Below are 72,089 nucleotides of genomic sequence, written 5' to 3' on the forward strand. Positions count from 1 at the left end.
ACGGAGGTTGCGTAATCACAAGATGCAAAAGCGGGTACGATTTTTCAAATTCAAGTTGCTTCTTTCTCTCGGTACGCACGGCCGTACACATGTTCATTGTTACAGTACCAAGCAGTGAGACCCCAATAACACGTTACTGCTCTCGCAGACGTGATTCGAAAGGAAATAAGGAAAGTGGTCGCCCCACTCGCACCACTAAGGCCTGAGACCCCTGAACTGACTTAAGCGGTGCCCTGCGATCTCCCGCACCACACGCTCCTGATTCCAGTGTGCGGACAATGGACCAGGCTAGCCAGCGTTTACAGGGCACCTCTTCGACTTCGCCACCTGCCTCAAGGTTCCTGAGTGCACCATCATATACGTCCGGATCCCGAAAGAACGCCACAAAGGCTAGCGTGTGGCGCAGTTGGATAATGATTCACTCTGCTACCACTTCGGCGAAATAAGTCACATCTACCGCATTGTCAATACCGCCAACTTCGTCTCCGGCAGCTTGAAGAGTCGAGAGGCACATCTGAAGGAGCATATCCAAACATTTTTTTTTCTGGAGAGCGTTCATGATGACCGGACGGTGCGTGGGTGGGGGAAAGAGGTATCAGCTTTTGTCTGTGACGTGACCATTGACGGTAACTGCGTCGGCATGTTACCATTTAAACGATCTTTTTTCTAGTGGAAATTAAGGTAGTGATCGACTCCATTGAAATCTGTGTCAGCTTGTACATGTATAACTACCACGTAGCATTAATCCCGTCACCGAGCCAACTTCAAACGTTTGCGGTCCACATTCCTGCCAAAAATATCACAGAGTGCCAAACCCTTGACAAACAGCATGACACGTTTTTCCGTATGCAGACATTTATCACTGTAACTTCACACAGGAATAATAATGCGATAGTAGCGTCGCTTAGTTTGAAATCCGTGTCGGCGAGAAGAGACGAAAAAAAAAAGATGCCAATTGGTGAAGGAGTTGGGCTGTCTGTTGTATAAGTTCCCGCTTTGGTTACGCCACAGTACAACAGCGATCAGAAGAACGAACCGAGTGAACCGAGCAATGGGAATGCTGCAGGAAAGAGGTGCATCTTTTTCCTCACTATCGCGCCCGCTGTATTTGTACTGGATGATCCTAGTGACCTCTATTTCAGTCTTCTGAAAGAGTCTTCGTCTATAAGTGACATTCTTGTGTCTGAAGAAGGTGTGTTGTCTCTTTCGTTCAATCAGACACGAAGAAAATTCCTGGAATTGACTGCATACCCAACAATTTTCTAATCAGGCATGCTGAATGGTGCTCCAAATATGTATGCCTAAAATATTGAAAAAAATTGCTATCAGGAGCCTAATTACCAAAACAATTGAAGTACAGTAAAATTATTCCGATACCGAAAGGGTGGTGCTCGTGCCAAGCAACTTGTGACAGGCCGATCTCCCCACTGTGATCCTGTTCAAAGACACTAGAGCACATATTCTTCTCTCTTATATCGTCATTTCTGTAAAAGAACAACGTTATTGATAGTAGGCAAGATGGTTTTGGCAAAGGTCGATCTGCTTTGGCGGCACTCCTTGAAACCTTGCTTGAGTTAGGGCTGCTATTGATACTCACTCTCAAAAAGACGTGAATTTTCTGGACTTCCAAAAGACTTTGGGTTGTGTTTCGTATTCAAAACTGATAATAAATGTTAGGAAATTACCAAAGAATACTACTTTGCGTCATAGATAGAGGCGTAATTGCACCACAGACAGCAATGTGTTTCAATTGATAATGTTTGCTCAACTCCTGCTGCTGCTGGGCTGGGCGTTCCGAAAGGCTCGGTGTTGGGCCATTATTCTTCGTTATAGCTCTAAATGACATATATATCAATTAGCGGTCAAAATGAAACTGTTAGAAGATGACTACGTAATTTATCACAGAGTTGACAACCTTCATGACCACTTCCAACTAAAACAAGCTCTGCAGCAAGTTGAATATTAGTGTGGAACCTAGCAAATGAAAATTAACCCCCGAAAAACAATTCTCATTAGGACAACTAAAATAATTTGCCTAATGAGCCTAAATGACAGCATCTTACCCCGAGTAAAATCTCTCAAATACCTAGGTGTGATACTGACATCGTGGAACGAGCACGTTTCTTACATTAAAAAAAAGGCAGTAAGTGAACTAGATTGCCTTTGGCTATCTTTGCGGCAAGCTCCTCAAGATATGAAGCTATTAGCCTATAGAACGTTTATCGAATAAAACGTTTATCATCGAATACGCATCGATATAGTATGGGACCCTGACACGAGAAGGAACGTCGTCGAATTGAGGAAAGGCTACGGCACTGATACAAGAATTACCATAATAATTGAATGAAATATGGTAGCTGTTGGTGACATTTCTCCAGTACAACCGAGACAATCACGTCACACACAGAGTGTGTTCAGATATGGAAACAAGGACAAGAATAAACAATACAATCTTGATTTATTTATAGATGCAGTTGTAACAGCTCAAGAGGAGCTGTTACAAAGGCGAACCATGGTAAGTAAAAAAATATAACATCTATAAAGGTTAATGAAAAAATGAACGTTTAAACGCAGTGGCCACCATATTGAGAAGTTATAGTTCATCGGCCTTGCTGTGTAGGGAGCCAGTGGTCTTCACCATAGCCAACTCCATAACAAACACTGGACCTTCGGCTAAGCCAGCTTAGGAATTTTGTCTTCCAGGCTGGCCGATCCACTCTTCGCCGTCGTCTGCATTTTCTCACTCCGATAGTATGTTAACACACGGCTATCGGACACGTGCTACATTTGATGCATGCTACATTTATGACATCATGTGGACACAGCTAGGCGGCTGCTGATGCTGATGACGCAGGCGGCGCTGGTCACGAAGCTGCTGCGTGCAATGCCCTGCGGTCGTACAGCATTGCCCACGCAGCAGAAAGAGTGCAGGGGGTCCACTGCAACAGGAAAGTAAACCCATGATTATGCTGATCCTTGAAATGACTGAAAAAAAAACTAAAGGACAATCCGTAGTGAACTGAAATACCATTAAACCATGCATTTGAGTTTCAAAAAGATATACAATTAGAAGCACAATTTCAAGGACAAACTCGATTGTGTTAGGCAAACCTTTCAATCATTGCGGAGAACGAAGGTACAACAGGCAATTTAGCTATGAAATATGAACCATTTCCAAAATTACATCTCATGCTGTGTGAATAACTTACTGCCATTCGCGTTCTTTTTGTCCGAAATTACCACCTCACCAACCACAGTAGGAAAACTCACTGACACTGCTACAAAGATAGTGAGCAAAATTGAAATTTATTTATTTATTTATTTATTTATTTTCAATACTGCTACTCTCATTCGAGAGCGTGGCAGTTGGGCAATACAATGATTTTCAGTACAGGCAATAAAAATAGAGGGAGAAAAAAAAATCAAAGCAAAACAAGTGAGTTAAAACATACACTAACATTTGTAGCGTAATTACAGCATATGTGGGTTAAAAAAAAAAAAAAAAAAAAAAAAAAAAACAAGAAGCACGATATATACAGCATACAGTAAGGCAAACAAAATGCTGGTTAAGGAACAGCATACTCAGTGGAATTTACACAAAAACGCCTAACACATGCTAGGTTCAAGGGAAATGACAAAAAGCAAAAAGAAGGAACATGAGGCTTCGCAAAAAGTGACCAAAGAAAATAATAATAGTACAGGTGTCGGTGGGGGCTGGAATAAGACTAGGGTAAATAAGATTACATTTCTGGCATTGAGCAATAAGTTGACGTAAATGGGAAAGTTTCTAGAAGATGAAATGAAGAAATCTATGTTGGTGACTTTGCATACATAGGTCCTCTTACGCAAACACATTTTTTTCTATTTGTGCCATAAATTCCGATAGTGATTCGATGTTGGTGATAGTAGCGTCAAGTTGATTCCATTCTGATATTGCGAGCGGAAAAAAAGAATACTTAAACGTGTCATTTTTACATGCATATTCTGTCAATGTGTGCGCATGCTTATTACGTGTAGGTCGAGCCTGGGAAAACGAAATATACTTAGAAATATCTATTCGATAGTTATTTTTCAGTAACTGAAATAAGAATTTTAGGCGAGCGTGTTTCGCTCTTGTGGATAGCTTTTGCAAACCGGATTTCATTAAAAGATGCGTGGGCGAGTCTGTGCGTTTATATTTATTATGAATGAGCCTCACCGCTTTTCTTTGTATTGATTCAAGTTTTTTTACGTTAGTCACTGTATGCGGAAACCAGACTGTGTTAGCGTATTCTAGAACAGGCCTTACAAATGATGTGTAGGCTAGCAGCTTCGTTGCCGTTGTTGCGTGTGCTAGGCTTCTTTTTAAGAAAAATAGCTTCCGTAGCGCCTTTGAGATTATTTTACTTATATGCTTGTCCCACTTGAGATCCGATGTTATTGTGACGCCTAGATATTTATGTTCATCAACCCTATTAAGGGGGGTGCTATTAATTACGTATGTGAAGGTGGATGGTAGTGCTTTCCTGGTCACAGTCATGATCGCAGACTTTTGTACGTTGAGTGTCATCTGCCAACTAGAGCACCAATTAGCTATATCAGCTAGAGAATCATTCAGCTCATTATGATCACTGTAATGACTAATTTCTTTGTAAATGACACAGTCATCTGCGAATAGCTTTATATTGCATTTGATGTTAGCTGCGATATCGTTAATATAGAGCAAGAAGAGCAATGGTCCGAGGACAGACCCTTGTGGGACTCCGGATGTAACTGCGACTGTGTTAGATAACGTATGTTCGTAAATTACAAATTGCGAGCGGTTATTTAAGAAGCATTTTACCCAGCCAGAAAGTTCTCCTATACCAAAAACATCTTCAACTTTGGCGATTAATTTGCTATGACACACACAGTCGAAAGCCTTAGATAAGTCAAGTAAAATCATGTCAGTTTGACCACGGTTATTAATTGTAGCAGCGAGGTTGTGTACTAGTTCTGTGAGCTGAGTAACTGTGGATAAGCCACTGCGAAAACCATGTTGGTTGGGGGAAAAAAAATTAATGCGCTCTAGGAATACTGTCATGTGCTTTAAGATTATGTGTTCGAGAAGTTTACATGATGTACTAGTTAGAGAAATGGGCCTGAAATTTGAAGGTGAATCTGCGTCTCCTCCTTTGTGGATTGGTTTTATCTTGGCTATTTTCCATTCTTGAGGTAGCTGTGAAGTACTGAGTGATTTCCGGAAAATTAGGCCTAGGTATCTACTGCACCACTCTGCATATCTTTTGAGGAATGTATTTGGTATATCGTCGGGACCGCTACCTTTCTTGGGGTCAAGTTTAAGCAAAAGGTTGAAAATCCCTGCGTCCGTAATGTCCAGTTTATCGATTTCCGTGTATTGTTTTGTTTTAATCGCGGGAATGATATTATCATCCACGGTGAACACTGACTGAAAAAAATTATTATATGCGTTGGCCTTAGTTTTTTTTTCTTCGGGAAGAAGATGTGGTGTAACGGTTTTATTGGTACGAAAGTGATTCCAGAACCTTTGGGGATTATCAACAAGGAAGTTAGGCAATACTACGTCAAAATAGTGCTGCTTAGCACGTTTAGCTTTAAGTTTGAATTCCGCGATAGCTTCCGATAGTTTCTGAATTTCGGATTCTCCCCCTCCTTTCGTTTTTATTGCCCTGCGTAACCTTTTCAAGCGTCGCTTTGCTTGAATTACCTCCCGCGTGATCCATGGATTATTTTTTGGAGGACGCTTTGTTTTTGTGGGTATGTAGTGCGCGATACAGTAAAGTACAACTGATTTGAAGTGGAGCCAAAGAGAATCTACATCTATTGAAGCATGGGAACCGGTTTCTGAAAAATGCTGGAATTCATGAGCGAGATGCGTCAGCACGCTATCATCATCGGCGTTTTCGAAGTCTGTTACTACAGATACAGAAGAATGAGTGGTTATGGTGCCGTCGAGGGGTACGAAGCACACTGGTACGTCGTGGTCAGATATACCATGGACTACGTCAGTTTTAATGCGGTTTATGTCGAAATGATTACTGAAAAATATTAGATCAAGTATGTTCTGTGAAATTCCCTGTGAGCGGGTTGGACGTGAAACGACCTGATGGAGATTAAAGGTAAGCATAAGGTCAAACAATGTATCCGAAGCCGATGATGAGTAGCACATACTATTCCAGTTAATATCTGGCAGATTAAAATCACCCATGAGAACAACGCGCGAACCAAAGGTGTGACGTTGCATATAATCGTGAATGGCACTGATAGAAGCATCACCAGAATTTGGGCTCCGATAAACACAACCTATGAATATACTCGCGCCGTCACAGAGCAGTTTGCAAAAAATGGCTTCTGCGCTTTGTACATCCGGAAGAGCAACAAATGAAAGTCCCTTTTTTATTAATAACGCCACTCCACCACCACGTGTGGGGCGGTCTTTTCGGATCACAGAATAGTTAGGTGGTGCAAACTCGTGATCAAAGACGTCAGGCGTCAGCCAGGTTTCTGTAATTGCTGCCAAGTGGGGCTCGTGATCAATGATCAGATTTTCAAGCAATTCAGGCTTATTGATGACGCTTCGTGCATTCACCGTGAGGAGTGCTAGTTCACCGATTTTGCAGCACGACGAGTAACAGCTCCCTTTTTTGTTTGATGACTAGGTACGTTCACCGCCGTTGCTGAACTTGTAGTAGCCGAGGCTTCTCCTACGGTTTTTTTATTAAGCGGTACCTTGTCATCCTTCTCATTGTTCCAAACATATGCGCGATTATTTATATATAACTTATCAAAAACAAGAGAAACTTTCTCATTATTTTGTCGGTTAGCTTTCGCACTAACCGACAAAATAATGTATATAAATATATAAAGGAGCACTGTCAGACATGATTATCAGGGAAAAGTCGAATATGGCACCTGCACGTTTGATTGATTGATTGATTGATTTGTGGGGTTTAACGTCCCAAAACCACCATTTGATTATGAGAGACGCCGTAGTGGAGGGCTCCGGAAATTTTGACCACCTGGGGTTTTTTAACGTGCACTTAAATCTGACACCTGCACGTTTGGTCAGTGAATGAATCAAGATATTTGGTGAACGGTGACGCTGCGATTGAATACGTAATAAGTATATTTTTCTACTTTAACACTTAATTGCATAAACGTTACACTCATCTTTTCATTCATGGATAGCAATCTGATGCACCTTGTTCAATTGTCTCTAGCTCAGTGCCTTTTTCCCAAATGGTTTTGTCGGCGTTTCGTCATTCTGAAGCAGCACCATAAAAAAGTAAAAAAGCGGTGTAAATTTCGCAATCATACATGTATATAGGCACCCATTATATTGGTAAATATACAACCAGAAAGCAATTTATAATATTATAGATCAAATAAAAGGTCACAGGAGCATGCACAAGCTTGAAAAAACAGTGTCTTGAAAAAAAAAAAAACAGTGTTAGTACCATCGGTATATTTCTTTACCCAAATAGCTAACCGGTAATATGGGCAATCGTAGGGAACTGTGGGAAACGACGGCTTCCTGTTCGATGCACCACGCAGGTTAGCAGCGGCACGCGAGAATTTTTGTACAGCTCCGTTGAAAAAAACACCTCTCCGTGAAATGTCGGTGTTTTGGAAGTTGTTTTTTTTTGTTTTGTTTTTTTTGCTAACCGTGATTGTAACGATGACAGCACGCTTTAAGACGTATTCTTAGTCAAAGCCAGATGCTTATATAAACGTTGATTTTGTTCAAGCTGCTGGCGCGGCGGCACATAAAAAATACAGTCAGACATAGACGGCGACAAATAATCGAAACCCAGCGCTTTTTTAACGCACTTCTTCCTTTCGGTGCCCTCCTGGCGCACAGTTTCCCCACGATAACGAAAATAAACTTGTCCAGTGGTTGGTGTGAAAAGTACTCTGAATTGAAGCTTTTGCGTTTTTTGTTATATACATATATATGTGTGCGCAATGGCCGACTCTCATCTCGTATTGCAAGTCAATTTCACCCGCGCGTTCCCATAATATCTTTGCTAGGCGTTTAGGCGACAATTTATTTTTTAATATAATATTCGCAGCAAATTCATGCGTGAGCGTTTTTTTTTCTATGTCGAATTCACAGGTTTCTGTGATAAAATGGTTTTCGCACACTCGTCTTTTGCCCTCGGCCAAGGACACTCGCGCTACTTCGTTGTCCTCACCACTGGCACATACGCGCGGCATTATTCACCCTTTAAAAAAAACATCGTCCCGATGTTAAACGTTTGAGAAGCAAGGCGAAACCAAAACCGCACAGTTAGTCACTGAAAGTAAGGCTTCATCCGAAGCACGTGAACAATTTCTGGTGAATGTCTCTGCCGCTTTGAACACTGCACGCCGTCCGGAACAACCTCGTTCGACGAAGAAGTCATTGCAGTCTGTTTTCCTGCAATCGATAAATCGTATTTGTTTGAGGCGCTTTGTGTGCTCGTCAATCTCGCGTCGTCACACTGGTGGAAGTGCTGGGTACGTCTTCATGCTTGGCACCCCTTCTCGGACCCGACATTCGAGCCCGGAATCAATACCACCCGTCGAAACACCAGTCCACCGTTCCAGCCGCCGTCTGCGAGGCCTAGCTCCCGAGCTCAATCCCTTTCCAGAAACTGCCAGCAATCGCTTGCCTCCTTCAACCACCATGGCCACTGCTGCTACAACTCACATGACACTTCAGAATCCCGTGATTCCTGTCTGCTTTCATGGTGAGACCTATGAAGATGCACAAGACTGGCTGGACCAGTTCGAACGCTGCGCGAAGTACAACCAGTGGGCCACCCCAGAAGACAAGCTCTCGAATGTGTACTTCTACCTGAAAGACAACGCCCAGACGTGGTACATCAACAGGGAAAGAAGCATGGCTACGTGGGACGACTTCCGCAACCAGCTGATCGACACCTTTTGTAGTCTTGACAGAAAGGAGAATGCGCAACGTCTCTTGGAAGCTCGAATTCAAAAACCAAATGAGAGCGTCACTATGTTCGCCGAGGACATGACCCGTCTTTCCGGCAGGGCGGATCCCGAGATGCCGGAAGACAGGAAGCTGCGGTATCTAATGCGAGGTGTGAAGGAGCATCTGTTTGCTGGGCTTGTGAGAAATCTGCCAACAACAGTAGCTGAGTTCACGAAAGAAGCCACAGCTATTGAACGGGCCCTACAGCAACGGTACCGCCAGCAGAACCCGGTCAACGTTCGAGCGAGTAGCCCTGTTACGACTGCGGCGAGCCTCTGTGACAACGACAGGCCGCTGCGGGAAGTCATCCGGGAGATTTTGAGGGAGGAGCTTCGGGAGCTTCGTTTAATTCCAGCAACTGAACCGACGCCGGCATTGTCTTTTATCGCTGATGTCCGGGATGAGGTCCGCCAGGCTCTCTCTTGGCTATAATGGTGTGCGACGACATTTTACTTATGCTGATGCAGTCCGACGCCCCGTCGTCGCGCCTTCAGCACAGCAGACACCAATGACTGGGCCACCACCAACCCTGCAAACACAGCCACTGTCAGCACCGACCACTTTCGCAACCTCACCGATTCCTCCGACAAGACGAATGCCGTATAGCCAACATGCCCTACAACGTGGCCTCACAACGTGGCCCAATAGTGAGTCTCCACTTACCTACCAGCGTCGGAAAACCAATTTGTGGCGTACCACTGACCGTCGACCGGTATGCCTTCATTGTGGCGAAGCTGGGCACGTCTACAGAGTTTGCCGTTATCGCAACGCTCAGTACTCGAGATTTCCTCGCTACCCTGATTACATTGCGTACGACGATCGACGCATGTACAACTACGCCCCTGTGAACACATCACCGCAGAATCCAGTAATGCCCACATCACGTTCTCCATCTCTTGCGCGGCCCAGTTCACCTAATCGTCGCAGTTTTGCCGACGACACCAGGGGCAGGTCTCTAGCCCGCGACGGGGAAACTAGACGCAGCGACCTCGGGGGGTGGGGTTGCCAGTAATCGAAATTCCGAACAGCCCCCATTGCAGACAAATTACAGCTCGAAGCCATCGATACCGAAGAAGACGACAGCAACGACTAATTCGACGAATGAGACAACTGCCGACGTAACCGACGTTATCAGCGCTGACCTCGTCGTTCACATTGACGGCCACCAAGTGACGGCTCCTGTGGACACAGCTTACTCGGGAAGATACCCCCTTCAGATGGGGCGAAGACCAACAGCAGGCATTTCACGAGCTTCGTCAGCGAATGCAAACACCCCCCGTGCTGGCCCACTTCGATGAAGACGCACCGACAATACTTCATACAGACGCTAGTAATGTGGGTCTTGGAGCAGTGCTCGTACAGTCGAAGGACAACAACGATAACGTGATCGCCTACGCCAGCAGGACGCTGTCCCGAGCTGAAGCTAATTACACTACGACGGAAAAAGAATGTCTTGCAATGGTATGGGCAGTCCTGAAGTTTCGTCCTTATTTGTACGGCCGCCTATTCACCGTTATCAGCGATCACCACTCTCTCTGTTGGTTAGTCAACTTGAAAGATCCATCTGGCTGCCTTGCACGATGGGGTCTTCGGCTCCAAGAATTTGACTTCACTGTGGCTTACAAGTCGGGAAAACGGCACACCGATGCCGACTGTCTTTCTCGGTCTCCTGTTGAGACGGCATCCCCGGACAACGATGATGACGACACGGCCTTTCTCGGAATTGTGGACACTGCCGCCTTTTCTCAACAGCAGCGTGGTGATGCTGAGCTGCTACCACTTATAGATTACCTACAAGGGCGAACGAATAGCGTTCCAAAGTTATTTGCGAGAGGGCTGCCGTCGTACTGCTTGCAAAATGACGTTCTTTATAAGAGGAACTTTTCACCCACCGGCAGCAGCTACTTGCTCGTAGTTCCTTCTTCGCTTCGCCGTCAGGTACTGCCTCACGACGAACCTACCACTGGTCACTTGGGTTACGCAAGAACATTGGCGAGGATAAGGCAGAACTATTAATGGCCAAGACTTGCCGAAGTTGTCAAAACTTACGTGCAGGCATGTCTGAATTGCCAGCGCCGCAAGCCACCATCCATCAAACCAGCTGGCCTGCTGCAGCCTGTCCGAGTGCCGGCGACCCCGTTTGCACAAATTGGCATGGATTTTCTGGGCCCCTTCCCTAAGTCTGCCACTGGAAACAGGTGGATAATCGTCGCCACGGATTACCTGACCCGATACGCGGAGACAGGCGCTCTGCCACGGGCAACGGCAGCTGAAGCGGCAAAATTTTTCATCGAAGCCATCGTCTTAAGACACGGTGCTCCCGCAATAGTCATCACCGAAAGAGGTACTGCGTTCGTGGCCGAGCTTTTGAACACCATTTTTCGACTAAGTGATACAGCTCACAGGAAGACAATGGCGTATCATCCCCAGACCAACAGGCTCACCGAACGCTCAACAAGACCCTGGCTGACATGATAAGCGTGTACGTAGATGTAGAGCACAAGAACTGGGACATCATTTTGCCCTACGTCACGTTCGCGTACAACACGGCTCGTCAATAGACCACTCGGAAGACACCCTTTAGTCTCCTTTACGGACGTGAGGTTACAACAACGTTAGACGCAATGCTCCCTCATGAAAATGATGGCAATGAGACAGGCGCCGAGGAGTTTACCCAGCTAGTAGAAGCCAGACAACTTGCCAGGTTGCGAATCACCAAACAGCAAGACGACGATGCCAAGTATTACAACCTTCGGCACAGACCCGTCATATACAACGTGGACGACAAAGCATGGGTCTGGACACCTGTTCGTCAGCAGGGGCACTCCGAAAAGCTGTTGCGAAGATACTTCGGACCCTACAAGGTGCTGCGATGCATCAGTGGCGTCAACTACGAGGTTGTTCCGGAAGGCGTGCAGTGTTTAAAGCGGCGCAGACATTCACCAGAAATTGTCCACGTGCTTCGGATGAAGCCTTACTTTCAGTGACTAACTGTGCTGTTTTGGTTCCGCCTTGTTTCTCAAACGTTTACTATCGGGACGATGCTTTTTTTAAAGGGGGAATAATGCCGCGCGTATGTGCCAGTGGTGAGGACAACGAAGCAGCGCGAGTGTCCTTGGCCGAGGGCAAAAGACGAAGTCCTTGCAGTGTGTTTTCCTGCGATCGATAAATCGTATTTGTTTGAGGCGCTTTGTGTGCTCGTCAATCTCGCGTCGTCACAATATGAGAGTGAATGTTGATAGCAAGTTCAGAGAGATCGTCTAGAGCGGGAAAGTCGTCAGGCTGTGGCTGTGCACACTCATTATTCACAAGAAATGCACTGGTGAGAGAGAATGGTGAGAGCTCCTCCGGGAGAAGGTCACATTCATCATCCTCGACATTTCCGTATTCTGACAGCTTGAAGAGTTTTCTTATGCAGATGTGCTTCAGGCCACAAATAAATTGTGCTACATTAGGGTTGGTGTTGCAACCCTATATATATATATATATATATATTTATATATATTTATATAGACCTAACAGGAAGGTAAATGCAAGAAAAGGGCGTGAAAAAAATCTCATTATTATTGTGCCAAAACACAGAAAAACGAGCCCTTAAGTATACACTTTTTAATTAATCATTAACGAGGTCTCGTACTGATAGACTTGGTGTCTTAGGTTGTATACGAGAGACTATTGCCCCGCTACCAGCTCGTCATAGGTTCAAATGGTACCTGACACCGCACAGGCTCATAAAGAGTCTGCCACCCTCGCCACCATGGCTACTGATGGCGCTGTCTGACAAACCAACGTTTAAAATCACATATATACCCAATAAAGTGGCTGGGAGGATAGCCGCCGTGGCAGCTCTGTGGCAGAGCCTTCAACGTGTTATTCCCATGGCATTATTGTCCGTTAGATTTCATTATATTGTGGAAAACACGTATATATATATATATATATATATATATATATATATATATATATATATATATATATATATATATATATATATATATATATATATATATATATATATATATGTGTGTGTGTGTGTGTGTGTGTGTGTGTGTGTGTGTGTGTGTGTGTGTGTGTGTAAAGGAGAACGTTGCTTCTTGGTCTGGTTATGGGTGAGCCATACGTCAAGTCCTGGCCGTCTGTGTCATTTAGCTCGTAGCACTGGTCGTGGAGCTGCGTAAATGCACTTCGGTTTCCTATTTTCAGCCGCCCAACCGACCTACTTAGAGACAGCTACAGCTCCCACTCCAAGAAGCAGCCGCTGCCTGCGAGGACTACCTCCCAATTTTGGTCCCTTATCTCAAAACGAGATGGGAACCTCGACTACCAACCAGACGAGTCAAACCAATGACACCTAGCAATTCACTTTCCGCAAGTTTTCCATGCGCCGTAAACACCACGCTCATTCCATGGAAACATTTAGGAAGATGTCGATCACTGGCTTGACTACTTGAATCGAGTTACCAGCATCAACGAATGGGTTCGAGCTCGCAAGCTGCGGAGAGTTTACTTCATTTGGAGGAATCTGCCAAAACGTGGTAAGAGAATCACGAGGGTTACTTTGCGACATGGCAAGAGTTCAGCTGACAGTTTTTCGATGCTTGCCGTAGCGCCGAAAAGAAGGAGAGGGTGAATCAGGCCATCTCGTATCGGAATCAACTACCTAATGAGAGAGTTTCGATGTTTGTCAAGGACATGCGTCGTCTCGTCGAGCGTGCCGACCCTGCGATGGCTGAGGAAATGAAGGTGCGTTATTTATGCATGGGGTGAAAGAGCAGCTCTTCGCCGGACTCGTGCGCAATCCGCCTAAGACCATGGCCGAGTTCCTAAGTGAGGCAACCACAATGAAGCGTACTCTCCAGCATTGGTCATCCAAACATGAATGTTATGACGTCAACGCTGCTGCATGCTCTCAGGGCTGACAGCGAGAGGCATGTCTTCGCAGAGTTCGCAAGAAGCGTCCTCTGAGACGAGCTGCGCCAGCTCCAAGCAGCGGTACCCCAATCGCCCGTTACCACTCTCGCAGACGTGATTCGAAAGTAAATCAGGCAGGTGGTCGCCCCACTCACACCAACAAGGCCTGAGACCCCTGTACTGACCTATACGGCGTCCCTGTGGTCTCCTGCTCCACACGCTCCTGGTCCCAGTATGCAGACAATGAACCAGGCTAGCCAGCGATTCCAGGGCAGCTCTTCGACTTCGTCACCCACCTCAAGGTTCCCGAGTGCACTTACATAACCGTCTAGATCACGACAGAACTCCGCAAAGGCCAGCGTGTGGCGAACTCGGATAACCATCCACTCTGCTACCACTTCGGCGAAGTGAGTCACATCTATCGCAATTGTCAATACCGCCAACTTGGTCTCCGGCAGCTTGAAGAGTCGAGAGGCACACCAGAAGGAGCATAGCAAAAAAATTTTTCTGGGGAGGGTTCACAGCGACCCGACAGTGGGGGGGGGGGGGGATGATTGATTGATATGTGGGGTTTAACGTCCCAGAACCACCATATGATTATGAGAGACGCCGTAGTGGAGGACTCCGGAAATTTCGACCACCTAAGGTTCTTTAACGTGCACCCAAATCTGAGCACACTGGCCTACAACATTTCTGCCTCCATCAGAAATGCAGCTGCCGCAGCCAGGATTCGAACCCGCGACCTGCGGGTCAACAGCCGAGTACCTTAGTCACTAGACGACCACGGCGGGGCGGGGTGAGGGGGGGGGATGGTATCAGCTTTTCTCTTCGACGTGACCATTGGCGGTAACTCTATCTGCATGTTACCATTTGAACGATCCTCTTTCTAGCGGAAGTTATCGTTGTGATCGACTCCGGAGACATCTGTTTCAGCTTGTACAAGTATGACTACCACGTAGCATTAACGCTGTCGCCAAACCAACTTAAAGCGTTTGCGGTCTACATACCTGCCAAAAATATCACAGTGTGCCAAACCCTTGAGAAACAGCATGACACGTTTTTTCGCATGCAGACATTTATCAATGTAAAATCACCCAGGAGTAATATTGCGATAGTAGCATCGCTTAGTTTCTAATCTATGTAGGCGAGAAGCGACGAAAAAAGAAGGTGCCAAGTGGCGATGGGATTGGGGTGTCTGCTGTAGGTTCCTACCCTGGTTACGCCACTGTACAGCAGCGAGCAGAAGAACGAGTCGAGTGAACTGAGCAATGGCGATTCTGCAAGAAAGAGGCGCATCTTCTTGGTCACAATCACCCCCGCTTTATTTGTACAGGATGATCCTAGTGACCTGTATTTCATTCTTGTCAAAGATGCTCCGTCTATAAGTGACATTCTCGTATCTGAAGAAGGTGTGCTGTCTCTGCATGTCGTTAAAATTGGACAAAAGAAAAACCCGGATATTGACTGTATACCTAAGAATTTTCTAATTAGGTATGCGGAGTGATGCTCCAAACACATAGGCCTAAACTATTTAAAAATCGCTATCAGGAGCTCAATTACCAACATAACTGAAGTACAGTAAAATTATTCCCATACAGAAAGGTGGAGTCTCGTGCCAAGCAACTTCTTACAGTCTAATCTCCCCACTGTGATCCTTTTGAAGGATACTAGAGCACATACTCTTCTCGCGTATATCGTCGTTTCTGGAAAATAACAACGTTACTGATTATAGGCAAGATGGTTTCGGCAAAGGTAGATCTGCAGTGGCGGCACTCCTTGAAACCGTGCATGACTTTACGGCTGCTATTGATACTCAATCGCGAAAATACGTGATTGTTTTGGACTTCTAGGAAGCTTTGGATTGTGTTTTGTATTCAAAACTGATAATAATTGTTAGGACAATACAAAATAATACTGCTTTGCGTCATAGACAGAGGCGTGCTTGCACGCAGACAGCAATGTGTTTCAATTGATAATGTTTGCTCAACTCCTGAAGCTCTCGGGTTCAGTGTTCCACAAGGCTTGGTGTTAGGGCCATTATTCTTCCTTATACCTATAAATGACATAAAGACCAAATATCGGTCAAAATATTGTTTGGAGAGGACTACGCAATTTATCACAGAATTGACAACCTTCTTGATCACGTCCAACTAAAAAGAGCTCTTCAGGACGTATATTAGTTTGAAACCTGGAAAATCAAAATTAACTCCCAAAAGACAGTTCTCGTGGGGATAACTAGAAATATTTGCAGCTACAACATAGCTATAGCATATATGGAAGCATCTTATTCGAAGTAAAATCTCTTAAATACCTGGGTGTCATACTGAGATCGGATCTTCGGTGCAATGAGCACGTTTCTTACATGAGAAAGCAGCAAGAGAACTAGGATACCTTAGGTGAACTTTGCGGCAAGATCCTCAAGATATGAAGATATTAGGCTATAGAATCTTTATCCGACCAATCGTCGAACACGCATTGATATAGTATGGGACCCTGACACGAAACGAACGTCGTCGAATTAGAAAGTGATCAAAGAAAACGACGAAAATACAGCTGGAGGACACCGGTATGCAGGCTAGTCGAAAGGGCTGAACTAGGAGCCCTGGAATTGCGACGTTCAACGAAAAGAGTACGGTACTGATACAGGAATTTCCATAATAATTGAATGGAATTTGATAGGTATTGGTGACATTTCTCCAGTACAACCGAGGTTATCACGTCACACACAGAGTGTGTTCAGATGCACGTTTTTAGATACTTTTCAGTTTGCAAACTCGCTTCGAGAGGCGGTCGTTTTGTCGCCGTTGCGAAAGGTGGCGCTGGCGTTCCGTTGAGATCGGTTGGGAAGCAGTGAGTGGCGGTGACGCTTGCTTCAGACACGTGCTTTTGGTGTGTTGCTGGCGCTCGCACGTTCATCACGCCTGTACTTCCAGCTTTTACACGTTCTACAGTGGTATGAACTCTTTGCAGTGGATACCGTGAAGTGTCAGCGCGGATTCTCGACATGCCGACGTGCAGCGCGCCCGGCTGTCGTTCGGGGTATGCTTCGGCAGCTGCAAATCCCGGACCGCGACATTTTTTCAAGCCCCCAGAGGACCCTGACTTACTGAAGGCATGGCAAAACGCGATTCCACGGAAGAACTTTAAAGTAACGCCAAAAACGTACGTCTGTGACATTCATTTCGAGCCTGTAGACATCATAAGCTGCTATGAGCACACAGTGAACGGTCGATACCGTTCACTGTGTGCTACGATACGCGAGGCAGATGGACACGTAACGATACCGCGAGGCAGATGGACACTGAAGGAGCGCGCTGTGCCTCGAATTTTCCCGAACGTACCTAAGCATCTCTCAAAACCAACGGTGCCGAAGTCAGCAAGAAAGCCACCCAAAGTGAGGTCAGTGGTTTCCGCCAGAGTTTCTTCCTGCCAAAGTGAGGAATATTTGTACGACGAAACTGACGCATGTGACGGCATGGATGTTGATGAATGCACCGATGTTATCACGCTAGGAACTGCGCCCTGGCTTGCTGTTGTGCAGGGCAGCCCGGCATTTGATTCGTGGAATGTGAGGGCTTCTACCATCCAAGTTATCTTCTACAAACTCGAAGAGTCTGGGGGCGTTGTGTACATTGAAAAGGCGGTTGTAATCCGGCAAGACTTGGCGACTGAAGTTAGTTCAAGAGGTGTGCTTGTCCCGCCGTGCAGCTACATCGAGAAAGATGGAAACATTCCGACCCTGCTAACAAGCCAAAAGAACTTAACAATGTTTCTTCGCTACATCGATGCGCTCAAGATTTGCCCTGGGTGTAAATGTGAGCTGTTTCCAGGTATTTCATCGTCAAAGGCAGCGATGAAAAGGCAGGGTGTATGGCGAAACAAGAAATGCATGGTGCTGTCAGGTGAGCACTTGTGCCCTCCATGCAAAAAAACAAAAAAAAAACTTTGGTGATAAAATGAAGCGTCGTCCTAAAAAAAAGCACAAAACCGAAGGCTGAACATGAAATTCAAAACCTAAAGAAAAAGGCCATCAGGGCCACTGTGTTTCGCGAAAGAGCTAGAAGAGAAGTGTCTACACTGAGACGCTGTTTGTCTGAAGTTTCAGCGAGCAAAGTTGAAAAAGCAGTGGAAAGTCTTCTGCAAGCACAGCAACTTGCCTTTAGGTCAGCATTGAAAGTCGCAAAGGCGAAATCGCCGCGAGAAAGGCGTTATGAACAGGAATGGCTCATGACTTGTCTTCTATTGAGAATTTCAAGCCCAAGAGCTTATAGACTAATGTCAAAAATGAAGCTCATGCCACTTCAAACAACCACAAGGCTGAGGCAAATGATGAAAGGAATGCCATGTGAATTCGGCTTCAACAAGGTATCTCTTGACAGTATTGGGGCCTTTATGAAGAACAAAGCAGGAGTACAATGCTACGGAACGCTAGTACTGGACGAGGTGAAGGTGCGAGAGGTTGTCGCATTTAACAAGAGTACTTACAAGGTTGATGGCTTCGTTGATTATGGAGATGGTCATGACTCAGAAACAACAGCCGACCACGCTTTGGTACTCATGTTTGTGCCTTTATTTCACTCCTGGGTGCAACCAATTGCAAGTTTTGCTACGAGACATGCAGCCCCTGGAAGAGTGCTAGCTAGGCTTGTTATAGAAGCCATTTTGCAGTTACACAAGCACAATGCAACAGTCGTCGCTGTTATCAGTGATGGTGCCAGCACCAACAAGGCCATGTGGTCATGTTTTGGTATCAAAGGCAAGCTTCATGAACCGAAACACAGAGTTGACCATCCTTGTGTACCTGATCAGCAGCTCTACTTCCTGTGCGATGTACCGCTCATCATCAAGTGCATAAGGAACCATCTCATGCGCCACAAGTATGGCATGGTAAGTAGATTAGAATGTTTTTACTTATTTTTCATGCGTGAGCAACTCTGAATTTAGGAGTGGCTTCTGCAATGAAACACCTTTCTTCGTCTCACTGTTGTTTTTAAAAATTGCAGATCGGTGAACACAAAATAAACTTTGACCACTATCGAAGACTCCAAGAAGTAGATGGGAAACAGCAGCTTCGGGTGGTTCTAAAATTGACAAAAGAGCACGTGAGCCCAGACAATCTGCGAAAGATGAACGTGAGTCTGGCTGTACAGGTAAACAAAAATGCCCTATCTACCATATTTAGATGCCTTTCATAGTTGACAACTGCTTGTTTATATGCATAAGTGTTTGTTTATAAAAATAAAGCCACAAATTTTTCATATATGTTGTTCTCAGCTTTTCAGCCGAAGCACTGCCATTGGGTTAAAAGTGTACCAGCGGTTAAAGGAGCCTGACCTGAAAGACTGCCATGGAACTGCTCAATTCACCCTCATGATGAACAACCTGTTCGATGCCCTGAATGTGAAGCTTCCGAAGTTTGGAATAACAAGTTCGTCAAAGGAAGTTGAGGTAATGATAATACTTTACAGCATCTGTTCCATTGTTGTGAAATTGATTTGATCACTGGCTTATTTTAAGGTCATCCAGGAGTTCCTTGATGCTGTAAATAAGACCGAGGAAAACCATATCACCAATGGGACAGTGATGTTTGCATCGCAAGTTACAATGGAGTCGCTTCGTGTTACGCTTGCATCAGTACGGGACCTCATAACAGATCTTCTCTCTAAAGGAGCGCGTTATGTGCTCACGGGCAAACTAAACCAGGATCCTTTAGAGGTAAGCCGTTTGTTCTTTTTGTTTATCACGTTTATGTTTGCGCACATTGCTTTTATAAAAAAAACACGTCTTCCTTTTTTTCAGAGGTTTTTTGGTGTGACAAGAAGTTATGGAGGGGATGAGGATCACCCTACCCTAATCAGCTTTGCACACATATATAGGCTTCTGAGCCTGTATACACCAATCAGCACTTGTGTCACTGGGAACGTGAGTGATGAGCAGACTTTTGTGCTTGCCACTGTTGCAGACAGCATGAAAAGGGGAAGAAAGGACACACTGTCGTCCCACGAAAGACTCCAGGAGGCTATTCGAGCGAAGTTGGCAGAAATCTCTTCTACTGCACAGAATGAAACACCGACAGCACCTGATCATGGGTACTCCACACCAGCAGCACAGGACTGTCTTATTTACTACTTGTGCGACTATCTTGTCCACTCTTACCTCAAGCATCAGAGGTGTTCTGACTGTGTACGTAATATCCAGTCCGAAAATGCGGAGTGCCCGGAGGCATTTCTCACTTTGTAGAGGGAATTTAAGCACAGGAGCCTCAAATTGCCATCATGGGAGCTCTTCTGTATGTTTCGAGAAATCGAAGCCAAAATTTCGGATGAGCTGCACAAGAACCGGCTCTGCTCAGAGACATTTTGGAGCCTCCTCGACGCTCTTGAGGACTGCGACATTACTAGTGTGGGCTGTTCTGTTCACAAGGTCACCACTACGGCAGAGCTTCTTCACTCCTACATAGTGCTAAGACTGCATTTCGCTGCCAGAGATACTTGTAAAAGCTTCAGCTCTTCAGAAAAAGTCGCATCTGCTAGAAAGAAAGTGAAGCTGATGTGAAGGCTTGCAGTACAGCTCTGACCACTTAACCCTTCTAAATATGTCCCTGTAAATAATGCAGCTGCTGCTTTCAGTTTCATGACGTCAAATAAAAATTACAAAACAATTTTTTTCTGGCTTCCTTGCTGGTTCTTGATTTTCTAAGCTTTTCAGCGGATTTTGGCCGTGTAACACGTGTTCTGGTAAGGTTAGAATATCGCTGAGCATTACGGGATCCTGGGGTGATTTGCACATATACTGGCGAAAAATAAACGCCGGCTACAACGCGAACAGGAATGAAGGTAAGCGCGCTGTACAGTTTGCCTTTTCTTTTTGTCATGTCTTACGTGCTGTTTGTTTCTAGTTATAATGTTGCGAAAAAAACGAAAAAGCTCTTTTCGGTAAAGGTTAAATGCGAGCGAAGTTTCACTTCTGCTTCTCGAATAAAAGAGTTAACCGCTGCGGTAGTCTCCTGTCGGCGCCTTTCCCGTTGTAGCAGTAGCAGACGACGCGCCGAGGTTGATCCTAACGCCACCGCAGCGCCACCGTCTGGTTGGCGATTGTGGTAAGCCGCTCCACGCCAATGGAATGCCGCGCGCTTTGCCAACTGAAGCTATCTAAAAACGTTGCTTCACATTTGAAAACAAGGGCAAGACTGAACAATAGAATCGTTATTTATTTATAAATGTAGTTGTAACAGCTCAAGGAGAGCTGTTACAAACGCGAACCATGGTAAGTAAAAATACATAACTATAAAGAGTAATGGAAAATTGAACGTATAAACGCCATGACCACCATATTGAGAAGTTAGAGTTCATCGGCCTCGTTGTGCAGTGAGCCAGTGGCCTTCACCATAACAAACACCATAACTAACTCAGGAGCTTCGGATAAGCCGGCTTAGGAATTTTGTCTTCCAGGCTGGCCAATATGTTTGTTCGGCTCTCTTCGCCGTCGTCTGCGTTTTCTCGCTGCTGTAATCATCTTAACGCGAACGTACGCCGCTGCTACTTTTATGGCATCCCGTGGACACAGCTGGGCAGCTGCAGATGCTGATGACGCAGGTGGCGCTGGTCACGAAGCGGCTGCGTGCAATGCTCTGCGGTCGCACAGCGTGGCCCACGGAGCAGAAAGAGTGCAGGGGGTCCACTGCAACAGGAAAGTAAATTCATAATTATTCTGGTCCTTGAAAGGATAGAAAAAATAAAGGACAATCTGTAGTGAACTGAAATGCCATTGAGCCATGCCTTTGAGTTTTAAAAATATATACAATGAAAAGCACAATTTCATGGACAAACTCGATTATATAAGGCAAACCTATCCATCATGGCGGAGAAAGAAGGTAGAACAGGCAATTTAGCTATAAAATATAACTCATTTCCCCAATTACATCTCATGCTGTGTGATCAACTTGCTGCCACTCGCATTCTTTCTCTCCGAAATTACCACCTCACCAACCACAGTAGGAAAACTCACGGAATCTGTTACGAAGATACGTGGCAAAATTAGAATAAAGAAAGGAGCACTGTCAGACATGATTATCAAGAAAAAATCAATTATGACACCTGCACGTTTCCTCAGCAATCATATCACGCAATTTGGTGAACGCTTATGCCATGAATAAATAATTCTGAAGTATATTTGACCACACTGCTGCTTAATTGGATCATTCGTTACACTTATCTTTTTTATCATGGATAGCAATCTAATGCGCCATGTTTTATTTTCTTTAGCTCAGTCCATTTATTCCAAATGGTTTTTGCGGCGTTTCGTTTTTGTGAATCAGCACCATGAAAAGGTAAACAGGGGTGCGAATTCCGCAATTATACATCTCTATAAAGACCAAATATATTGTTAATTATGCAACTCCAAAGTAATATATTTTAGTATAGAGAAAATAATAGGTTACAGCAGCATGCACAAGTTTGCGTGAACACGTGTTGAAAAAACAGTGTTGGTTTTGTCGGTATATTTCTTTGCCCAAGTTTGTAGAGATTGCCTCGTGTTATACAGAACATGCTATACACTACATTTACAAGGTTGTTATTAAGCAAGCATATCAGTAGGTTACTCTGTTTTTTTTGTTGTTGTTGTTAAGCGTCCTAAAATAGGTTTGAAGACATTCGCATTTGTTACAGTGCTTCTCTTAATTATCAGTGAATAATAGAAGCTGCCTAGAATACGGAAATCGCCAGACAGTATTATTTTGATGCGAGAGAAAGAGAGATACTTTGCACGACGCATCACGCTATCTGGGTGAGCCAAATCACGTTCACGTGGCTATTACAACTCTTTGCACGGTCGGTATGTGCGAAAACAGCCAACTCACCCTTCAGCGTCGGGAGCCTTTGCAGTGTCGCCGCCATTCCTGACGGTGCCAGAAGCGCGGTGGGACAACAAAGATGCGAGGACGGAGCACCAATACCAACCCCTGGCACCGCTTGAGTCTCCAGCAAAGGGTAGTGGTATGGCAGGCTGGTCCTCTTCTGCCGAGTCAGAAACCCGTCGAAAAAGGCAGCATGCTGCTCAAACTTCCACCGGGAAACCTGGCGAGGTGTGCCCTTGCAACGACGAAAGAAGACTTTGTTCACAGATGAAAGTGCCTTGAGCGTCAAGGTGGATGGCTCCGCGTTCACGCAGCCAGTAGAAGCAGAGTCGTCACTGATGCCTTCGATATTGGCTCCTAAAATTCACAGTGATGGAAATGAGCTTTGCCTAGTTGCAGGATAAAACCTCTAACATGCGTCGTTATCTCGTGCACGATCGAATGAAGCACTGCGCTTCTTTTTCTTCTTTTACTTCGACGAGAGCCTCTCGCGCCACCGACCAGCGTCACTTTTGATAACAATGATGTTAGTGAACACACAGCAACATATTGCGTAACCGCTAGTTCGTGTACCATTTTCATATATTATTTACGATTCGTGTTTTTTGTTTTACTGAAACACCATTGGATGCTTTTAAATACATAACAAACTAACTTAAAGATCGTACCACCCGGTTCTCCGTCGACGACCCCCCTGTCGGCGAGTGCCAGATATGGAAGATCATCATCAACATCATAAGACCCGCGGTGGGTGACTGTAACGAAACATAGCCCATAGACATTTCGCTCAGAAATATTCCTAATAACTAAGTTTCCGGAAGAACCCCTGTATTTCAGGGAGCAACCTAATGAGGCGCATTCAGCGAGTGGCTGATACGCCACATAATGAGCTGAGCCCGGATCATCCATGCAAAACTGAGAGGCTAAACTGGCGGCGAGGAGTGTAGCAGACTCTTTATTAGCCTGTTTTGGCGTCCTGTAGCACGTGAACTTATCACACGCTGGCTGCTGACCAATAGTCCCTCGTATGCAACCTAACGGCACACTCGCCGCCATGGCTACTGGTGGCGCTGACTGACACTCCCACGTTTAAATACACATATATACCCAGTAAAGTGGCTGGGGGAATGACCGTTGTGGCCGCCTACTCGGATACGTCAAATTACTCAAGGCCCTCAATCCTCAGTGGCAGCGCCGCAGCCACGATTCAATTTTGTGAACTGTGAGTCAGCAGCCGAATACCTTAGCGATCAGACCACCACGGCGGGGCATAGTTGAAATCAAGAAGAGGAAATGGACATGGGCCGGGCATGTAGCGCGTAGGTAAGATAAGCGTTGGTGATAAGGGTAACTGACTGAATTCTCAGTGAAGGCAAGTGGATTAGGGGGAAACATAAAGTGAAATGGACAGATAAGATATAGGAAGTTGACGGGTATAGTATAGCACTGCGACGTATATATATAAATATATATATATATATATATATATATATATATATATATATATATATATATATATATATATATATATATATATATATATATATATATATATATATATATATATATATATATATATATATATATTTATATATATATATATATATACGTCGCAGTGCTATACTCTGTTCCGCCACTTTGGTTCAGCCGTATCAAAGGTACAACGTATAAGAAACGCACTGAAACGTAGGTCCAAATTCGATGGCAGGGTTGTCTAAGATTGCCGCTTGTTTGTTGCGTGTTGCGCCACATAAATACGTGATATGTTTTTCTTCATGGCATCTATTTGCTACGCATATGATTATTTGTGTGAGTTACCGGCAGAAACTAACACCTCCTAGAAAAACTATCCCTGGAACGTCGCTTTCTTTTCAATTGGGAGCCTCCTTTCATCGAGCAATCTCGGAGGCCATGCATCCTGCCTTCTGTTGCGACCGGCCACCGCGTGAGACCCTCGCCTCCGTACCGCTCAGTCACGTGATATAACCGTACCGTCCTGTCACGTGACATGACAGCTGCTCAGAGGCAACTGTGGCAGCGTTGCTGTGTTCGCAGGTGGTGGCCGTCGGGACGCTTGCCTTCGTACCGAAGGAGGAGGGTAAAATCAGAGGATGAGGCAGCGCGTTCGCTGCTCACGTTCCAGGCATAATTTTTTAAAAGGAATTACAGAAAATATGGTTACAAATCAACATGGCAGCCCCCATGCAGAAGCGACCGCCCACTTCGATCCGAAACTGCTCGTGCTAAACGTCTACAGCGCTGACAGCAACAAATTAATGGTAAAATCAGCCATCGATTTCTTTCATCTTGCTCTGAGAATGAAGATTCAGGTACGTTTGGTTGTTATTAGCGAGATATGCTGCTTGCGTAGCCGTAGCTGTTAAGCCTAAGGCGCCGAGACCAAGGCTTGGGCTGTATCGCCAGACTAAGAACTCTGCGCATGTCCAAATATGGGACATGTAACTGCGCACAGCGTTTCGCGTGCGTTGGATGCTCCTTCGGTGAAAAAAAAAGGTAGAATGGAAGCATTGCTGCGAGAAATGAGAGAAAATGCTACGACAGGGAAGCAGTCGTGTCAGAGCCACGGACAGCATCCTAGGGCTACAAAATGAAGTTATCCGCTGGCATGAGCATCTATCGATCTTCGGTGGAGACACAAATCATATTGTTAAGATGCCAGACTTCCTGAAGTTGAAGTTTGATGGTTTGTTTGACAGTTTTACTCATTTCCAAAAGTTAATAAAGCACCCATCTTACATACAATGATCATGCAAGGACATTTAGGTGAGCAGACGCCATGAAGATGGTGAGCAGACGACACGCCGCGGATGAATACATTTGAAGGGGCTAATCACTTTTCCTATTGGCTGGGGGCCCTGAAACCTTTTTAGTGCTGAAGGAAACTACTGAAAACGAGTAAACTGTGCAATCGAAAATTGACGGCCAAAGTATAGCAGAATGCGAACGATATACATCAGTTTCTTAATTTCTATGGTAGTCATGCTAAACAATGCAAAACCAGTATTTTATACAGTCAGGCCATTCGGTTTAAACGCATCTGTTTCAATAACACTGAATTCGAGAGTGACAGCGAAGACCTCCGAGGTGCACTTTACAACGCAAGGCTACCCGACCGAAATCATTGAAGACGCCGTCAAAAAGGCTGACATCATCGATAGTTAAGTGTTCTTCAAAAGCAAAAAACAATCAACAAACTCTTCGCGTATGGTGTTCTCCTCATCCTTACGTATTCACTTTCGGTTTCTAATGTGGCCAATATTCTCAAAGCGTCAGCATCACAACCTCATGCAAAAAAGTGATCACTTAGAATACATTTTTTCGAAACCATCAAGGAAATGTTACCGCAGATAACGCAATCTACACACAGAATCGAAAATTACCAATTGGTCCAACTACAATGGTTGTCATCCTTCGAAGAAACCCTGCGTCAAGGTCCCACAAATGTCAAGTTCCCATAGAGCCACTAGCACCACCTATAATTTCTTCTGAACAATCAACGGTGACTTCACTTGCGACCACGCTGTTGTTATCTACATGTTTCAGTGCTCCCCTTGCCTCAAGCAGTACATTGGGTAAAGCGAAACACCATTCAGGTACGTTTTAACAACCAGAGTCTATGCCTCTGACCTTCCTGATGTTGCACTGTCAAAACATGTCCAGGTATCAGGGCACTCTTTTAAAATGAACAAGGCCACAATATCACTTAAAACTCATCTAGGCTGAGAAGTTCGCGACTCCTACCTCATCAACAAGTCCACACTTTGCACTTGCACTCTGCCATCTACAAAAGCGTCAGAAAGTTACTTTCCTTTCTGTAAAACAAATTAGTTCTGCAGAAACATGCAAGATGGCGGAAGGGTTAAGAAAAAGAGAATGTGGCGATGCCGATTATAAAGGAAAGACTGCAGGCATGATTTCATTGATCGATATTTGGGATTTAACGTCCAAAAACCACCATATTATTATGAGAGACGCCGTAGGGGGGAGGCTCCGGAAATTTCGACCACCTGGGGTTTTTTAACGTACGCCCAAATCTGAGCACACGGGCCTACAACAATTCCGCCTCCATCGGAAATGCAGCCGCCGCAGCCGGGATTCGATCCCACGACCTGCGGGTCAGCAGCCGAGTACCTTAGCCACTAGACCACCTCGGCGGTGCCAGGCATGGATAGAGGATGAGGGGGTGCTGGGGATACTGCAGAATGGGTTTCGGAAACACAGAAGGTTGGAAGACAATCTGTTCTCACTGACGCAGTGCACCGATATAGCAGAAAAGGAACACAGGCCCCTGTGGCTAGCATTTTTTGATATCAAGGGAGCGTACGATAGCGTAGTTCAAGAGGAATTGTGGGGAATACTGGACACACTAGGCGTGCAAGACGTAGTCACTAATCTTTTGAAGGATATCTATAAAGGTAACAAGGTAAATATATAGTGGGGAACACAGGTATCCAAGCCTGCAGAGGCTTGGATACCTGTGTATCCAAGCCTCTGCAGGGGTGTCCCCTGTCACCCTTGTTATTCGTGATGCACCTACAAGGATTAGAGGCGAAATTAGAGGAAAAGTGGACTGGGCTTCAACCTCTCTTTCGTAAACAAGGAAAACTCATTGAACGGACACTACCAGTATTGATGTACGCGGATGATATAGTGCTAATGGCCGACAACAAGGAAGATTTGCAGCGATCAGTGGACATCTGTGGTAATGAGGGAGATTAGATATCAGATTCAGTAAGGAAAAATCAGCAGTCATGATTTTTAATGAAAATGAAGGTAGTTAGCATAGAATACAGGTGGCCACGCTAGAGATAACAAATAAATACAAATATCTGGGCGTATGGTTAAGCAATAGGGTCGAGTACCTAAGGGATAACGAAATATACGTGACGAGTAAAGGTAACAGGAAACAGCGGTAATGAAAAACAGGGCACTGTAGAATTACAATAGGCATGATGTGTATTGAGGAATATGGAAAGGGGTCTTGGTTCCTGGTCTGACTTTTGGCAATGCGGTCTTGTGCATGAGATCAGAAGTTCAAGCAAGATTAGAAATTAAACAACGTGGAATAGGTAGGCTTGCCTTAGGAGCTCACGGGAATACACCAAACCAGAGAGTTTAAGGGGATATGGGATGAACAGCATTTGAGGGCAGGGAAGCTATCACCAAGAGAAAATATGAGAAGCGATTGCGAGAAATGGGGGAGGAGCGTTGGGCTAGGAAGGTATTCAGCTACTTGTGCATGAAGAATGCCGATGCAAAATGGAGCTACGAACCAAAAAATTGACGGGTAAATACTTAGAAAACAGCAGGGGGCACAACCGAAAATAATTATCGGTTAAGAACAAGGTGAAGGAAGCTGAGACCGATATGTGGAGAATTGGCATGATTAAGAAGTCCGCACTAGCGATCTATCGAAATTTTAAGCAAGAAATTGCCAAGAAAAGGATCTATGATTATACTCGGGGTAGTTCTCTACTGTTTGAGGCAACGAGAGTATTGCGAACCAAGACATATCGGGCCAAATACGAAGGGGAGACACGGTATGCAGTGTTTGTGTAGAGGAAGAAGAAACTGCCGAACACTTCATAATGTTCTGTAAAGGGCTTCACAAACATAATGTTTAGGATGATGGCGCAGAGTTTTTCAAAGCACTGGTGTTCAGGGACAGAGAGGGCAAAATAGACTTTAAGCGGGTAGAATGAACTAGAAAGAGCTTATCTGATTGGTGGCTAAAGTCAAGGCACGAGTGAAAATTAAACCAGTCACCGCAAAGCACGAATCCTCAACCTCACTATTAAAAAAATCTAGTTTTTGGTTCATTAAGTATTACGGCTTGGTGGCGCTAGCCACCGCCTGATCTAAAGGGTACAGCCATATCCATCCATCCATCCATCCATCCATCCATCCATCCATCCAGAGAAGAAGACTACCACCCAGCCGGAAGTCTTCTTTCTTATTTTTTTTTTCGTTTCTGTGGATCAATGCTCAATAAATTAATTCGCTAAATTCCACCCCCAATCGCCCACGTTACGTTCTTTCATTTTTGTTTATTCATATTGTGTGCATGCATTTAATATATGTGTACATGTAGTAGTTTGTTTTTCACTTGACCTTGACGCTTCGATGACTATTGATCTTTCTTTACACTTACTTTATAGTATCTTGCTGTGTTCGTAACATGCGCCCATGATATTCGCTTAGACACTAATTTTTTCGTTACCTTTTGCGTGGCGCTTTCATAGCTTAAACAGTAGCTTGCATAGCTTTATAATTATAAGGCTGCAGTTAAAATCATTGTAGCACTTATTTTACTGTATGGCTTTTTCGGGGGTCAGTCACCAGGTATTAATTTGTTTGTGGGTGTGTGCGTGTTTGATTTTTTGTTTTTTTGTTTTTTGCCACCCCGTGGGGGAGGCGCACGTACATTGAACACGCCAATTTGATGACTGTTGGGTGGCGAGAAAGGTAGTCAGTAGGCTTGTGCGAATATTCGAAGGTTTCGAATATTCGAACGAATAGTTTAATACTCGAATTCGCTTCGATTCGAATTTAAGTCATCAAATATTTTTGACGTATTCGTAATGAACAAATAGATGTTTATTAATCTGCATGTCACCGCCTCTGAAGGTGGTTTCGCTGCAATAGGGAAATGCTGAACCGTGAAAGCACTTTTTCAAGGGAAATTTGCTTTGCCACGAAGCCCCCCTTCAAATTTAAAGGGGCCCTGCAACATATACTGAACATGGTCAGAAAATGCTGCCGATCGGTAGCCAAGGCTACCGAGAACACGCGAGGCAAATATAGCGCAGCACGCTGCTTGTTGGTCACAATAAATTTTCAAAGCTAATAATTGCTTTCTTTCTTCAGCAAATGACACCACAAGCTCAAAGATCACGTTTCACCGCCAAGAAGGAATATACGACTCTGGTCACAGCGATTGGCTTATTTGAGCATGGCGCGCCGTCGTTACCGAAACCGCCGCTTGAGGTCGCCGCTTGTCTGCGAGTACATGCAAGATCGCATTGAGAAGCCGCGTATTCGAAGGAAAAAAAAAAGAGAGGTGGTCAAGGTCACAAGGTGCGTGGGACATTCTTTTTTTTTCCGTGCTTTTCATCCCTGCTTAACTTCCAGCTATTTCATTGGGACAAGAAGAGAGAATGCAATTGCAGCGTGCAACAAACTTTTGGAACTCCGTTCGTACTGGGCTGATTCCAGAAACTTTGCGGCGGTAAATTTGTGAGGCATTAAGCACATTTTCTGGCTTCATGGCTACTTAAAAAAGTGTTGCAGGGCACCTTTGAAAAAAAAAAAACATGTTACCCTCAAATCAATTCTTCATTTTATTAGGCTTGTTATGACGGCGTATATAATCCAACTATTATAAATTTTAAATTGTTAAGTATCTTATCACTCGCATCCTACTTAAACTACTGTTTAGACTTCCTTTAAACGAAAAAAAGGCATTTGCCTAGTGCCCCTATTTCCATACAAATGAAATATTGTGCAGTTTAGGTCATAATAAATATTCCTTTTTTTATATGTCATACCTCGAAATTATTCAATCAAAATCACTATTCGTTTCTACTTCGCTTTGAACCTAAAAATTCACTATTCGCACAAGCCCAGTAGTCAGCGTCTTCATGGTGATGCATATGCAATGGACAATAGAAAAGTTGTAATCTTGCATTATGAGAGCCCAACTGGCAAACTTAGCATTGAAGTTTTTTTTTTTTTAAAGCCAGCGAAGGGCGACGTTTTCGGTATCAACCGTGAAGGTTTTACCATAAACGCACCACCGAAACTTATTGACTGCCCAAAATACCGCCAAACACTCAAGTTCAGAGGCATAGTATCGGCTTTCTGGTTCACTTTGCCGGCGGCTAGCATAAGCGACTGGTCTGTCCTGCCCGTCCTCATTAACTTGCAGGGAAACATCTCCGAGGTCAAGACCACCATCTGTGTGTAGAATCATCAGGCAATCTCGTCATAGTGTGCAAGCGTCTGTGTTGTTGGAGGGGCAGTCTCTAATACGCGGAAGGCAGCTTATTTTTCAGGGCCCTATTTTCAGCGAAATTCTTTCTTCACTGGCTCGTTTATTGGTGCCACGCTTGAAGCAAATTCAGGGACAAAGAGTCTGAAATATGTCGTCATCATCATCATCAGCCTGACTACTTCTACTGCAGGACAAAGGCCTCTCCCATGTTCCGCCAGTTAACCTTGTACAGTGCTTGCTGCTGCCAATTTATACCCGCAAACTTCTTAATCTCATCTGCCCACCTAACCTTCTGTCTCCCCCCTACCCGCTTCCCTTCTCTGGAAATCCAGCTAGTTACCCTTAAAGACCAGCGGTTATCCTGTGTGCGCGCTACATGCCCGGCCCATGTCCATTTCCTCTTCTTTATTTCAACTATGATATCCTTAACCCTCGTTTGTCCCCTAATCCACTCTGCTCTCTTCTTTTCTCTTAACTTTACACCTACCATTTTTCTTTCCATTGCTCGCTGCGTCGTCCTCAATTTAAGCTGAACCCTCTTTGTAAGTCTCCAGGTTTCTGTTCCGTAGCTAAGTACCGGCAAGATACAGCTGTTATATATCTTCCTCTTGAGGGATAATGGCAATCTATCTGTCATAATTTGAGAGTGCTTGCCGAATCTGCTCCACCCGATTCTGAAATATGTGGCTGAGCTCTAAAAATTTTTGAGCTGCTGAGCAGTGTTGGGAGACAGTGTACAGGCAATGGCTTGGAGATTCGTGGGATGGGGGCTGACGCCTTTGGCTCTGACTACGTATCCCAAGAAAGTAACTACCGAGAAGCTGAAAAATCACTTGGACTTCCTAATGCAAAGACGAGTGTCTTGGGGAGCACGAAAAACTATTTTCATATGCTTGAGGTGTTCGGAAAACGTGGGAGTGTACACAATGATGTCGTCTAGATAAACTAGAGCCGACAACCCCTTGAGATGCCCAAAAACCGTATTAATTATTCTCTGAAATACAACAGGAGCGTTGGAGAGCCCAAACAGAAGGTAAAAAAAATGGTATAGGCCGTCAGGAGGTATAAAGACGGTTTTTTCAGGATTATTCGGGTCCAGTTCCATCTGCCTATAGCCAGAGAGAAGATCCAGCGTAGTGAAAAATAGGCACCATGCAGGTGGTCAAGGGTGTTTGTCAAGACGAGGAAGCGGGTACATGTCGGGTTTAGTGACACTTTTTAGCCATCAATAGTCAACACAGAAAAGAATCATGCGGACTGTTCTTCTGACAAGGACTACGGGAGATGAAATCGGAATAGACGAGTGCGGTAAGATGACACGCTAAGGCATGTTCATGTTTTCCGCCTTCTTGGCGATTTCTGCTCGTTCAGAGGTAGACACTCGACGCGGATGATGTCGAAGAGGAACTTCTGAGACGGTGTCCATCCTGCGCTGCACCAAAAGAGTGCGGCCCACTCCTTTGGTGCAGCTCACTGGGTGGCATAGCCACGCAGTCACGGAATTTCGGTAGAAGTGCTTGAATCTCACCCTTCTGTGAAGGAGTCAAGTTGGGGCCAAAGTTGAATTCATTTCACTTTAAGGGAGAAGCACTTGGTGTTGAAGGTCTTCAGGCTGTAGTACAGCTATGATGGACGGTGCTTTAAGGTATAGACAAGTGCCGAGAACGGTGCCTTACGGCAGGTGACTTTCAGAGAGGTCAAAGATGAGCACGGCAAAAGTTTGGCCCTAAAATTGATGGAGGGCCCTATTCAACACGAGCTCAGCTGCAGGCCGAGAAAAAACGGCGCTCTCTACAATGATCTCCACGTCGACAGAGACAGAGTAATTGGCATGGCTATGAAGAGAACAAACGCAGCAGACGACAATGGTATGTTGATGAAGGCTGTGTAATCACAGGATGCAAAAGCGGGTACGATTTTTCAATATCAAGTTCCTTCTTTCTCTGGGTACGCACGGCCGTACACATGCTCATTATTAGAGTACCAAGCAGCGGGACCCCAATAACCCGTTACTGCTCCCGCAGACGTGATTTGAAAGGAAATCAAGCAGGTGGTCACCCCACTCACACCAACAAGGCCAGAGACCCCTGAACTGACTTAAACGGCGCCCTGCGATATCCCGCACGACACGCCCCTGATTCCAGTATGCGGACAATGGACCAGGCTAGCCATATATTACAGGGCCCCTCTTCGACTTTGCCACTCACCTCAAGGTCCCTGAGTGGACAAAAATATACGTCCGGATCCCGACAGAACGCCACAAAGACAAACGTGCGGCGCACTTGGATAACCATCCACTCTGCTTCCACTTCGGCGAAGGGGGTCACGTCTACCGCAGTTCTCAACACCGCCAAGTTGGTCTCCGACAGCTTGAAGAGTTGAGAGGCACAGCTGAAGGACCATAGCCAAACATTTTTTTTCTGGGGAGGGTTCACAGCTAGCCAGCGGTGGGTGGGCGGGGGAAATAGGTATCGGCTTTTCTCTTTGACGTGACCATTGGCGGTAACTGTGTCTGCATGTTACCATTTAAACGATCCTTTTTCTAGTGGAGATTAAGGTAGTGACAGAATCCATTGAGATCTGTGTCAGCTTCTACAAGTATCACTACCACGTAGAATTATTCCCGTCGCCGAGCCAACTTCGAACGTTTGCGGTGGCCATTCCTGCCAAAAATATCACAGAGTGCTGAACCCTTGACAAACAGCGTGACCCGTTTTTCCGTATCCAGACATTTATCACCGTAAGTTCACCTAGGTATAATATTGCCATAGTAGCATCGCTTAGTTTAAAATCCATGTCAGCGAGAAGCGACGAAAAGAAAGGTGCCAAGTCGCGAAGGGGGCGGGGTGTCTGTTGTAAGTCGCCGCCGAGGCCACGCCACAGTACAACAGCGATCCGAAGCACGAGACGAGTGAACCGAGCAATGGCAATGCTGCAGGGAGGAGGCGCATTTTCCTCACAATCCCGCCCGCTGTATTTGTACAGGATGATCCTAGTGACCTCTCTTTCATTCTTGTGAAAGGTGCTCCGTCTATAAGTGACATTCTTGTATCTGAAGAAGGTGTGTTGTCTCTGTCGTTATTTAGGACACGAAGAAAATTCCTGGAATTGACTACCCAAGATACCCAACATTTTTCTGATCAGGTACGCTGAATGGTGCTCCAAGTACTTATGCCTAAAATATTAAAATAATCGCTATCAGGAACTCAATTACCCACAGATTTCAAGTACAGTGAAATTATTCCGATACCGAAAGGTGGGGACTCGTGCCAAGCAACTTGTGACAGACCAATATCCCCACTTTGATCCTTTTCAAAGATACTAGAGCACATATTTCTCTCGCATATATTGTCATTTCTGGAAAAGGACAACGCCATTGATAGTAGGCAAGATGGTTTTTGGCAAAGGTTGATCTGCTGTGGCGGATCTCCTTGAAACGGTGCTTGAGTTAGCGGCTGCTTTTGATACTCGCTCTCAAAAAGACGTGAATTTTCTGGACTTCCGAAAGCCTTTGGGTTGTGTTCCGTATTCAAAACTGATAATAAATGTTAGGACAATACTAAAGAATACTGCCTTGCGTCATAGATAGAGGCGTAATTGCACCACAGACAGCAATGTGTTTCAATTGATAATCTTTGCTCAACTCCTGCTGCTGCCGGGTTGGGCGTTCGGAAAGGCTCGGTGTGGGGCCATTATTCTTCGTTATAGCTCTAAATGACATATATATCAATTAGCGGTTAAAATTATACTGTCTGGAGATGACTACATAATTTATCACAGAGTTGACAACCTTCATGACCACTTCCAACTGAAACAAGCTCTGCAGCACGTTGAATATTAGTGTGGAACCTGGCAAATGAAAATTAACCACCAAACGATAGTTCTCACGAGGACAACTAGAAATAATTTGCCGCTACAACATGGCTACAGCCTGAACTGAAGCATCTTATTCCCAGTAATATCTCTCAAATACCTAGGTGTAATACTGGCATCGTGGAACGAGCACGTTTCTTATATAAAAAACAGTAAGGGAACTAGAATGCCTTTGGCTAACTTTGCGGCAAGCTCCTCAAGATGTAAAGCTATTAGCCTATAGAACGTTCATCCGACCAATCATCGAATACGCATCGATATAGTATGCTACCCTGACACGAAAAAGGACGTCGTCCAATTGCGGAAATGCTACGGCACTGATACAAGAATTGCCATAATAATTGAATGGAATATGGTAGGTGTTGGTGACATTTCTCCAGTACAACCGAGACTATCACGTCACACAGTGTGTTCAGATATGGAAACAAGGACAAGAATAAACAATATAATCTTTATTTATTTATAGATGTAGTTGTAACAGCTCAAGGAGAGCTGTTACAAACGCGAACCATGCTAAGTAAAAATATATAACAACCTTAAAGAGTAATGAAACATTAAACGTCTAAACGCCGTGGCCACCATATTGAGAAGTTAGAGTTCATCGGCCTTTCTGTGCAGGGAGTAAGTGGCCTTCACCAAAACCAACACTATAACAAACACTGCAGCTTCGGCTAAGCCGGCTTAGGAATTTTGTCTTCTAGGCTGCCCGATCCACTTTTCGCCGTCGTCTGCATTTTCTCACTCCGATAGTATGTTAACACATGACTATCGGACACATGCTACATGTGATACATGCTACATTTATGACATCACGTGGACACAGCTAGGCGGCTGCAGACGCTGATGACGCAGGCGGCGCTGGTAACGAAGCTGCTGCGTGCAATGCTCTGCGGTCGTACAGCGTTGCCCACGCAGCAGAAAGAGTGTTGGGGGTCCACTGCAACAGGAAAGTAAACCGATGATTATGCTGGTCCTCGAAAGGATAGAAAAAAAAGAAACAACAACCCCTAGTGAACTGAAATACCATTGAGCCATGCCGTTGAGTTTAAAAAATATACAATTACAAACATAATTATACGATCACAAAGTTATTTATGATATTATAGATAAAATAAAAGGTCACAGAAGCTTGTACAAGCTTTCGTAAAGCACGTCTTGAAAAAACAGTGTTAGTACCGTCGGTATATTTATTCACGCAAATAGCTGACCGGTAATATGGGCAATCGCAGGGAGCTCTGGAATACGTCGGCTTCCTGGTCGACGCACCACGAAGGTTAGCAGCAGCACGCGAGCATTTTTGTACTGCTCCGTTTAAATAAACACCTCTCCGTGCAATTTGAGTGCTTTGGAAGTTGTATTCTTTGTTTTTTTTTTGCTAACCCTGACTGCAACAATGACAGCACACTTTAAGAGGTATCCTTAGTCAAAGCCAGATGCTTATTTAAACGTTGATTTTGTTCAAGCTGCATGAAGCGGCGGCACATAAAAAATACAGTCAGACATACACGGCGCCGAATAATCGAAACCCAGCGCTTTTTAACGCACTTTTTCCTTTCGGTGCCGTCTTGGCGCACAGTTTCACCAAGATAACGAAAATGGACTTGTCCAGTGCTTCGTGTGAAAAGTACTCTGGTTTGAAGCTTTTGCGTTTTTTTTTGTTATATACATATATGTGTGTGTGCAATGGCCGGCTCTCATCTCGTATGGCAAGCCAATTTCACCCGCGCGTTCCCATAATATCTTTGCTAGGCGTTTAGGCGACAATTTATTTCTCAATATAATATTCGCAGCAAATTCTTGCGTGAGCTTTTTTTTTTATGTGGAACGCACAGGTCTCTGTGATAAAATTATTTTCGCACACTCTGGCTGCAACGTTCTGTACTTAAAGGCTACTTGTCACTGTGGCTCTCTTCCCAGCCGTGGCCTACCTCACTTTTCTTTATTCGTTCCGCGGAAATCGATACACGCTGTTTGCCTTTCACACTCGAGTTTGAGCAGCCAACGGGTGAACAACCAACCATGGTTTATAGGGACGAAGATAAACAGACGATCTTGCGCGCGCATCCCGAATAATCTTAGGCTTGCAGCGAAGGGGTTCGCCGTCGTCTACTCTTCTCGAACTGTAAGCCGGAAGCAGACGGTGCATCCCACAATTCCTCGCTCTTTTACTGGTCACCTATTTGTAGAGGTTGCCTCGAGCATTCTAGAACATGCTGTATACAACCTTTACAAGGTAGTTATCAATCAACCATAGCAGTAGGTTGGTCTGTCTTTTTTTTTGTTGTGGTTGTTAAACGTCCTAAATTGAATTAAAAGACATTCGAATTTTATATAGTGGTTTTTCGAATTCTCAGTGAATAATAGAAGCTGCCCAGAATACGGAAAGCGTCAGACAGTATTATTTTGACGCGATAGAAAGAGACATACTTTGCGCGACGTATAACCTTATGTGAGCCAAATCACGTTCACGTGGCTATTACAACTCTTTGCACGGTCGGTATGTGCGGAAACTGCCAACTCACCTTTCAGCGCTGGGAGCCTTTGCAGTGTCGCCGCCATTCCCGACGGTGCCAGAAGAGCGGTGGGACAACGAAGCTGCGAGGACAGAGCACCAATACCAAGGCCTGGCACCACTTGAGTCTCCAGCAAAGAGTAGCGGTATGGCAGGCTGGTCCTCTTCTTCCGAGTCCAGAAACCCATCGGAGATGACAGCATGCTGCTCAAACTTGCACCGGGAAACCTGGCGAGGTGTGCCCTTGCAACGACGAAAGAAGACTTTGTTCACAGATGAAGGCGCCTTGAGCGTCAAGGCGGGCGGCTCCGCGTTCTCGCAGCCGGTAGAAGCCGAGTCGTTACTGATGCCTTCGATATCGGTTCTTTCTGATTCAAAGAGAGCTGAATGAGCTTGGCGAAGTTGCAGGATAAAACCTCTGACACGCGTCGTCATCTCGTGCACGATCGAATGAGGAACTGCGCTTCTTCTTCTTCTTCTTTTACTTTGACGAGAGCCTCTCGCGCCACCGACCAGCGTAATTTTTGATAACAATGATGTTAGTGAACACACAGCAACATATGGCGTAACCGCTAGATCATGTACCATTTTCATACATGATTTACGATTCGTGTTTTTTTTTGTTTTACTGAAACACCGTTGGATGTTTTTTAAATATATAACCAACTATCTTAAAGATCCTATTGCCCGGTTTTCGGCCGACGATCCCCCCTGTCGACGATTTCCAGCGATGGAAGAAGATCGTAATGATCATTATCATCATAAGACGCGCAGTGGGAGACTGTAACAAAACATGGCCCATAGACGTTTCACACAGAAATATTCCTAATTAAATTTCCGGTAGATCCCACGTATTTCGGGGAGCAATTTAATCAGGCGCTTTCAGCGAGTGGCTGGTACGCCGCATAATGAGCCCAGCCTTGGACCTCCATGCAAAACTGAGAGGCTAAACTGTGGCACATTTACGCATGACGTTACTATATTATTGATAGCCTCGGCCACCAACCTTGGCCCTTCGAGCAGGCCCACGCTGGGGTGGTGAGGCAAGGGCTCGACGACCTCGTATGACAGCATAGGTCTGGTCGCGAAAGCTTTGCATGATTATCAATAATTTTGTTACCAACTCAACACCATTTGAATTTTGCGTTTATGTGTGGCCTTCACGCCTTAGCGGGCACTATTCCCAGCATACTACTCTTTAAACCGAAAATGACTCCAACAGGCAATTAAACCAGTGAAAACAACATTAGTTTAAGTCTTTAAACTATTGTTTAGCAATTGGAATGAAAATAAATTTCAATTGATTTCATGTGAACGAGACATGTCCCTTTTTATCTCGAAGTGTTTGAACCACTAACTTAGAGATTATGTTCTCAATCTATACGATTTCACTACGGCGGAGGCATCCCCTCGTTGAGTATTTTTGTGCACGTGGTTTTTACTTATCAGGATGGTGTTGGGAATGTTTTTTGGGAAAACTAGGGCCATTTAAACAACAAGTGAAAGGTAATTCGAAAACACACAGTGCTTCATCTCGACGCACGTTACAAGGTCTTGGTGTTTAGAAATGGTAAGATGACAGCTATGTCTTATTTAGTTTGTGCATCTGCGTATGAAGAATACAGCCCTGAATTCGAGCGCCGTCATGCTCTTGTTTCCCTTGAGGGGATTATGGGGTTGATGAAAAGGAAGCGCGTGTTCAAGGAGCGGTAGAGATTCATGAATGAGCGAGTCTGAACTGTTCATCGCAGCTGAGATTAGCCATAGGGATGTACTGTTGGGTGACCAAAATTTAAATAGGCGACCAAAATTTAACGCTTCACGTTAAGAAAAGCAGTAGGTCCAACAACTCCTGTGAAGAACACAGACATTAGGGCAGCTTCCATAGTGGTTCAAAGGAAGTGCGGAAATTGGCAGCCTGAGTTGTTTCTTTTCGATTTTATTTATCTTTCCCCTCTTGATCTTTCTGGTACTAACTTCCAGTTACGTTGGTGTTTTTTTTTTTCGTTAATTGTGTTCACCATTTTTTCTGTCACTTGTTCTGTTTTTCGCTTGCTTCCTCAGTCAATTTTCATACGTGGTTTATGTTGTCGTTGATTGATATGTGAAGTTTATTATCCCGAAACCATCATGTGATTTTTAGAGACGCCATATAAGAGGGCTCGGGAAATTTTGAGCACATGTGGTTCCATAACGTGCACCCAAATCTGAGTACGTGGGCCTACAGCCTTTTTGCCTCCATCAAAAATGCAGCCCCCGTGGCCGCAATTCGATTGCACGCCCTGCGGGTCAGCAGCCGAGTAGCTTAGCCACTAGACCATCGCAACGGGGCAACGCGGCTGCGTTAATGTCATGATCTAGCAACTTGACGAGTTAAAGATGACCTCCTTTAGCGCGAGCGTGAGTGCAATGTGCTTCCGGTTGCTTTGCTATACGTTGTGTTGCCTGCGTTGCGCCAAGTGACGACGAAAGCATACGACTGGCTGGTCCACTAAAGTGTTTCACACTTAATGAAGCTTCGCTCTTTAAAGAGTGGCTCGGCGAAACGTGCTTTCAAGAACCATCTTTGACAAAACTCCTTGCATATAGTCTGGACGGCATTGTGTACTTACCTAGTGTGGGTACGGCCGAATGGACTTGGGGTAGCCAAAGCATTGCCCACTGGTCATGAAGTAGTGTCCGTTAAAGCATCATAATGCCGGACGCTGTCGTCGTTTTTCGCAAAACAGGAAAAACCAAGATTAATAATTTAAAAAAAGTGGAAGAAAACGAGAAATATAAGCAGAGAGAAGGAAAGGGTAAATGTAAGAAAAATACAAATACTATAAATGAAGAAAGAAAATATAGAAATTACTAAAAAAAACAAAAGGAAAGAAATTACCAAATAGAAAGAAACATGAAAAGAAATGAAGCTGCGTCATTTCTGAAGGCTTGGCGCAATCCATGGTGCAAGCGTTGCTTATTTTTTTACTAGGATTCCCCAGCTGTCGCAGGCCCTGTGAATTATACCACATGATTCAAGAATTGTTATGTGTAAACGATAACGTAGAGTTAGGCGCGAAACCTGGTGAAAATGGGCTCCTATCGTAGCGGAAAATTCCAAACACGGGCGCACCCATATTCGATTGTCGGATAGCAAAATCACGGCTCACACAAAGAATTGTGTGCTACGGCGCCCGTCTGCGCAGACTTCCAGTTCGAGATGCCGTGCCTCCATGGTACATTCTTGCCAGGTCCATCGATTCCTGCGTGTTCTATGCAACACTGTCGGTGCCCTTTTCTCACAAATGGCTGAATAATACTTTGGAGAGTTATGCAGATTAGTTTATAACAAATGCAATCAACACGAGATAGTTATAATCATGCGAGCTGTTGTTTCTTCATTTAGGCAGAATGCACCTATGGACACATGCTTGTTGTTTTGCTGCGAAGAATTTTATACGCATATTTCGTCACATTCAATGATTTTCTGCATATTATAGCATCACGAATTATCTGCCCATTTGTTTTTATGCTGCTTACCCGTAAAATATTTATTTGCTTTTCTGTTACGAAGACACTATCGCGTGTTTGATATAGTCAACTGTTTCTTACTCTGAAAAGAAAACGCGCTGGTAGTTTTTTGGCGTTTTTTACGCATTTCCATCTTCATATACGTCAGATCTCGTTATATCACGCACTCAAACGTTGTGTTTAATTATATGCAAAATTCCGCGCACACAACACATAACGCAGCATATCGGCAGTTTACGCTTGCATGTCTGACACAGTTAAGGACACCATACTAGGCTACTCGTTGCTTCAAAAGCTACTCTGATCGTTTTACGTCCCAGGTTACCATTAACAGAGCGACCATTTCGTCCCGTGGGCCTTTTCTTGCTCAGTGGTTTCCATAAATTTGAAACAGTACGCGTACTTCTACTGTGTTCATCAAACGAATGTCGACATTCGACAGCAGGTGTCCATAAGTACGTGTGAAAGATTTTGAAGTGGTCACCATTTGAGCTCGAAATTAGTAAATCAAGGTTGTTCTGAAAAACTTTACTGCATGAATCTAAGCATAATCAAATGCTTCGTTCGAAGCGCGCCTGTTATCGTTCTTTGCGTTTGCCCATTTCCAAATCTCGTTTCGTTCTCTGAATTGCGCGAAATGTCATCTATCCATGTGAAAATTAAACATGAAAAGAAGAGAACACAAGCGGCTACAAATGTGTCAATGAATTACAAATGTCGCCTTCTCTGTTACGCTGCGTAGCTGAGATCTTGAAGCGGCGAAGGGATATGCCTCGAACAGCAAGTACGGCTGCAGAAGACGCCCAATTTTGCTATCCACATATTGAAATCAGTGTGTTTCGTATTCAAAACTGATAATAATGTTAGGACAATGCTAAATAATACTGCTTTGTGTCATAGATAGAGGCACGGAGACAGCAATGTGTTTCAATTGATAATGTTTGCTCAACGCCTGAAGCTCTCGGGTTCGGCGTTCCACAAGGCTTGGCGTTAGGGCCATTATTTTTTCCTTATACCTATAAAGCACACATAGATAAAATAGCGGTCAAAATATTGTTAGGAGATTACTACGTCATTTATCACAAAATTGACAACCTTTTCGCCAACTGAAACAAGCTCTTCAGGACGTTATATATTGGTTTGAAAACTTGAAAACGAGAATTAACCCCCAAACGACGGTTCTCATGAGGATAATTAGAAATATTTGCCGCTACAACATAGCTACAGCTTAAATGAAAGCACCTTATCTGAAGTAAAATCTCTCAAATACCTTGGTGTCTAACTGACATCAGATCTCCGGTGGAATGAGCACGTTTCTTACATAAAAAAAAAGCAGCAAGTGAACAAGGATTCCTTAGGTGAACTTACCGGCAAGATCCTCAAGGTGTGAAGATATCAGGCTATAGAACCTTTATTCGACCAATCATCGAACACGCATTGACATAGTATGGGACCCTGACACGAAACGAACGTCGTCGAATTGGAAAGTGATCAAAGAAAACGATGAAAATACAGCTGGAGGACATCGGTATGCAGGCTAGTCGAAAGGGCTGAACTAGGATCCCTGGAATTGCGACGTTCAACGGAAAGAGTGCGGTACTGATACAGAAATTTCCCTATTAATTGAATGGAATTTGAAAGGTGTTGGTGACATTTCTCCAGCACAAGCGAGGTTATCACGTCACACACAGAGTGTGTTCAGATATGAAAACAACGGCAAGAATAAACAATAGAATCGTTATTTATTTATGAATGTAGTTGTAACAGCTCAAGGAGAGCTGTTACAAACGCGAACCATGGTAAGTAAAAATATATAACAACTATAAAGAGTAATGAAAAATTGAAGGTATAAACGCCATGGCCACTATACTGAGAAGTTACAGTTCATCGGCCTCGTTGTGCAGTGAGCCAGTGGCCTTCACCATAACAAACACCATAATAAACAATGGAGCTTCGGCTAAACAGGCTTAGGAATTTTGTCTTCCAGGCTGGCCAATCTGCTCGTTCTGCTCTCTTCGGTGTCGTCTGCTTTTTCTCGCTGCTGTAATCATCTTAACGCGAACGTACGCCGCTGCTACTTTTATGGCATCCCGTGGACACAGCTGGGCAGCTGCAGATGCTGATGACGCAGGTGGCGCTGGTCACGAAGCGGCTGCGTGCAATGCTCTGCGGTCGCACAGCGTGGCCCACGGAGCAGAAAGAGTGCAGGGGGTCCACTGCAACAGGAAAGTAAATTCATAATTATTCTGGTCCTTGAAAGGATAGAAAAAATAAAGGACAATCTGTAGTGAACTGAAATGCCATTGAGCCATGCCTTTGAGTTTTAAAAATATATACAATGAAAAGCACAATTTCATGGACAAACTCGATTATATAAGGCAAACCTATCCATCATGGCGGAGAAAGAAGGTAGAACAGGCAATTTAGCTATAAAATATAACTCATTTCCCCAATTACATCTCATGCTGTGTGATCAACTTGCTGCCACTCGCATTCTTTCTCTCCGAAATTACCACCTCACCAACCACAGTAGGAAAACTCACGGAATCTGTTACGAAGATACGTGGCAAAATTAGAATAAAGAAAGGAGCACTGTCAGACATGATTATCAAGAAAAAATCAATTATGACACCTGCACGTTTCCACAGCAATTATATCACGCAATTTGGTGAACGCTTATGCCAGGAATAAATAATTCTGAAGTCTATTTGACCACACTGCTGCTTAATTGCATCATTCGTTACACTTATCTTTTTTATCATGTATAGCAATCTAATGCACCATGTTTTATTTTCTTTAGCTCAGTCCCTTTATTCCAAATGGTTTTTGCGGCGTTTCGTTTTTTGTGAATCAGCACCATGAAAAGGTAAACAGGGGTGCAAATTCCGCAATTATACATCTCTATAAAGACCAAATATATTGTTAAATATGCAACTCCAAAGTAATTCATTTTAATATAGAGAAAATAATAGGTTACAGCAGCATGCACAAGTTTGCGTAAACACGTGTTGAAAAAACAGTGTTAGTTTTGTCGGTATATTTCTTTGCCCAATTTTGTAGAGGTTGCCTCGTGTTATCCAGAACATGCTATACACTACATTTACAAGGTAGTTACTAAGCAAGCATATCAGTAGGTTACTCTGTTTTTTTGTTGTTGTTGTTGTTAAGCGTCCTAAAATAGGTTTGAAGACATTCGCATTAGATACAGTGGTTTTCTTAATTCTTAGTGAATAATAGAAGCTGCCTAGAATACGGAAAGCGCAAGACAGTATTATTTTGATGCGAGAGAAAGAGAGATACTTTGCACGACGCATCACGCTATCTGGGTGAGCCAAATCACGTTCACGTGGCTATTACAACTGTTTGCACGGTCGGTATGTGCGAAAACAGCCAACTCACCCTTCACCGTTGGGAGCCTTTGCAGTGTCGCCGCCATTCCTGACGGTGCCAGAAGAGCGGTGGGACAACAAAGATGCGAGGACGGAGCACCAATACCAAGGCCTGGCACCGCTTGAGTCTCCAGCAAAGGGTAGTGGTATGGCAGGCTGGTCCTCTTCTGCCGAGTCCAGAAACCCGTCGAAAAACGCAGCATGCTGCTCAAACTTCCACCGGGAAACCTGGTGAGGTGTGCCCTTGCAACGACGAAAGAAGACTTTGTTCACAGATGAAGGCGCCTTGATCGTCAAGGCGGATGGCTCCGCGTTCACGCAGCCGGTAGAAGCAGAGTCGTCACTGATGCGTTCGATATTGGCTCCTAAAATTCACAGAGACGGGAATGAGGTTTGCCTAGTTGCAGGATAAAACCTCTAACATGCGTCGTTATCTCGTGCACGATCGAATGAAGAACTGCGCTTCTTCTTCTTCTTTTACTTCGACGAGAGCCTCTCGCGCCACCGACCAGCGTCACTTTTGATAACAATGATGTTAGTGAACACACAGCAACATATTGCGTAACCGCTAGTTCGTGTACCATTTTTATATATTATTTACGATTCGTGTTTTTTTTGTTTCACTGAAACACCATTGGATGCTTTTAAATACATAACAAACTAACTTAAAGATCCCACCAACCGGTTCTTTGTGGAAGACCCCCCGGCGGCGAGTGCCAGCAATGGAAGAAGATCATCATCATCATCATCATAAGACCCGCAGTGGCTGACTGTAACGAAACATAGCCCATAGACGTTTCGCTCAGAAATATTCCTAATAATTAAATTTCCGGCAGAACCCCTGTATTTCAGGGAGCAACCTAATGAGGCGCACTCAGCGCGTGGCTGATACGCCGCATAATGAGCTGAGCCCTGGTCCTCCATGCAAAACTGAGAGGCTAAACTGGCGGCGAGTGTAGCACACTCTTTATTAGCCTGTTCTGGCGTCCTGTAGCACGTGAACTTATCACACGCTGGCTGCTGACCAATAGTCCCTCGTATGCAACCTAAAGGCACACTCTCCGCCATGGCTACTGGTGGCGCTGACTGACACTCCCACGTTTAAATACACAAATATACCCAGTAAAGTGGCTGGGGGAATGACCGTTGTGGCCGCCTACATGGATACGTCAAATTACTCAAGGCCCTCAATCCCCATTGGCATCGCCGCAGCCGGGATTCAATTTTGTGAACTGTGGGTCAGCAGCCGAATACCTTAGCGATCAGACCACCACGGCGGGGCATAGTTGAAATCAAGAGGAGAAAATGGACATGGGCCGGGCATGTAGCGCGTAGGCAAGATAAGCGTGTGTGATAAGGGTAACTGACTGAATTCTCAGTGAAGGCAAGTGGATTAGGGGGAGACAGAAAGTGAAATGGACAGATAAGATTAGGAAGTTGACGGGTACAAAGTGGCAGCAGCAACTACTGGCGTAAAATTGGAGAGGCCTTTGTGCTGTGGGAGAGCTAGTCAGGCTAATATATATATATATATATATATATGTGTGTGTGTGTGTGTGTGTGTGTGTGTGTGTGTGTGTGTGTGTGTGTGTGTGTGTGTGTGTGTGTGTGTGTGATTGTGTACGTGTGTGTCTGAGTGTATGTGTTTGTGTGTGTGTAAATATTCTAGGCCCATGTGCTCAGATTTGGGTGTGTGTTCAAGAACCCCAGGTAGTCGAAATTTCCCGAGCCCTCCACTACGGCTTCTTCGATAATCATATGGAGGTTTTGGGTCGTTAAACCCCACATGCCCCACAGGCCAGACCCTGGCTGATACGTCGAGATAAACCACGTTGTGACTGCTCACGGAGGATCTACTCGACTACTTGCAACGCTACGGCCACTCAACCACCATGCCTGCATATATATATATATATATATATATATATATATATATATATATATATATATATATATATATATATATATATATATATATATATATATATATATATATATATATATATATATATATATATATATATATATATATATATATATATATTGATTGATTGATTGATTTGTGGGGTTTAACGTCCCAAAACCACCATATGATTATGAGAGACGCCGTAGTGGAGGGCTCCGGAAATTTTGACCACCTGGGGTTCTTTAACGTGAAACCAAATCTGAGCACACGGGCCTAATATATATATATATATATATATATGTATATATATATATATATATATATGTATGTATGTATATATATAAGTATGTATATATATATATATATATATATATATATATATATATATATATATATATATATATATATATATATATATATATATATATATATATATATACGTTGCAGTGCTATACTCTGTTTCGCCACTTTGGTTCAGCCGCATCAAAGGTACAACGTCTAAGAAACGCACTGAAACGTAGGACCAAATTCGATGGCTGGTTTGTCTTAGATTGGCGCTTGTTTGTTGCGTGTTTCGCCACATAAATAAGCGATATGTTTTGCTTCATCCGATCTATTTGCTACGCATATGATTATTTGTGTGAGTTACCGGCAGAAACTAACACCTCCTTGAAAAACTATCCCTGGAACGTCGCTTTCTTTTCAATTGGGAGCCTCCTTCCAGCACGCAATCTCGGAGGCCATGCATCCTGCCTTCTGTTGCGACCGGCCACCGCGTGAGACCGCTCGCCTCCGTACCACTCAGTCACGTGACATAACCGTACCGTTCTGTCACGTGACATCACAGCTGCTCAGAGGCAACTGTATGAGCATTGCTGTGTTCGCAGGGGGCGGCCGTTGGAGATGCTCGCCTTCGTACCGAAGGAGGATGGTAAAATCAGAGGATGAGGCAGCGCGTTCGCTGCTCACGTTCCAGGCATAATTTTTAGGGGCGAAGCTCCTTAGGGCGTGGGCTGTGCGTCCCCTGTAGCCTGTATGTAGCCACCTCTAGTTTAGTTCTTGCAGTGTTCACTAGATGGCGGTACCGTCCCCTGTATGTAGCCACCTCTAGGTCAGTTCTTGCAGTGTTCACTAGATGGCGGTACCGTCTCCTGTATGTAGCCACCTCTCGTTTAGTTCTTGTAGTGTTTACTAGATGGTGGTACTTGTAGCTGATGATGAAAAGATGCAAGATGTTATAAACTAGAAAGCGGTACTTGTAGTTGATGAAAGACGCGAGATCTTATAAAATAGGAATGATGTCACATATGGCGCGTGTCATTGGTTGAAGGCAATCGTTCGATTTAGTGCGGCGACGTACGCTAGGGGGAGCGTTGTAATAAAATCCGTTCGCTGTTGGCGCGCGCTCGGAGTCGCCGGATGGATAAGGCTGCACAGCGGAGAGAGCCAAGGCGGCAGCAGCGCGCGCTCGCAGACAGAATCCCGATGTGCGAGCGCGCGAGGCAAGGGACATCGTAAGCCATCCATCGTCTAAGAACAAATAAAAGTTGATTTGTGTATATACACACACAGCGTTTCTCACGTCTTTACATGATAATCGACTGGGCGAATCACACGGAAGATTCACAGTTCACCGATGAATCCCTCCGGAGCTTCGCCCATTCATCATCATTCACCCCGTGAATATGCCGTAATTTTTTTTAGGAGGCATTACAGAAACTATGGTTACAAATCAACATGGCAGCCCCCCCTGCAGAAGCGACCGCCCACTTCGATCCGAAACTGCTCGTGCTAAACGTCTACAGCGCTGACAGCAACAAATTAATGGTAAAATCAGCCATCGATTTGTTTCATCTTGCTCTGAGAATGAAGATTCAGGTACGTTTGGTTGTTATTAGCGAGATATGCTGCTTGCGTAGCCGTAGCTGTTAAGCTTAAGGCGCCGAGACCAGGGCTTGGGCTGTATCGCCAGACCAAGAACTCTGCGCATGTTGAAGTATGGGACATGTAACTGCGCACAGCGTTTCGCGTGCGTCGGATGCTCCCTCGGTGAAAAAAAAAAGGTAGAATGGAAGCATTTCTGCGAGAAATCAGAGAAAATGCTACGACAGGGAAGCAGTCGTGTCAAAGCCACGGACAGCGTCCTAGAGCTACAAAATGAAGTTATCCGCTGGCATGAGCATCTATCGATCTTCGGTGGAGACTCAAATCATATTGTTAAGACGCCAAACTTTATGAAGTGTAGGCGTGATGGCCCGTTTGACAGTTTTACTTATGTCAAAGAGTTAATAAAACACTCATGTTACATACAATGATCGTGCAAGTACAATTAGGCGAGCAGACGCCATGGAGATAGTGAGGGATGACACGGCGCGGATCAATATATGTGGAGGGACTAATCACCTTTTCTACTGGCTGGGGGCCCTGAAACCTTTTTAGTGCTGAAAGGAACTACTGAAAAAGAGTAAACTGTGCAATCGAAAATTGACGGCCAACTATAGCAGAAAGCGAACGATATACATCAGTTTCTTAATTTCTATGGTAGTCATGCTAAACAATGCAAAACCAGTATTTTATACAGTCAGGCCATTCGGTTTAAACGCATCTGTTTCGATAGTATGAATTCGCAAGCGACAGCGAAGACCTTCGAGATACACTTTACAACGCAAGGCTATCCGACCGAAATCATTGAAGACACCGTCAAAAAGGCTGACATCATCGATAGTTAAGTGTTGTTCAAAAGCAAAAAAAACAATCAACAAACTCTTCGCGTACGGTGTTCTCCTCATCCTTATGCATTCACCTTCGGTTCCTTATGTGGCCAATATTCTTAAAGCATCAGCATCACAACCTCTTGCAAAAAAGTGATCGCTTAGAATACATTTTTTCGTAACCATCAAGGAAATTTTACCGCAGATAACGCAATCTACACACAGAATCGAAAATTACCAATTGGTCCAACCACAATGGTTGTCATCCTTCGAAGAAACCCTGCGTCAAAGTCCAACACATGTCAAGTTCCCATACAGCCACTAGCATCACCTATAATTTCTTCTGAACAATCAACGGTGACTTCACTTGCGACAGCGCTAATGTTATCTACATGTTTCAGTGCTCAACTTGCCACAAGCAGTACATTTGGTGAAGCGAAACACCATTCAGGTACGTTTTAACAATTAGAGTCCATGCCTCTGACCTTCCTGATGTTGCACTGTCAAAACATGTCCAGGTACCAGGGCACTCTTTTAAAATGAACAAGGCCACAATACCACTTCAAACTCATCTAGGCTGAGAAGTTCGCGACTCCTATTTCATCAACAAGTCCACACTTTGCACTTGCACTCTGCCATCTGCGAAAGCGTCAAAAAGTTACTTTCCTTTCTGTAAAACAAATTAGTTCTGCAGAAACATGCAAGATGGCGGAAGGGTTAATAAAAAAGAGAATGTGGCGATGCCGATTATAAAGGAAAGACTGCAGGCATGATTTGATTGATTTATATTAGGGATTTAACGTCCCAAAACCACCATAATATTATGAGAGACACCGTAGGGGAGGGGGGCTCCGGAAATTTCGACCACCTGGGGTTCTTTAGCGTGTGCCCAAATCTGAGCACACGGGCCTACAACAATTCCGCCTCCATCGGAAATGCAGCCGCCGCAGCCGGGATGCGATCCCGCGACCTGCGGGTCAGCAGCCGAGTACCTTAGCCACTAGACCACCTCGGCGGTGCCAGGCATGGATAGAGGATGAGGGGGTGCTGGGGATACTGCAGAATGGGTTTCGAAAACACAGGATGTTGGAGGACAATCTCTTCTCACTAACGCAGTGCACCGATATAGCAGAAAAGGAACACAGGCCCCTGTGGCTAGCATTTTTTGATATCAAGGGAGCGTTCGATAGCGTGGTTCAAGAGGAATTGTGGGGAATACTGGACACACTAGGCCTGCAAGACGTAGTCACTAATCTTTTAAAGGATATCTATAAAGGTAACAAGGTAGTTATATAGTGAGGAAAACAGGTATCCAAGCCTGCAGAGGTAAAACGGGGGCTTAAGCAGGGGTTTCCCCTGTCACCCTTATTATTCATGATGTACCTACAAGGATTAGAGGCCAAATTAGAGGGAAGTAGACTGGGCTTCAACCTCTCCTTCCTCAAACAAGGAAAACTCATTGAACAGGCACTACCAGTATTGATGTACGCGGATGATATAGTGCTAATGGCCGACAACAAGGAAGATTTGCAGAGATTTGTGGACATCTGTGGTAATGAGGGAGATAGGTTAGATTTCAGATTAAGTAAGGAAAAATCAGCAGTCATGATTTTTAATGACAATGAAGGTAGTGAGCTTAGAATACAGGTGGTCACGCTAGAGATAACAGATAAAATCAAATATTTGGGCGTATGGATAAGCAATAGGGTCGAGTACCTAAGGGAACACAAAATATACGTGATGAGTAAAGGAAACAGGAATGCAGCGGTAATGAAAAACAGGGCACTGTAGAATTACAATAGGCATGATGTGTTGTGAGGAATATGGAAAGGGGTCTTGGTTCCTGGTCTGACGTTCGGCAATGCGGTCTTGTGTATGAGATCAGAATTTCAAGCAAGATTAGAAATTAAGCAATGTGGAATAGGTAGGCTTGCCTTAGGAGCTCACGGGAATACACCAAACCATGGAGTACAAGGTGATATGGGATGGGCATCATTTGAGGGCAGGAAAGCTAGCATCAAGATAAAATTTGAGAAGCGATTGCAAGAAATAGGGGAGGAGCGTTGGGTTAGGAAGGTATTCAGCTACTTGTGCATGAAGAATGCCGATACAAAATGGAACTACGAACCAGAAAATTGACGGGTAAATACTTAGAAAACAGCAGGGGGCACAACCGAAAATAATTATCGGTTAAGAACAAGGTGAAGGAAGCTGAGACCGATATGTGGAGAATTGGCATGATTAAGAAGTCCGCACTAGTGATCTATCGAACTTTTAAGCAAGAAATTGCCAAGAAAAAGATCTATGATAATACTCGGGGTAGTTCTCTAGTGTTTGAGGCAACGAGAGTATTGCGAACCAAGACATATCGGGCCAAATACGAAGGGAAGACACGGTATGCAGTGCGTGTAGAGAGGAAGAAGAAACTGCCGAACACTTCATAATGTTCTGTAAAGGGCTTCACTGAACATAATGTTCAGGTTGATGGCGCAGAGTTTTTCAAAGCACTGGTGTTTAGGGACAGAGAGGGCAAAATAGACGTTAAGCGGGTAGAATGAACTAGAAAGAGGTTATCTGATTGGTGGCTAAAGTCAAGGCACGAGTGAAAATTAAACCAGTCACCGCAAAGTACGAATCCTCAACCTCACTATAAAAAAAATCTAGTTTTTGGTTCATTAAGTATTATGGCTTGGTGGCGCTAGCCACCGCCCGATCTAAAGGGTACAGCCATATCCATCCATCCATACATACATACATACATCCATCCATCCAGAGAAGAAGACTACCACCCAGCCGGAAGTCTTCTTTCTTCTTTGTTTTCGTTTCTGTGGATTAATGCTCAATAAATTAATTCGCTAAATTCCACCCCCAATCGCCCACGTTACGTTCTTTCTTTTTTGTTTATTGATATTGTGTGCATGCATTTATTATATGTGGACATGCAGTAGTTTGTTTTTTACTTGACCTTGACGCTTCGATGACTATTGATCTTGGTTTACACTTACTTTATAGTATCTTGCTGTGTTCGTAACATGCGCCCATGATATTCGCTTAGACACTTATTTTTTCGTCACCTTTTGCGTGGCGCTTTCATAGCTTAAACAGTAGCTTGCATAGCTTTATAATTATAAGGCAGCAGTTAAAATCCCTGTAGCACTTATTTTACTGAATGGCTTTTTCGGGGGTCAGTCACCAGGTATTAATTAGTTTCTGGGTGTGTGCGTGTTTGATTTTTTGTTTTCTTTTTTTTTTTGCCACCCCGTGGGGGAGGCGCACGTACATTGAACACGCAAATTTGATGACTGTTGGGTGGCGAGAAAGGTAGTCAGTAGGCTTGTGCGAATATTCGAATGTTTCGAATATTTGAACGAATAGTTTAATACTCGAATTCGCTTCGATTCGAATTTAAGTCATCAAATATTTTCGACGTATTCATAATGAACAAATAGATGTTTATTATTCTGCATGTCACCGCCTCTGAAGGTGGTTTCGCTGCAATAGGAGAATGCTGAACCGTGAAAGCACATTTTCAAGGGAAATTTGCTTTGCCACGAAGCCCCCCTTCAAATTTAAAGGGGCCCTGCAACATATACTGAACATGGTCAGAAAATGCTGCCGATCGGTAGTCGAGGCTACCGAGAACACGCGAGGCAAATATAGCGCAGCACGCTTCTTGTTGGTCACAATAAATTTTCAAAGCTAATAATTGCTTTCTTTCCTCAGCAAATGACACCACAAGCTCAGAGATCACTTTTCACAGCCAAGAAGGAATATACGACTCTGGTCACAGCCATTGGCTTACTTGAGCATGGCGCACCGTCGTTACCGAAACCGCCGCTGGAGGTCGCCGCTTGTCTGCGAGTACAAGTACGATCGCACTGAGAAGCCGCGTATTCGAAGGAAGAAAAAAAAGAGAGAGAGAGGTGCTCAAGCTCACAAGGTGCGAGTGACATTCTTTTTTTTCCGTGCTTTTCATCTCTGCTTAACTTCCAGCTATTTCATTGGGACAAGAAGAGAGAATGCAATTGCAGCGTGCAACAAACTTTTGGAACTCCGCTCGTACTGGACTGATACCAATACCTTTGCGGCGGTAAATTTGTGAGGCAACAAGCCCATTTACTGGCTCCACGGCTACTTGAAAAAGTGTTGCAGGGCCCCTTTGAAAAAACATGTTACCCTCAAATCAATTCTTTATTTTATTAGGCTTGTTATGACGGCGTATATAATCCAACTATAAAAAATTCTAAAATGTTAAGTATCTTATCACTCGCATTCTACTTAAACTACTGTTTAGACTTCCTTTAAACGAAAAAAAGGCATTTGCCTAGTGCCCCTATTTCAATTCAAATCAAATATTGTGCAGTTTAGGTCATAATAAATATTCTTTTTTTATATGTCATACCTCGAAATTATTCGATCAAAAGCACTATTCGTTTTACTTCGCTTTGAACCTAAAATTCACTACTCGCACAAGCCCAGTAGTCAGCGTCTTCATGGTGATGCCTATGCAATGGACAGTAGAAAAGTTGTAATCTTGCATTATGAGAGCCCAGCTGGCAAGCTTAGCATTGAAGTCTTCTTTGTTTGAAGCCAGCGAAGGGCGACGTTTTCGGTATCAACCGTGAAGGTTTTACCATAAACGCACCACTGAAATTCATTGACTGCCCAAAATACCGCCAAACACTCAAGTTCAGAGGCATATATAGTATCGGCTTTCTGGTTCACTTTGCCGGCGGCTAGCATAAGCGACTGGTCTGTCCTGCCCGTCCTCATTAACTTGCAGGGAAACATCTCCGAGGCCAAGACCACCATCTGCGTGTAGAATCATCGGGGCAATCTCGTCATAGTGTGCAAGCGTCTGTGGTGTTGGAGGGGCAGTATCTAATACGCGGAAGGCAGCTTATTGTTCAGGGCCCTATTTTCAGCGAAATTATTTCTTCACTGGCTCGTTTATTGGTGCCACGCTTGAAGAAATTCAGGGACAAAGAGTCTGAAATATGTCGTCATCATCATCATCAGCCTGACTACTTCTACTGCAGGACAAAGGCCTCTCCCATGTTCCGCCAGTTAACCCGGTCCTGTGCTTGCTGCTGCCAATTTATACCCGCGAACTTCTTGATCTCATCTGCCCACCTAACCTTCTGTCTCCCTCTAACCCGCTTCCCTTCTCTGAGAATCCAGATAGTTATCCTTAAAGACCAGCGGTTATCCTGTCTGCGCGCTACATGCCCGGCCCATGTCCATTTCCTCTTCTTTATTTCAACTATGATATCCTTAACCCTCGTTTGTCCCCTAATCCACTCTGCTCTCTTCTTGTCTCTTAAGGTTACACCTACCATTTTTTTTTCCATTGCTCGCTGCGTCGTCCTCAATTTAAGCTGAACCCTCTTTGCAAGTCTCCAGCTTTCTGTTCCGTAGCTAAGTACCGGCAAGATACAGCTGTTATATACCTTACTCTTGAGGGATAGTGGCAATCTACCTGTCATAATTTGAGAGTGCTTGCCGAATGTGCTCCACTCCATTCTGAAATATGTGGCGGAGCTCAAAAAACTTTTGAGCTGCTGAGCAGTGTTGGGAGACAGTGCACAGGCAATGGCTTGGAGATTCGTGGGATGGGGGCTGACGCCTTTGGCTCTGACTACGTCTCCCAAGAAAGTAACTTCCGAGAAGCTGAAGAATCACTTGGACTTCTTAATGCAAAGACGAGTGTCTTGGGGAGCACGAAAGAGTATTTTCAAATGCTTGAGGTGTTTGGAAAACGTGGGAGTGTACACAATGATGTCGTCTAGATAAACTAGAGCCGACAACCCCTTGAGATGCCCAAAAACCCTATTCATTATTCTCTGAAATGTAACAGGAGCGTTGGAGAGCCCAAACAGAAAGTAAACAAAATGGGATAGGCCGTCAGGAGTTATAAAGACGGTTTTTTCAGGATTATTCGGGTCCAGTTCCATCTGCCTATAGCCAGAAAAAAGATCCGGCGTAGTGAAAAATAGGCACCATGCAGGTGGTCAAGGGTGTTTGTCAAGAGGAGCAAGCGGGTACATGTCGGGTTTAGTGACACTTTTTAGCCATCAATAGTCAACACAGAAAAGAATCATGCTGACAGTCTTTCTGACATGGACTACGGGGGATGAAATCGGAATAGACGAGTGCGGTAAGATGCCACGCTAAGGCATGTTCATGTTTTCCTCCTTCTTGGCGATTTCTGCTCGTTCAGAGGTAGACACTCGACGCGGATGATGTTGAATAGGAACTTCTGAGCCGGTGGCCATCCTGTGCTGAATCAAAGGAGTGCGGCCCAGCTCACTGGGTGGCATGGCCACGCAGTCATGGAATTTCGGTAGAAGTGCTTGAATCTCATCTTTCTGTGAAGGAGTCAAGTTGAGGCCAAAGTTGAATTCATTTCACTTTAAGGGAGAAGCACTTGGTGTTGAAGGTCTTAAGGCTGTAGTACAGCTATGATGGACGGTGCTGTAAGGTATAGACAAGTGCCGAGAACGGTGTCTGACGGAAGGTGACTTTCAGAGAGGTCAAAGATGAGCACGGCAAAAGTTTGGCCCTAAAATTGATGGAGGGCCCTATTCAACGCGAGCTCAGCTGCAGGCCGGGAAGAAACGGTGCTCTTTACAATGATGTCCACGTCGACAGAGACAGAGTAATTGGCATGGCTGTGAAGTGAACAAACGCAGCAGACGACAATGGTATGTTGACGTAGGTTGTGTAATCACAGGATGCAAAAGCGGGTACGATTTTTCAATATCACGTTCCTTCTTTCTCTGGGTACGCACGGCCGTACACATGTTCATTGTTAGAGTACCAAGCAGCGGGACCCCAATAACCCGTCACTGCTCTCGCAGACGTGATTCGAATGGAAATGAGGCAGGTGGTCACCCCACTCGCACCAACAAGGCCTGAGACCCCTGAACTGACTTAAACGGCGCCCTGCGATATCCCGCACGACACGCTCCTGATTCCAGTATGCGGACAATGGACCAGGCTAGCCATAGATTACAGGGCCCTTCTTCGACTTCGCCACCCACCTCAAGGTTCCTGAGTGCACCAACATATACGTCCGGATCCCGACAGAACGCCACAAAGGCAAGCGTGTGGTGCACTTGGATAACCATCCACTCTTCTTCCACTTCGGCGAAGGGGTCACGTCTACCGCGATTGTCAATACCGCCAAATTGGTCTCCTACAGCTTGAAGAGTCGAGAGGCACAGCTGAAGGACCATAGCGAAACATTTTTTTTTTTCTGGGGAGGGTTCACAGCTAGCTAGTGGGTTGGCGGGGGAAATAGGTATCGGCTTTTCTCTTTGACGTGACCATTGGCGGTAACTGTGTCTGCATGTTACCATTTAAATGATCCTTTTTCTAGTGGAGATTAAGGTAGTGACAGAATCCATTGAGATCTGTGTCAGCTTGTACAAGTATGACTACCACGTAGCATTATTCCCGTCGCCGAGCCAACTTCAAACGTTTGCGGTCCACATTCCTGCCAAAAATATCACAATGCGCTGAACCCTTGACAAACAGCGTGACACATTTTTCCGTATGCAGGCATTTATCACTGTAAATTCACCCAGGAATAATATTGCCATAGTAGCATCGCTTAGTTTAAAATCCAAGTCAGCGAGAAGCGACGAAAAGAAAGGTGCCAAGTCGCGGGGTGTCTGTTGTAAGTCCCCGCCGAGGCCACGCCACAGTACAACAGCGATCCGAAGCACGAGACGAGCAAACCGAGCAATGGCAATGCTGCAGGAAGGAGGCGCACCTTCCTCACAATCACGCCCGCTGTATTTGTACAGGATGATCCTAGTGACCTCTCTTTCATTCTTATAAAAGGTGCTCTGTCATTCCTGTATTTGAAGAAGGTGTGTTGTCTCTGTCGTTAAATCGGACACGAAGAAAATTCCTGGAATTGACTACCCAAGATACCCAACAACTTTCTGATCAGGTACGCTGAATGGTGCTCCAAGTACTTATGCCTAAATTATTAAAATAATCGCTATCAGGAACTCAATTACCCACAGATTTCAAGTACAGTGAAATTATTCCGATACCGAAAGGTGGGGACTCGTGCCAAGCAACTTGTGACAGACCAATATCCCCACTGTGATCTTTTTCAAAGATACTAGAGCACATATTCCTCTCGCATATATTGTCATTTCTGGAAAAGGACAACGCCATTGATAGTAGGCAAGATGGTTTTTGGCAAAGGTCGATCTGCTGTGGCGGCACTCCTTGAAACGGTGCTTGAGTTAGCGGCTGCTATTGATACTCGCTCTCAAAAAGACGTGAATTTTCTGGACTTCCAAAAGCCTTTGGGTTGTGTTCCGTATTCAAAACTGATAATAAATGTTAGGACAATACTAAAGAATACTGCCTTGCGTCATAGATAGAGGCGTAATTGCACCACAGACAGCAATGTGTTTCAATTGATAATGTTTGCTCAACTCCTGCTGCTGTCGGGTTGGGCGTTCCGAAAGGCTCGGTGTGGGGCCATTATTCTTCGTTATAGCTCTAAATGACATATATATCAATTAGCGGTCAAAATTAAACTATTAGGAGATGACTACGCTATATATCACAGAATTGACAACCTTCATGAACACTTCCAACTAAAACAAGCTCTGCAGCACGTTGAATATTAGAGTGGAACCTGGCAAATAAAAATTAACCCCCGAAAAACATTTCTCATTAGGACAACTAAAACAATTTGCCTCTACAATATGGCAGAGCCCAAATGACGTTATCTTACCCCGAGTAAAATCTCTCAAATACCTAGGTGTGATACTGACATCGTGGAACGAGCACGTTTGTTACATTAAAAAAAAACAGTAAGTGAACTAGAATGCCTTTGGCTAACTTTGCGGCAAGCTCCTCAAGATATAAAGCTATTAGCCTATAAAACGTTCATCCGACCAATCATCGAATACGCATCGATATAGTATGCTACCCTGACACGAAAAAGAACGTCGTCCAATTGCGGAAATGCTACGGCAGTGATACGAGAATTGCCATAATAATTGAATGGAATATGGTAGGTGTTGGTGACATTTCTCCTGTACAACCGAGACTATCACGTCACACAGTCTGTTTAGATATGGAAACAAGGACAAGAATAGACAATATAGTCTTTATTTATTTATAGATGTAGTTGTAACAGCTCAAGGAGAGCTGTTACAAACGCGAACCATGCTAAGTAAAAATACATAACAAATTTAAAGAGTAATGAAACATTAAACGTCTAAACGCCGTGGCCACCTTATTGAAGAGTTGGAGTTCATCGGCCTTTCTGTGCAGGGAGCCAGTGGCCTTCACCATAACCAACACCATAACAAACACTGCAGCTTCGGCTAAGCCAGCTTAGGAATTTTGTCTTCTAGGCTGGCCGATCCAGTCTTCGCCGTCGTCTGCATTTTCTCACTCCGATAGTGTGTTAACACATGACTATCGGACACATGCTACATGTGATACATGCTGCATTTATGACATCACGTGGACACAGCTAGGCGACTGCAGATGCTGATGACGCAGGCGGCGCTGGTCACGAAGCTGCTGCGTGAATGCTCTGCGGTCGTACAGCGTTGCCCACGCAGCAGAAAGAGTGTTGGGGGTCCACTGCAACAGGAAAGTAAACCGATGATAATGCTGGTCGTTAAAAGGATGGAAAAAAAAAGAAACAACAACCCGTAGTGAACTGAAATACCATTGAGCCATGCCTTTGAGTTTAAAAAAATATACATTTACAAGCACAATTTCAAGGACAAACTCGATTTTGTTAGGCAAACCTTTCGATCATTGCGGAGAACGAAGGTACAACAGGCAATTTAGCTATGAAATATGAACCATTTCCACAATTACATCTCATGCTGTGTGATAACCTTCCTGCCATTCGCGTTCTTTTTGTACGAAATTACCACCTCACCAACCACAGTAGGAAAACTCACGGACACTGTTACGTAGATACCGAGCAAAATTCAAATATAAAAAGGAGCACTGTCACACATGCTTATCAGGGAAAAGTCGAACATGCCACCTGCACGTTTGGTCAGTGAATAAATCACGCAGTTTGGTGAACGCTGATGCCGCGATTGAATACGTAATAAGTATATTTTACCACTTTAACACTTAATTGCATAACTCATTACACTCATCTTTTCAATCATGGGTAGCAATCAGACGCACCATGTTCAATTGTCTTTAGCTATAGATATATATGTGCCTGTTTTCCCAGATGGTTTTTTGGTGTTTCGTCATTGTGAAGCAACACCATAGAAAAGTGAAAAGCAGTGTGAATTTCGCAATTATACATGTATATAAAGACCCCTTATATTGGTAATTATACGACCAGAAAGTAATTTGTAATATTATAGATAGAATAAAAGGTCACAGAAGCTTGTACAAGTTTTCGTAAAGCACGTCTTGAAAAAACAGTGTTAGTACCGTCGGTATATTTCTTTACACAAATAGCTAACCGGTAACATGGGCAATCGCAGGGAACTGTGGGATACGGCGGCTTCCTGTTCGATGCACCACGCAGGTTAGCAGCGGCACGCGAGCATTTTTGTACAGCTCCGTTGAAAAAAACACCTCTCTATGCATTGTCAGTGCTTTTGAAGTTGTTGTTTTTTTTTGTTTTTTTGCTGTTTTTTTTTGCTAACTATGACAGTAACGATGACAGCACACTTTAAGATGTATCTTTAGTCAAAGCCAGATGCTTTTTTAAACGTTGATTTTGTTCACGCTGCTGGCGCGGCGGCACATAAAAAATACAGTCATACATACATGGCGCCGAATAATCGAAACCCAGCGCTTTTTAACGCACTTCTTCCTTTCGGTGCCGTCTTGGCGCACAGTTTCACCAAGATAACGAAAATGAACTTGTCCAGTGCTTCGTGTGAAAAGTACTCTGGATTGAAGCTTTTGCGTTTTTTCTGTCATATATACATATATATGTGTGTGCGACGGCCGGCTCTCATCTCGTATCGCAAGCCAATTTCACTCGCGCGTTCCCATAATATCTTTGCTAGGCGTTTAGGCGACAATTTATTTCTCAATATAATATTCGCAGCAAATTCATGCGTGAGCTTTTTTCTTATGTGGAATTTACAGGTCTCTGTGATAAAATAGTTTTCGCACACTCTAGCTTCAACGTTCTGTACTCAAAGGCTACTTGTCACTGTGGCTCTCTTCCCAGCCGTGGCCTACCTCACTTTTCTTTATTCGTTCCGCGGAAATCGATACACGCTGTTTGCCTTTCACACTCGAGTTTGAGCAGCCAACGGGTGAACAACCAACCATGGTTTATAGGGACGAAGATAAACAGACGATCTTGCGCGCGCATCCCGAATAATCTTAGGCTTGCAGCGAAGGGGTTCGCCGTCGTCTACTCTTCTCGAACTGTAAGCCGGAAGCAGACGGTGCATCCCACAATTCCTCGCTCTTTTACTGGTCACCTATTTGTAGAGGTTGCCTCGAGCATTCTAGAACATGCTGTATACAACCTTTACAAGGTAGTTATCAATCAACCATAGCAGTAGGTTGGTCTGTCTTTTTTTTTGTTGTGGTTGTTAAACGTCCTAAATTGAATTAAAAGACATTCGAATTTTATATAGTGGTTTTTCGAATTCTCAGTGAATAATAGAAGCTGCCCAGAATACGGAAAGCGTCAGACAGTATTATTTTGACGCGATAGAAAGAGACATACTTTGCGCGACGTATAACCTTATGTGAGCCAAATCACGTTCACGTGGCTATTACAACTCTTTGCACGGTCGGTATGTGCGGAAACTGCCAACTCACCTTTCAGCGCTGGGAGCCTTTGCAGTGTCGCCGCCATTCCCGACGGTGCCAGAAGAGCGGTGGGACAACGAAGCTGCGAGGACAGAGCACCAATACCAAGGCCTGGCACCACTTGAGTCTCCAGCAAAGAGTAGCGGTATGGCAGGCTGGTCCTCTTCTTCCGAGTCCAGAAACCCATCGGAGATGACAGCATGCTGCTCAAACTTGCACCGGGAAACCTGGCGAGGTGTGCCCTTGCAACGACGAAAGAAGACTTTGTTCACAGATGAAGGCGCCTTGAGCGTCAAGGCGGGCGGCTCCGCGTTCTCGCAGCCGGTAGAAGCCGAGTCGTTACTGATGCCTTCGATATCGGTTCTTTCTGATTCAAAGAGAGCTGAATGAGCTTGGCGAAGTTGCAGGATAAAACCTCTGACACGCGTCGTCATCTCGTGCACGATCGAATGAGGAACTGCGCTTCTTCTTCTTCTTCTTTTACTTTGACGAGAGCCTCTCGCGCCACCGACCAGCGTAATTTTTGATAACAATGATGTTAGTGAACACACAGCAACATATGGCGTAACCGCTAGATCATGTACCATTTTCATACATGATTTACGATTCGTGTTTTTTTTTGTTTTACTGAAACACCGTTGGATGTTTTTTAAATATATAACCAACTATCTTAAAGATCCTATTGCCCGGTTTTCGGCCGACGATCCCCCCTGTCGACGATTTCCAGCGATGGAAGAAGATCGTAATGATCATTATCATCATAAGACGCGCAGTGGGAGACTGTAACAAAACATGGCCCATAGACGTTTCACACAGAAATATTCCTAATTAAATTTCCGGTAGATCCCACGTATTTCGGGGAGCAATTTAATCAGGCGCTTTCAGCGAGTGGCTGGTACGCCGCATAATGAGCCCAGCCTTGGACCTCCATGCAAAACTGAGAGGCTAAACTGTGGCACATTTACGCATGACGTTACTATATTATTGATAGCCTCGGCCACCAACCTTGGCCCTTCGAGCAGGCCCACGCTGGGGTGGTGAGGCAAGGGCTCGACGACCTCGTATGACAGCATAGGTCTGGTCGCGAAAGCTTTGCATGATTATCAATAATTTTGTTACCAACTCAACACCATTTGAATTTTGCGTTTATGTGTGGCCTTCACGCCTTAGCGGGCACTATTCCCAGCATACTACTCTTTAAACCGAAAATGACTCCAACAGGCAATTAAACCAGTGAAAACAACATTAGTTTAAGTCTTTAAACTATTGTTTAGCAATTGGAATGAAAATAAATTTCAATTGATTTCATGTGAACGAGACATGTCCCTTTTTATCTCGAAGTGTTTGAACCACTAACTTAGAGATTATGTTCTCAATCTATACGATTTCACTACGGCGGAGGCATCCCCTCGTTGAGTATTTTTGTGCACGTGGTTTTTACTTATCAGGATGGTGTTGGGAATGTTTTTTGGGAAAACTAGGGCCATTTAAACAACAAGTGAAAGGTAATTCGAAAACACACAGTGCTTCATCTCGACGCACGTTACAAGGTCTTGGTGTTTAGAAATGGTAAGATGACAGCTATGTCTTATTTAGTTTGTGCATCTGCGTATGAAGAATACAGCCCTGAATTCGAGCGCCGTCATGCTCTTGTTTCCCTTGAGGGGATTATGGGGTTGATGAAAAGGAAGCGCGTGTTCAAGGAGCGGTAGAGATTCATGAATGAGCGAGTCTGAACTGTTCATCGCAGCTGAGATTAGCCATAGGGATGTACTGTTGGGTGACCAAAATTTAAATAGGCGACCAAAATTTAACGCTTCACGTTAAGAAAAGCAGTAGGTCCAACAACTCCTGTGAAGAACACAGACATTAGGGCAGCTTCCATAGTGGTTCAAAGGAAGTGCGGAAATTGGCAGCCTGAGTTGTTTCTTTTCGATTTTATTTATCTTTCCCCTCTTGATCTTTCTGGTACTAACTTCCAGTTACGTTGGTGTTTTTTTTTTTCGTTAATTGTGTTCACCATTTTTTCTGTCACTTGTTCTGTTTTTCGCTTGCTTCCTCAGTCAATTTTCATACGTGGTTTATGTTGTCGTTGATTGATATGTGAAGTTTATTATCCCGAAACCATCATGTGATTTTTAGAGACGCCATATAAGAGGGCTCGGGAAATTTTGAGCACATGTGGTTCCATAACGTGCACCCAAATCTGAGTACGTGGGCCTACAGCCTTTTTGCCTCCATCAAAAATGCAGCCCCCGTGGCCGCAATTCGATTGCACGCCCTGCGGGTCAGCAGCCGAGTAGCTTAGCCACTAGACCATCGCAACGGGGCAACGCGGCTGCGTTAATGTCATGATCTAGCAACTTGACGAGTTAAAGATGACCTCCTTTAGCGCGAGCGTGAGTGCAATGTGCTTCCGGTTGCTTTGCTATACGTTGTGTTGCCTGCGTTGCGCCAAGTGACGACGAAAGCATACGACTGGCTGGTCCACTAAAGTGTTTCACACTTAATGAAGCTTCGCTCTTTAAAGAGTGGCTCGGCGAAACGTGCTTTCAAGAACCATCTTTGACAAAACTCCTTGCATATAGTCTGGACGGCATTGTGTACTTACCTAGTGTGGGTACGGCCGAATGGACTTGGGGTAGCCAAAGCATTGCCCACTGGTCATGAAGTAGTGTCCGTTAAAGCATCATAATGCCGGACGCTGTCGTCGTTTTTCGCAAAACAGGAAAAACCAAGATTAATAATTTAAAAAAAGTGGAAGAAAACGAGAAATATAAGCAGAGAGAAGGAAAGGGTAAATGTAAGAAAAATACAAATACTATAAATGAAGAAAGAAAATATAGAAATTACTAAAAAAAACAAAAGGAAAGAAATTACCAAATAGAAAGAAACATGAAAAGAAATGAAGCTGCGTCATTTCTGAAGGCTTGGCGCAATCCATGGTGCAAGCGTTGCTTATTTTTTTACTAGGATTCCCCAGCTGTCGCAGGCCCTGTGAATTATACCACATGATTCAAGAATTGTTATGTGTAAACGATAACGTAGAGTTAGGCGCGAAACCTGGTGAAAATGGGCTCCTATCGTAGCGGAAAATTCCAAACACGGGCGCACCCATATTCGATTGTCGGATAGCAAAATCACGGCTCACACAAAGAATTGTGTGCTACGGCGCCCGTCTGCGCAGACTTCCAGTTCGAGATGCCGTGCCTCCATGGTACATTCTTGCCAGGTCCATCGATTCCTGCGTGTTCTATGCAACACTGTCGGTGCCCTTTTCTCACAAATGGCTGAATAATACTTTGGAGAGTTATGCAGATTAGTTTATAACAAATGCAATCAACACGAGATAGTTATAATCATGCGAGCTGTTGTTTCTTCATTTAGGCAGAATGCACCTATGGACACATGCTTGTTGTTTTGCTGCGAAGAATTTTATACGCATATTTCGTCACATTCAATGATTTTCTGCATATTATAGCATCACGAATTATCTGCCCATTTGTTTTTATGCTGCTTACCCGTAAAATATTTATTTGCTTTTCTGTTACGAAGACACTATCGCGTGTTTGATATAGTCAACTGTTTCTTACTCTGAAAAGAAAACGCGCTGGTAGTTTTTTGGCGTTTTTTACGCATTTCCATCTTCATATACGTCAGATCTCGTTATATCACGCACTCAAACGTTGTGTTTAATTATATGCAAAATTCCGCGCACACAACACATAACGCAGCATATCGGCAGTTTACGCTTGCATGTCTGACACAGTTAAGGACACCATACTAGGCTACTCGTTGCTTCAAAAGCTACTCTGATCGTTTTACGTCCCAGGTTACCATTAACAGAGCGACCATTTCGTCCCGTGGGCCTTTTCTTGCTCAGTGGTTTCCATAAATTTGAAACAGTACGCGTACTTCTACTGTGTTCATCAAACGAATGTCGACATTCGACAGCAGGTGTCCATAAGTACGTGTGAAAGATTTTGAAGTGGTCACCATTTGAGCTCGAAATTAGTAAATCAAGGTTGTTCTGAAAAACTTTACTGCATGAATCTAAGCATAATCAAATGCTTCGTTCGAAGCGCGCCTGTTATCGTTCTTTGCGTTTGCCCATTTCCAAATCTCGTTTCGTTCTCTGAATTGCGCGAAATGTCATCTATCCATGTGAAAATTAAACATGAAAAGAAGAGAACACAAGCGGCTACAAATGTGTCAATGAATTACAAATGTCGCCTTCTCTGTTACGCTGCGTAGCTGAGATCTTGAAGCGGCGAAGGGATATGCCTCGAACAGCAAGTACGGCTGCAGAAGACGCCCAATTTTGCTATCCACATATTGAAATCAGTGTGTTTCGTATTCAAAACTGATAATAATGTTAGGACAATGCTAAATAATACTGCTTTGTGTCATAGATAGAGGCACGGAGACAGCAATGTGTTTCAATTGATAATGTTTGCTCAACGCCTGAAGCTCTCGGGTTCGGCGTTCCACAAGGCTTGGCGTTAGGGCCATTATTTTTTCCTTATACCTATAAAGCACACATAGATAAAATAGCGGTCAAAATATTGTTAGGAGATTACTACGTCATTTATCACAAAATTGACAACCTTTTCGCCAACTGAAACAAGCTCTTCAGGACGTTATATATTGGTTTGAAAACTTGAAAACGAGAATTAACCCCCAAACGACGGTTCTCATGAGGATAATTAGAAATATTTGCCGCTACAACATAGCTACAGCTTAAATGAAAGCACCTTATCTGAAGTAAAATCTCTCAAATACCTTGGTGTCTAACTGACATCAGATCTCCGGTGGAATGAGCACGTTTCTTACATAAAAAAAAAGCAGCAAGTGAACAAGGATTCCTTAGGTGAACTTACCGGCAAGATCCTCAAGGTGTGAAGATATCAGGCTATAGAACCTTTATTCGACCAATCATCGAACACGCATTGACATAGTATGGGACCCTGACACGAAACGAACGTCGTCGAATTGGAAAGTGATCAAAGAAAACGATGAAAATACAGCTGGAGGACATCGGTATGCAGGCTAGTCGAAAGGGCTGAACTAGGATCCCTGGAATTGCGACGTTCAACGGAAAGAGTGCGGTACTGATACAGAAATTTCCCTATTAATTGAATGGAATTTGAAAGGTGTTGGTGACATTTCTCCAGCACAAGCGAGGTTATCACGTCACACACAGAGTGTGTTCAGATATGAAAACAACGGCAAGAATAAACAATAGAATCGTTATTTATTTATGAATGTAGTTGTAACAGCTCAAGGAGAGCTGTTACAAACGCGAACCATGGTAAGTAAAAATATATAACAACTATAAAGAGTAATGAAAAATTGAAGGTATAAACGCCATGGCCACTATACTGAGAAGTTACAGTTCATCGGCCTCGTTGTGCAGTGAGCCAGTGGCCTTCACCATAACAAACACCATAATAAACAATGGAGCTTCGGCTAAACAGGCTTAGGAATTTTGTCTTCCAGGCTGGCCAATCTGCTCGTTCTGCTCTCTTCGGTGTCGTCTGCTTTTTCTCGCTGCTGTAATCATCTTAACGCGAACGTACGCCGCTGCTACTTTTATGGCATCCCGTGGACACAGCTGGGCAGCTGCAGATGCTGATGACGCAGGTGGCGCTGGTCACGAAGCGGCTGCGTGCAATGCTCTGCGGTCGCACAGCGTGGCCCACGGAGCAGAAAGAGTGCAGGGGGTCCACTGCAACAGGAAAGTAAATTCATAATTATTCTGGTCCTTGAAAGGATAGAAAAAATAAAGGACAATCTGTAGTGAACTGAAATGCCATTGAGCCATGCCTTTGAGTTTTAAAAATATATACAATGAAAAGCACAATTTCATGGACAAACTCGATTATATAAGGCAAACCTATCCATCATGGCGGAGAAAGAAGGTAGAACAGGCAATTTAGCTATAAAATATAACTCATTTCCCCAATTACATCTCATGCTGTGTGATCAACTTGCTGCCACTCGCATTCTTTCTCTCCGAAATTACCACCTCACCAACCACAGTAGGAAAACTCACGGAATCTGTTACGAAGATACGTGGCAAAATTAGAATAAAGAAAGGAGCACTGTCAGACATGATTATCAAGAAAAAATCAATTATGACACCTGCACGTTTCCACAGCAATTATATCACGCAATTTGGTGAACGCTTATGCCAGGAATAAATAATTCTGAAGTCTATTTGACCACACTGCTGCTTAATTGCATCATTCGTTACACTTATCTTTTTTATCATGTATAGCAATCTAATGCACCATGTTTTATTTTCTTTAGCTCAGTCCCTTTATTCCAAATGGTTTTTGCGGCGTTTCGTTTTTTGTGAATCAGCACCATGAAAAGGTAAACAGGGGTGCAAATTCCGCAATTATACATCTCTATAAAGACCAAATATATTGTTAAATATGCAACTCCAAAGTAATTCATTTTAATATAGAGAAAATAATAGGTTACAGCAGCATGCACAAGTTTGCGTAAACACGTGTTGAAAAAACAGTGTTAGTTTTGTCGGTATATTTCTTTGCCCAATTTTGTAGAGGTTGCCTCGTGTTATCCAGAACATGCTATACACTACATTTACAAGGTAGTTACTAAGCAAGCATATCAGTAGGTTACTCTGTTTTTTTGTTGTTGTTGTTGTTAAGCGTCCTAAAATAGGTTTGAAGACATTCGCATTAGATACAGTGGTTTTCTTAATTCTTAGTGAATAATAGAAGCTGCCTAGAATACGGAAAGCGCAAGACAGTATTATTTTGATGCGAGAGAAAGAGAGATACTTTGCACGACGCATCACGCTATCTGGGTGAGCCAAATCACGTTCACGTGGCTATTACAACTGTTTGCACGGTCGGTATGTGCGAAAACAGCCAACTCACCCTTCACCGTTGGGAGCCTTTGCAGTGTCGCCGCCATTCCTGACGGTGCCAGAAGAGCGGTGGGACAACAAAGATGCGAGGACGGAGCACCAATACCAAGGCCTGGCACCGCTTGAGTCTCCAGCAAAGGGTAGTGGTATGGCAGGCTGGTCCTCTTCTGCCGAGTCCAGAAACCCGTCGAAAAACGCAGCATGCTGCTCAAACTTCCACCGGGAAACCTGGTGAGGTGTGCCCTTGCAACGACGAAAGAAGACTTTGTTCACAGATGAAGGCGCCTTGATCGTCAAGGCGGATGGCTCCGCGTTCACGCAGCCGGTAGAAGCAGAGTCGTCACTGATGCGTTCGATATTGGCTCCTAAAATTCACAGAGACGGGAATGAGGTTTGCCTAGTTGCAGGATAAAACCTCTAACATGCGTCGTTATCTCGTGCACGATCGAATGAAGAACTGCGCTTCTTCTTCTTCTTTTACTTCGACGAGAGCCTCTCGCGCCACCGACCAGCGTCACTTTTGATAACAATGATGTTAGTGAACACACAGCAACATATTGCGTAACCGCTAGTTCGTGTACCATTTTTATATATTATTTACGATTCGTGTTTTTTTTGTTTCACTGAAACACCATTGGATGCTTTTAAATACATAACAAACTAACTTAAAGATCCCACCAACCGGTTCTTTGTGGAAGACCCCCCGGCGGCGAGTGCCAGCAATGGAAGAAGATCATCATCATCATCATCATAAGACCCGCAGTGGCTGACTGTAACGAAACATAGCCCATAGACGTTTCGCTCAGAAATATTCCTAATAATTAAATTTCCGGCAGAACCCCTGTATTTCAGGGAGCAACCTAATGAGGCGCACTCAGCGCGTGGCTGATACGCCGCATAATGAGCTGAGCCCTGGTCCTCCATGCAAAACTGAGAGGCTAAACTGGCGGCGAGTGTAGCACACTCTTTATTAGCCTGTTCTGGCGTCCTGTAGCACGTGAACTTATCACACGCTGGCTGCTGACCAATAGTCCCTCGTATGCAACCTAAAGGCACACTCTCCGCCATGGCTACTGGTGGCGCTGACTGACACTCCCACGTTTAAATACACAAATATACCCAGTAAAGTGGCTGGGGGAATGACCGTTGTGGCCGCCTACATGGATACGTCAAATTACTCAAGGCCCTCAATCCCCATTGGCATCGCCGCAGCCGGGATTCAATTTTGTGAACTGTGGGTCAGCAGCCGAATACCTTAGCGATCAGACCACCACGGCGGGGCATAGTTGAAATCAAGAGGAGAAAATGGACATGGGCCGGGCATGTAGCGCGTAGGCAAGATAAGCGTGTGTGATAAGGGTAACTGACTGAATTCTCAGTGAAGGCAAGTGGATTAGGGGGAGACAGAAAGTGAAATGGACAGATAAGATTAGGAAGTTGACGGGTACAAAGTGGCAGCAGCAACTACTGGCGTAAAATTGGAGAGGCCTTTGTGCTGTGGGAGAGCTAGTCAGGCTAATATATATATATATATATATATGTGTGTGTGTGTGTGTGTGTGTGTGTGTGTGTGTGTGTGTGTGTGTGTGTGTGTGTGTGTGTGTGTGTGTGATTGTGTACGTGTGTGTCTGAGTGTATGTGTTTGTGTGTGTGTAAATATTCTAGGCCCATGTGCTCAGATTTGGGTGTGTGTTCAAGAACCCCAGGTAGTCGAAATTTCCCGAGCCCTCCACTACGGCTTCTTCGATAATCATATGGAGGTTTTGGGTCGTTAAACCCCACATGCCCCACAGGCCAGACCCTGGCTGATACGTCGAGATAAACCACGTTGTGACTGCTCACGGAGGATCTACTCGACTACTTGCAACGCTACGGCCACTCAACCACCATGCCTGCATATATATATATATATATATATATATATATATATATATATATATATATATATATATATATATATATATATATATATATATATATATATATATATATATATATATATATATATATATATATATATATATATATATATATATATATTGATTGATTGATTGATTTGTGGGGTTTAACGTCCCAAAACCACCATATGATTATGAGAGACGCCGTAGTGGAGGGCTCCGGAAATTTTGACCACCTGGGGTTCTTTAACGTGAAACCAAATCTGAGCACACGGGCCTAATATATATATATATATATATGTATATATATATATATATATATATGTATGTATGTATATATATAAGTATGTATATATATATATATATATATATATATATATATATATATATATATATATATATATATATATATATATATATATATATATATATATATATATACGTTGCAGTGCTATACTCTGTTTCGCCACTTTGGTTCAGCCGCATCAAAGGTACAACGTCTAAGAAACGCACTGAAACGTAGGACCAAATTCGATGGCTGGTTTGTCTTAGATTGGCGCTTGTTTGTTGCGTGTTTCGCCACATAAATAAGCGATATGTTTTGCTTCATCCGATCTATTTGCTACGCATATGATTATTTGTGTGAGTTACCGGCAGAAACTAACACCTCCTTGAAAAACTATCCCTGGAACGTCGCTTTCTTTTCAATTGGGAGCCTCCTTCCAGCACGCAATCTCGGAGGCCATGCATCCTGCCTTCTGTTGCGACCGGCCACCGCGTGAGACCGCTCGCCTCCGTACCACTCAGTCACGTGACATAACCGTACCGTTCTGTCACGTGACATCACAGCTGCTCAGAGGCAACTGTATGAGCATTGCTGTGTTCGCAGGGGGCGGCCGTTGGAGATGCTCGCCTTCGTACCGAAGGAGGATGGTAAAATCAGAGGATGAGGCAGCGCGTTCGCTGCTCACGTTCCAGGCATAATTTTTAGGGGCGAAGCTCCTTAGGGCGTGGGCTGTGCGTCCCCTGTAGCCTGTATGTAGCCACCTCTAGTTTAGTTCTTGCAGTGTTCACTAGATGGCGGTACCGTCCCCTGTATGTAGCCACCTCTAGGTCAGTTCTTGCAGTGTTCACTAGATGGCGGTACCGTCTCCTGTATGTAGCCACCTCTCGTTTAGTTCTTGTAGTGTTTACTAGATGGTGGTACTTGTAGCTGATGATGAAAAGATGCAAGATGTTATAAACTAGAAAGCGGTACTTGTAGTTGATGAAAGACGCGAGATCTTATAAAATAGGAATGATGTCACATATGGCGCGTGTCATTGGTTGAAGGCAATCGTTCGATTTAGTGCGGCGACGTACGCTAGGGGGAGCGTTGTAATAAAATCCGTTCGCTGTTGGCGCGCGCTCGGAGTCGCCGGATGGATAAGGCTGCACAGCGGAGAGAGCCAAGGCGGCAGCAGCGCGCGCTCGCAGACAGAATCCCGATGTGCGAGCGCGCGAGGCAAGGGACATCGTAAGCCATCCATCGTCTAAGAACAAATAAAAGTTGATTTGTGTATATACACACACAGCGTTTCTCACGTCTTTACATGATAATCGACTGGGCGAATCACACGGAAGATTCACAGTTCACCGATGAATCCCTCCGGAGCTTCGCCCATTCATCATCATTCACCCCGTGAATATGCCGTAATTTTTTTTAGGAGGCATTACAGAAACTATGGTTACAAATCAACATGGCAGCCCCCCCTGCAGAAGCGACCGCCCACTTCGATCCGAAACTGCTCGTGCTAAACGTCTACAGCGCTGACAGCAACAAATTAATGGTAAAATCAGCCATCGATTTGTTTCATCTTGCTCTGAGAATGAAGATTCAGGTACGTTTGGTTGTTATTAGCGAGATATGCTGCTTGCGTAGCCGTAGCTGTTAAGCTTAAGGCGCCGAGACCAGGGCTTGGGCTGTATCGCCAGACCAAGAACTCTGCGCATGTTGAAGTATGGGACATGTAACTGCGCACAGCGTTTCGCGTGCGTCGGATGCTCCCTCGGTGAAAAAAAAAAGGTAGAATGGAAGCATTTCTGCGAGAAATCAGAGAAAATGCTACGACAGGGAAGCAGTCGTGTCAAAGCCACGGACAGCGTCCTAGAGCTACAAAATGAAGTTATCCGCTGGCATGAGCATCTATCGATCTTCGGTGGAGACTCAAATCATATTGTTAAGACGCCAAACTTTATGAAGTGTAGGCGTGATGGCCCGTTTGACAGTTTTACTTATGTCAAAGAGTTAATAAAACACTCATGTTACATACAATGATCGTGCAAGTACAATTAGGCGAGCAGACGCCATGGAGATAGTGAGGGATGACACGGCGCGGATCAATATATGTGGAGGGACTAATCACCTTTTCTACTGGCTGGGGGCCCTGAAACCTTTTTAGTGCTGAAAGGAACTACTGAAAAAGAGTAAACTGTGCAATCGAAAATTGACGGCCAACTATAGCAGAAAGCGAACGATATACATCAGTTTCTTAATTTCTATGGTAGTCATGCTAAACAATGCAAAACCAGTATTTTATACAGTCAGGCCATTCGGTTTAAACGCATCTGTTTCGATAGTATGAATTCGCAAGCGACAGCGAAGACCTTCGAGATACACTTTACAACGCAAGGCTATCCGACCGAAATCATTGAAGACACCGTCAAAAAGGCTGACATCATCGATAGTTAAGTGTTGTTCAAAAGCAAAAAAAACAATCAACAAACTCTTCGCGTACGGTGTTCTCCTCATCCTTATGCATTCACCTTCGGTTCCTTATGTG

The 72,089-nt window shown here is 44.3% G+C and overlaps 2 protein-coding genes across 2 annotated transcripts; both read right to left on the reverse strand.

Moving 5' to 3' along the window:
• Window positions 1-42,472: 42,472 nt before the first annotated feature.
• Window positions 42,473-44,450, reverse strand: LOC142776878 (uncharacterized). The gene is made up of 2 exons (XM_075881214.1): window positions 44,060-44,450; window positions 42,473-42,876 (listed from the first exon to the last, which is right to left on the reverse strand). The coding sequence occupies exons 1-2, from the start codon at window positions 44,250-44,252 to the stop codon at window positions 42,713-42,715; spliced, it is 357 nt and encodes a 118-aa protein (XP_075737329.1). The 5' UTR covers window positions 44,253-44,450; the 3' UTR covers window positions 42,473-42,712.
• Window positions 44,451-65,792: 21,342 nt separating this feature from the next.
• Window positions 65,793-67,770, reverse strand: LOC142776879 (uncharacterized). Its single transcript, XM_075881215.1, has 2 exons — window positions 67,380-67,770; window positions 65,793-66,196 (listed from the first exon to the last, which is right to left on the reverse strand). The coding sequence occupies exons 1-2, from the start codon at window positions 67,570-67,572 to the stop codon at window positions 66,033-66,035; spliced, it is 357 nt and encodes a 118-aa protein (XP_075737330.1). The 5' UTR covers window positions 67,573-67,770; the 3' UTR covers window positions 65,793-66,032.
• Between the last annotated feature and the right edge of the window lie 4,319 nt (window positions 67,771-72,089).

Source organism: Rhipicephalus microplus, chromosome X (assembly GCF_043290135.1).
Source record: "Rhipicephalus microplus isolate Deutch F79 chromosome X, USDA_Rmic, whole genome shotgun sequence".
NCBI classification, from domain to species: Eukaryota; Metazoa; Arthropoda; class Arachnida; order Ixodida; family Ixodidae; genus Rhipicephalus; species Rhipicephalus microplus.

Excerpts from the sequence above, each read along its gene's own strand:
- LOC142776878 (XM_075881214.1), bottom strand. The coding sequence starts at position 44,252 with ATGCTGCGTTTTTCGACGGGTTTCTGGACTCGGCAGAAGAGGACCAGC. Across the intron at positions 42,877-44,059 it reads AAGGCTCCCAACGGTGAAGG|TGGACCCCCTGCACTCTTTC; the intron begins GTGAGTTGGCTG and ends TTCCTGTTGCAG.
- LOC142776879 (XM_075881215.1), bottom strand. The coding sequence starts at position 67,572 with ATGCTGCGTTTTTCGACGGGTTTCTGGACTCGGCAGAAGAGGACCAGC. Across the intron at positions 66,197-67,379 it reads AAGGCTCCCAACGGTGAAGG|TGGACCCCCTGCACTCTTTC; the intron begins GTGAGTTGGCTG and ends TTCCTGTTGCAG.